The sequence below is a fragment of the Amblyomma americanum genome, chromosome 1 (assembly GCF_052857255.1).
Source record: "Amblyomma americanum isolate KBUSLIRL-KWMA chromosome 1, ASM5285725v1, whole genome shotgun sequence".
In the NCBI taxonomy this organism is placed as follows: domain Eukaryota; kingdom Metazoa; phylum Arthropoda; class Arachnida; order Ixodida; family Ixodidae; genus Amblyomma; species Amblyomma americanum.
The window spans coordinates 346,680,191-346,752,279 of NC_135497.1; the positions used below are offsets into that span (position 1 = coordinate 346,680,191).

Sequence of the window (72,089 nt, forward strand, 5' to 3'; positions counted from 1 at the left end):
ACGTCTTACGCTCAAAATACCTCAATCCGGATCAAGATCCATGGTGGCAGGATTACTCGTATAAAGCAGCGATAATCTGAACTGGATCAGCTTTTCCAGCTTCACGACCTTGGCGCGGCTCAAGCCAAAATGGGCAGGGAGCGGGCGCCCGGCACGGATAAGGTAGCAGTCAAACTGTTGGCGAACCTTCCCGATCGGGCATACGAAACCCTACTATGAATATATCAACACCATTTGGACCGGGGACACTTCGTTGCCACCCAATTGGAAGATATCATTGGTAACCTTTATCCCGAAGGCGGCGAAACCAGTAAACACAGCCCAAGCAGCACAGGTCATCGGCCCAATATTGCAACAGGATGGTCTCATCCTGGTCCTTTGTAGGGCCAGCTTTGCCAGTACAGTTCCAATGTTGGGCCAATTATTTGTGCTGCTTGGAAGACAACCTCCGGCCAGTCTCTCTCGTTTCATGCGTGTAGGGCAACTGATGGAAACGATAAGCCGTGTCCGCCTCTCCGATTACCTCGAGAGCAAGAACACCTTCGCCGACCCCATGTTTGGCTTCCGACTTCATAAGTCCGCACAAGACATCTTTAACAGCTTCATCACGAGGTTCTCGAACCCATAAAACACCCGCACAATGACAACATAGTCCTAGCACTCGATCTGTAGGGTGCGTTTGACAATGTTAAACACGGCGTCATATTGAAACATCTTGGCGAGACCAACTGCGGTCCTCGTGCATTCAACTACATCAAATATTTCTTAACAGACCGCTTGGCCTATATACGCATACAAGAGACCGAGTACAACCCGTTTGAGATGGGAACGCGGGGCAGACCACAAGGCGCTATGTTGTCCCCGCTTCGATTTAATATTGCCATGATGCACTTCCCGGCACAGCTAGCGGGGGACGACGGTGTTCAGCATGCACTGTATGCCGATGACATCACCATCTGCGCTGCTATGGGAAACATAAGAGAGATGGAGAAATGCCTAGAAGCAGCGACGAGCATAGTAGACCACAATACTACGTACTGCGGCCTCCAGTGCTCCCCGTCCAAGTCTGAATTTGTGCATATTCCGCATTCTCAGAAATGCAGAATCTCCGTTCAGATTTCTCTCGCCAGCGGCACCATCCGTGAAGCGCTGGAGCTCCTAAAACTCGGTCTCTTCATTCATCAGCATCGCAAGGCAGACACAACCCTTGCCAAACTCCGCAAAGTCGGCGACCAGGTGGGCGGAACGGTACGCTGCGTTTGCAACAAGCGAGGAGGGTTGCGAAGTAAGGATGTGATGCGGCTCGAAATGCTTTCGTAACTAGTCGAGTAATGTACTCCACTCCTTACCTCCGCTTATGGAAACATGAAGAAGACTGCATAAAGGTTGTAGTCATCAGAATTTTCAAGAGAGCCCTCGACCTCCCGATCTCTACTTCCAACGCGCGACTACTCCCGTTGGGAGTGGTGAGCACCTATCGGGAACTTCGCGAGGCGCATCTCGTTATCCAATACACTCGTCTCTCCCAGACAGTGTCCGGTCGCCGCCTCTTGGACCGGTTACATATCAAACATGACCACGATACAATGGAACGGGTGTGATCCCGAACTGTAGAGACGCGCCATCTACGTTCGACCCCTTCCGACTAAGATGAACAAGGAGGACCATACTGGCCGGAGCCAGGCGCGGGCGGATACCATGCTCCGCCACTATGGCTCAAAGAAACATGTCTTCTACGTCGACATTGCAGGCCCCTACCACTCCATGGGGGAATGGTACACAGTTGCAGTGATACACGAGGGAAAACAGGTGGACGGCCTCTCGTTCAGAGCACCCAGCTCAACTCATGCGCAGGAGGTAGCGGTCGCCCAAGAAACCTCCCATCCCAACTCTAAATTCATCCTCAGAGACTCTCGCGGAGCCTGTCGTAACTTTGAGTGCGGTTGGATCACTCCACTTGCTAACCAAATTCTTTACCACAGTACTCGCGACTGCCATCCAACTCATCGCTCAATCATATAGATCCCCGGCCATCAAGGCATGCCAGGCCCGCGCACTCACTGACCGGGCACCAGGCGTTCCTCGGGAGGACCTTAACCCAGATCACAGCCCTCTTCTTTCTTGAGCACTATCGTGCCGAACACCGGCGTTACCCGGTTCTCATTAAGAGACTGGGTAAAACTAGCGAACGAGCTCTCCTTAGGCTCTTTACAAACACCCTGCTGTGCCTGGCGTTTCTCAAGCACTTTGATTCTTCTTTTGACGGCCGCTGCTCATTCTGTGGGGAGGTGGCCGACACCTTTCACATGGTTTGGGCATGCAGACAAAATGCTTCTCTCCCCCCATCACCCCTTCCCCTACCCGAGAGGACTCGGAGGCGGCTCTGCTCGGCTGCCAGGAACTATCGGCCCGACAGGCCCAGGTCCGACGGACCTGCGCAGCGGTCAGGACCAACGGGGTCACGGAATGAGGGACTCCGCCGTCTATTTCATGGGGCGAAACACCCTAGGGGCCTCTTCCCAAGCACTTCTCTGTATATATAGATAAATAAATCCCTTTCACCACCACCACCGCGAGAGAAGGAAGGAAGATGGGAGTGAAATGTTTGGTTTGTTATAGGGTTTCATGCCGCAAAGCGACTCGGGCTATCCGGGGCGCCGTAGTGGAGTGTTCGGGATAGTTTGGACCATCCGGGGTTTTTTAACGTGCATGCACAGTGCACTGCGCATCGCACAGTCCACGCGTCCCTAGCACTCATCCATCGAATTCGACCGCTCGGTCCGGATCGAACCCACGTCTTTCGGGCCAGCAGCCGAGCACCCTCACTACTGAGCCATCGCGGCGGCTCTGGGGCAAGTGGATTTTCTGATAGTATACCAGCGCGTTGAACGCAAGTACACGCATCGCGATTCGCGGGTAGCATGTTCGTGCCAGTGTTTTTACCAAGTGCAGCACGTGCACAGCCTGGCATAGTGCGACGTATTAGTGGAACAGCGACAGACCTAATGCCACTTCCGCTGGAAATTTTCACCTTATTCCTTTAAGCACATCTTCCTGTTTATAAATTCGTTCACACACATATATATATATAGCTCACCAAAACATCTGCGCATGTTTCTAATAGCTTCTTGTACGCGTAAGGCCCACGCTCGTAAGAGTGCAAACCAAATTGTGTTTTTAAAAACACAATTTCGTGAAAACACAAGCTAGAACTCTCAGAAATGAAGATAAACAATCAGTGCGGTGTCCTTCGTTCGCAAGACGAATTCATTTCTCGGGGCGTGCTACAGCGTAGTGGTTTTACTTGAACTTCTTTGCCTCAGCACTGTTATGAAAGCAAATCGTGAACGCGCACCTTTGTCGTATAGAAGAAAGGAGAGTAGAGAAAGGCTTTGACGGCCAGAAGATGGGTGCTCTTTTTACTTTATTTCCTGTCTCGTGCGCGTGCTGCACATAGTTGTTTTAATTAGCGGCTGTGTGAAGATTATTCACTAAAGTTTCTTTATTTTCCTCCTCCACAACCTGCCACACCAAGAGCATGTGATCAGGTGTTACACATTTTTCTCTTCACCTCAACAGTGCATGCGACTGGCCGCTGACACTGGCGAACTCCTCTTGCGTAGCTAGTTCTGAATAACTGATGCGAAATTTCAGGAACCATCGGAAACAGTGAATGGTGCATTTCGCAGTGTTGTGTTCTTGTATCAGAGGCTTCTTGCTTCGTTGTTATAGGAAATTCTTCGTGAATTTCTGGTGCGCAGTATTTGTCGCCACTCAAACGCATAAGCAAAGCAGAACGTGCATGCTCAAGCTAACACTTGCATGTGACGCCATACCTGGAACCACGTTAGAATCTTTTAAGTCACAATTGCAGCCCTAGCGGAACACCCGTATACTCTGCTTTACGGATTGTCTGCGTCGACACTACGCTGTTTAGCTTAGCATTTCGGTAAAGGTTAATTCCGCGTGGGGAATATCCGGAACAACGAAGCGTGATGCCTTTCATTCCCGTGATTCCCGCGCCGATACTTCCCCTTTTCGTGCATCGTGGCCTGTTTTTACATTATTGAAAGAGTTTTTGGATTCATGAGTTTACGGGGGTTAACGTCCTAGAGCGACTCAGGCTATGAGGGACGCCGTAGTGAAGTGCTCCGAAAACTATGACCACCTGGTGTTCTTAAGGCCGTTTCACATGATGCGATTGTTGCCGCAGCGCAGTGCGATTTCTGCCGCTGTGCGACAGATATGCGCGTCGTTCTCGTCGCAGGGCCACTGCGACAGACTTTCAACAAGTTGGTCGCATTGTCGCAGCGTCGGTGCGGTCGCAGCGATGGCCACAGTAGTCAGCCAATAGGAGCTCAGCGACATGACAGGAAAATCTCGAAAACGTTTTATTGAGCTTAAGAATACATCACAGCTCAATATTATTACCCATGATTACGAAATCAACGCCTGCCACGATGTTTGACATTTATTGCAGCCGAAGAATTTTCGGCCACTGAAAGGCCGCACCGACGCTAGGGCGCTGGTGCCGACGGCACCGACTGAATTCATCGTTGTCATGTGAAACAGCGGCTGCGATTACCGTCGCAACGACAGTGCGACCGGGCCGTAATTTTTCGTTCCCGTCGCACCATGTGAAACGGGCTTTAAACGTGCACTGAAATCGCGCAGTGCACGCGCCTCGAGAATTTCGCCTCCATCGAAATAGGACCGCCGAGGCCGGGATCGAACCCGTGTCTTTCGGGTCAGCAGCCGAGTGCTATAACTACAGAGCCACCGCGGCGGCATCGAATATGACGGTGCTCTGTGTTGGCGAGGGCCATGAAAGAGCTGCATACATAGGTATTGTTAGCCTGTGTGCACTGCTTTCGCGCGATAAGAGCTGCATCGATATTTTTTTTCTTGCTCACTGTTTCGCTGCTATCGAAGGAGGAGTGGAAAGGAGGAAACAAGGAGTAGGAGGATGGAGACAGAGAAAGAGAGCGGTGAGTACAGGCAGCGTGAACTGCGGTTATCCATGGCACGACCACAGGAGGAAAAAAATTCTTCTGAATATCCTCTACGACAGAGCATATACCCTTTGAAAACAATGTGCGAGTTCACTTGTTAAGACAGAGCCGACTAGAATGCGATCCGCATTGCATATGAGCCTCGAGGTGACTAGTCGCTACTTATTGTTGGGCGTAAATGAAAACCAAGCACTAGTCGAGTGCGCCTTTAGATTCCATTATTTAGCACCGCTGCTTTTACAGGATTTCGAGCTGCACGTGATACACCTATAAAGAGGACTCATTTGCCTTGTTCGGGCGACACAAAGCGAACCATCTTCTCATCAGTTCAGACAAAACACGGCCAAAGCGGTATCTGATAACTCGCAGAATTCGCGTCTGCCTTTTTTTTAGCGGTACACGTATACTGCACTGAAGGACCAGCTGACTCAATAACGTGACCGCAATTCATCGAACCTTAACTGCGAATCTAGCCAGCCACCAAGCCGATGGTCAAAATATGAGGAGGAAGTGACCGGCTGCTTTAAAGGATACGTTGGCAGACACGCGGAACTTAGAGATAAAGCAGGCGCCAAAAAACCAGAACTGGAATCATGATTGAGGCGAAAAGCTTCACTACGCCCCCTTTTCGAGCCGTCAGGGGGGCCGCAAATTTGACCCTAAATATAGCTGGAGGTCAGTGTGGCCGCAAGTTTCACCTTGAATGTAGATAGAAGCCAAACGTTGAGAAATGACGCTTGTCTCAAATATCTCGATGGACAGCGAACCGCCCCTATGAGGAAAGGAAAATGAAATGAAAATCGGTTTTATGGAAATGAAATTAAGCCTGTCTCACACATCTCGGTGGACAACCGAATCGCGCCGTAAGGGAATGAAAGTGAAATAAACTTTGTTTGAAGGAAATGAAATGACGCCTGTCTCACAGGTGGTCGAAATTATCCCGAAGCCCTCCACTACGCCCCCTCTTTCTTCCTTTCTTCTTCAACTCTCTCCTTTCTCCGTTCCCTTACGGCGCAGTTCAGGTGTCAGATGATATTTTGGACCGACACTGCGCCATTTCCTTTCCCCGAAAACGAATTTTCCTTACGGTTCGGACCCGACCGCGGCGGCTGCGTTTTTATGGAGGAAAAATGCTAAGGCGCCCGTGTGCTGTGCGATGTCAGTGCACGTTAAAGATCCCCAGGTGGTCGAAATTATTCCGGAGCCCTCCACTACAGCACCTCTTCTTCCTTACTTCTTTCACTCCCTCCTTTATCCCTTCCCTTACGGCGCGGTTCAGGTGTCCAACGATATATGAGACAGATACTGCGCCATTTCCTTTCCCCCAAAACCAATTATTATTATTATTACGGGCGCGGTTCGGGTGTCGACCGAAGTATGTGAGTCAGGCGTCGTTCCGTTCTTTGACCTCTAGGTACATTCAAGGTAAAACTTGCGGCCCCGCTTACGGCTCTAAAACAGGCGTATTGAAGCTTTTCGCCTCAAAAAGAGGCTGTCGATTAGCTCAGCTAATCCAGGATATACATGCGAAAGCTATTGGCGTTCATTGTGTTCATTGGCGTTGGCGTTGACAACGTTGTAGACACCGATTAATTTGAGGAAAGGAAGAACGGATAACTGGCTCCCTGGGTTAGTGGACGCCTCAGCTTTGAGGTACGTGGCTGGAGAGATAGACGAAAATGAAAATTGGTTTTTGTGGAAAGGAAAAGGCGTAGTATCTGTCTCACATCTCGGCTGAGACATGACCCAAGCCGTAAGGGAAGGGATAAAGGAGGGAGTGAAAGAAGAAAAGAAGAAAGACTTGCCGTAGTGGAGGGCTCCAGCACAATTTCGACCACCTGGGGATATTTAACGTGCGCTGACATCGGACAGCACGCGGGTGCCTTAGCGTTCCGCCTCCATCGAAACGCCGCCACCGCGGTCGATTTCAAACTCGACAGCAGCGGCTGCGTATTATCAAGTCGTTTTTTCTGTTACCGTGTTATTTGTTGACGGCGTGTTAAGGTTTACGTTCATTCACTTCATCCTTCTTTTCTGCATATAGTTTACAAATTGCAAAGAAAAAGGGTTCAATTATCACTCATTGGTGTACATTTTTGTCTCCCTCGTTCTCGTCCGTTTGCTGGCACTATTCGGCTTGAGTGCCATGGCGCTAGCAACTGTCAACTTTTATTTGTGGCACGCTCTTAGTACGTAAAACTAAAGTCACCTGCGCAGGTGCGTTCTCAGCAGCCCTTGTATTCGATTATGGCGCCCCCGCGGTTCGTATCTATACAAAAGCGTGTCGTCTTGCTTTGATCGAGTGGAGAGCATTCAGGACAGCTGGCTAAAACCATACTTGCATTCCAACAACCATAGATAGTGTTTTAGACCATGAACGTTGTTATTTGTCTATGCCTATATAGCTTTCCTTTTTGAAACTGACAGCAGCTAGTTGCAAACATGCGTGGTCTGGCCAGCACACCAGCCCAACGCGTGCTCTGAAAACAAGCTGCGTTTTATGTCAAATGCTGGAAGCTCTAAGGCCATCTTTGAGCCATCTCAAACTATTCCACATTTCAGAAATAGACTGGTGCAAAAAAGAGAATCAAAGGTACACACAAAGGATGTCTTGCCAAACTGTATACCGTGCGATGTCAGTGCACGTTAAAGAACCACAGGTGGTCGAAATTTCCGTAGCCCTTCATTACGGCGTCTTTCATAGCCTGAGTCGCTTTGGGACGTTAAACCCATATAAACCAAACCAAACCAAACTCTGTACATGCATCCCACCTTTTCGTATGGGCTTCGGGGAGTCAGTTTGGCTTTCCGTCTTTTCCCAAGGCGAATTTCATTCTTTGGATTTGTTATTTAGTTCCGGTATGGAGACTAACGAAAGCAGACGACATTGTTCCATTCTGGTAACGTCAACACGCTTAGATATTATACCTGCGTCGGCCAAATGTTTACTGTTCTGATTTCATCAAAGTGCTGAGTAATGCACACTTCGCGTTGATAACGTGCCCGTGACTGCGTAAATCTGTTCCCAGCACGTTCACGAACAAAAGAAAGAGGGCCATTTATATCTGTTCACTACCGCTTATTTCCACACAAACATGAGGCGCACCTGTTACGGAAACAGAACAGCACGCCTTTTGTTTCTTTGCTCCACGCTTCAAGCTTTGTGAAAATGCATCAACAGCTGATACCTTGTGGGGGAATAGAGAGCAAAGAATTTCTGATGTTCGTGCTCCGTTAGGCCAGCATATACGTAGCGAAAGCGCGGCGACTTCTGCTTGGGAAGAGTGCATTCACTAGATGAGCCTTTGTACTGCAAATTAAAGCTTGAGCCGTCGTGGCGGAGTGGGAGCGTCTGCGCATCAAACGCCGATGGCCATGGTTCGGTTCCGAGCCACGGCACAAGTTTTCTTTGTTTTATTCAGTGAGTGTGCAGGGGTTTTCAGTGGCTCCCATAGATGCCGCCACCAAATACGTCGGTTAACGGTTAAGCGCAAACTGTGTTAAGGCGCGTTTATACTGCAGCGTAACGCGCGCGCGAGCGCGCTGCACGGCGACGCCACGTCAGCCAAGGCGAGACCCTCATTACTTCAAATGCGCTTGACCGCCGACGCGTTCGACGGCTGCAGCGCACTCTGACCGCACTGGCGGAGTCTTGGAGCATGTCTCTATCTCGCGTCGAGTGCGCCAGCCGCCGCCGGCCCAGCCAGACCGGTTCGGCTGTGCGGCTGCGCTTCGAGGCCCGCTTTGTGGTGTCATGTGCCTTCTCGGAGCACCGCCACGCCGAAATCGCAAGCTCGCGGCCAGTAATTGAAAATAAAGTGCGCAGACAAGCTCAAACACGCTTCGCAAAAGCAATTGGAGTGGTGCCTGGCCTGTGTAGATGGCGTCGCACATTGTGCAAGGAAACAGAGGGCGCGGATCATTTTTGCTTGTCTGTGCCGACAAAGTTCAAAGCTTATGCGAGGCGATAAACTCAAGAAAAAGCACATGGCCTGTACCAGGGCTCTATCTGCGTGCGTGCAAAAATGCCCGCGAATGCTCCAGTAGACATGCTTAGTCGCTTAGGGACGTTAAAAACCAATAAGCTAAGCTACGACAGCGATGTAACTGACTCACATAAAGGCAATGATTCGTGCGCGTGCGCCTGCCAGGCGCCTCCACAATCAGGGGCTGCATTCAACGCCAGCAGTGGCCAGCTCTGTTTCCAGAGTGGGATAGCGCCCAGTGTGAAAAAATAAAAAAAGTTTGCATAGCCTGCAAAGTTCTAGTCAATGTATGATTTCAGCGGCACGGAAGGAGCTAATATGGGTACCAGGTCAGCAGGTAGATGAAGGAAACGAGCGCGCACACGCTTCGGCCCAAGCTTTTCTTCCTCGGAAGCGTTCGAGGTCCTCCTTACTTATTCAGGCTCCCCCTCTCCTTTAATAACTTATTCCGAGATATTACAGCATTTGCGCCTTGAAAGGCAGACACTCCCGAGGCGCACGAAGGGTCTTTGTATATCAGAAGAATGTCACATTCGAAGGCTACAAACTGTGTCGTTTATTATTCCACCTACGCTTCACGCCTCTGAGCCCGAGTCCTTTTCGGCACAGTGCAAATATTGCCGCGAACATTTGCAGTATTTGTTCATTCTTCAAATATTCCGCCACACAACTTTATCGCTTTGTTTGCAACGCAAGACACGACTAGATTAAACTCGATTGATCGCAGCCTGGCACCGCTGATTCTACGTTGTTCCGGTATTTTCTAGTAACCTTGCACGCTTTTATCTTCAAATTTCGCTATCAACTTTAAATTGAGCACTGCCGACAGCGGCGGGCATTCTGTTCGACGACCGCCGAGCACGCTTGTCGTTTCGCCGCCGCTGAGTGATTCAGTCCATGTTGGGTGCAAGTCAGCACAATAAACAGTTTTCTTTTAGAAGACTTTTGTCCGTCTTCATCGCTGCTTCGACTGCCGTCACCACTACGTGACATATGGTGGAGGTGCGGGGTTGTCTTCCATGTTCCGGACGCCCCCTTCAAGTCGTGAAGCTAGCCCTCAGCGCTTCGCACCCGAGAACGAGCCAGAAGTTCAGCGAGCCAGCCGACGTCTCCAGGGAGAGGATCATGAGTTCGGGACTCACACGGACCGCACCAGACAGCGAAAATACGCTGCTACGAGCATCGCAACCTCGCCGAAGATGTCGACCCCGATCATACTGCAGCAGCCGCGGGTGCCGCCAACTTTCAATGGATCCCTAGGCGAAGACCCTGAAGAATGGTTGGACCAATCTGAGCCCGTGGCGTCATTCAACAAGTGGGATGATGCGGCAAAAACTGGACACGTGTTTTTCTCGTTGGATGGCTCCGCACGCGCGTGGTACGAAAACTACGAGTCGTCCCTTACGACATGGGAGCTATTCAAGAAGGAACTCTTGAAGGTATTCACCAGTGTCGTGAGGAAAGAAAGAGCCGAACGACTCCTCGAGTCCAGGATCCAGCTTCCGAATCAGCCCGTCCGCGGTTACGTCGAGGAGATAAAGCGCCTATTTCGCCGCGGCGATCCCGAGATGCCCGAGGAAAAGAAAGCTCAGTTTTTAAAGCGCTGCGTAAAGGATCAACTCTTTGGCATCTTCGTCCGCCAGGCGCCAAAAACAGTCGAGGAATTCATGCAAGAAGCCTGCACGATTGAGAAGATCCTCGACATCCGAGCTCGGTAGTGCAATCGCAATTCCTCTGCCTGTGCAATCCGTTCGGACACGACGGCCACCACCAGCGACAGCTTGCGGGAAGTTATCCACGACATCGTCCGAGAGGAGGTACGCCGATTACTGCCATTCTCCCCACAGCCGCAAGCAGCGAGTCTGATGGATGTGGTACGGGAAGAAGTGCAACAGGCACTTGGCATCCCGACAGCCACAGAACCCCAGGCCATGACCTACGCCGCTGCAGTAAGGACTCCTCAGCCCCAACGACAACCCCTGCATCCTGACCGACATGAACAACTTGTTCCCGAACGCCACCTCCCTGCCCCCGCCAGCCCAGCCTACGATCGACGCTCAAGCCCCAGGAAATAAGACGCCTGGAGGACTTCCGACAACCGGCCGTTGTGCTTCCAATGCAGTGAGGCTGGCCATATTCTTCGTCACTGCCCGTACCGACGTATCGGTCTTCGAGGATTTGCCGTTAACGCTCCACGACCACACATCGGCCAACGTCCGCAGGAAATCGACGAGTACCTGCGTCGAGAGGAGTACACGCCGAACCGGTTTTCGCGCTCAACATCACCGTCAACATCGTGCTCGCCGCAACTCCTCGCCGCAACTACGCAGCCGCGGTACGAGGAAGGTCTCCCAGCCCTCGTAGGGGAGACTAAACACAGCAACCTCTGGAGGTGAGGTTGCTCACGAGCGAAACGCCGAAGATCCTCCACCGACCACGCCCCATGAAGACGCTGCACCCGCGATGCCGCATGAAGAACCGACACTCGCTCCACCGACGCCGCACAAAATGACAACCTCGACCACGACGCACACTGCTTTCAAAACGACGCCGCCACACAGAAAAGCTTCGCCCACGCGCGCCATCCGCGACTCGCATACGCGACGAAGCAGTGACCCGACGCCGAGAGCGACATGCAATGCAAGAGCCAGCACCTCCGATTTAGAAGTCACTATCGACGGCCGAAAAGTTACCCTCTAGTCGACACAGGAGCTCCGATTACTCGGTGATTAATGGAAAATTCGCTGCGCATCTGAGAAATGTCACAACGGCTTGGGACGGCCCACAAATTCGCACCGCAGGTGGCCACCTCATTGCGCCATCAGGACGATGCACAGCACGAGTGACTGTCAAAGGACATTCCTATCATACGACCTTTGTTGTGCTACCACAATGCTTCCGTGAAGTGATCTTGGGTATGGATTTCCTTAATTAGCATCAGACGATCATCGACCTGCGATGCAAGCTGATCACGCTTTCGGCGGATGAAGCCATCGCTTCGACGAACACTCGGGAAAATCACGTTTCCCTGACCGTCCTGGAGGAGGAAATGAGCGTGCCACCCTGTTCAAGCGTTATCGTGACAATAGGCGCCACGAAAGCCATTAACGCTGAAGCCATCATCGAGGGGAACATGCAGTTGCTTCTAGACCGAGGAATCAGCATCGCAAGAGGCATCGCGCATTTCCGCAATGGCCAGGCCAAAGTACTGCTGACTAACTTCAGCGAAGAATACCGGCACATTAACAGAGGAACGACGATTGCTTTCTTCGACGAAGTATCCGCCGTATGGGACTCCTTCGCCCTCTCCGACCTCTCCGCAGAAGATTCGCCAGACCAAGAGAACTCGCCCAATTTCGACATCAACCCAGCCCTGCCCCGGAACAGACAAGACCAGATCCGCAATCTGCTTCGAAGCCACAGTGAGTGTTTTTGACATCGCCGGAGGTCCGACAAACTCCAATTGCCAAACATCGCATTATAACGGACCAACACGTGCGACCTCTCCGTCAAAGCCCCTACCGTGTGTTACCGCGAGAACAACAATCCATCCGGGACCAAGTCGAAGAAATGCTTCTTGACGACGTCATCCAGCCTTCAAACAGCCCATGGGCGGCACCGGTTGTTCTAGTGAGAAAGACGGCGCACTTAGATTCTGCATTGATTACCGCCGCTTGAACAACATAACAAAGAAGGACGTCTACCCCCTCCCCCGCATCGACGACACACTGGACCGCATTTGCAATGCCAAATAATTCTCATCGATGGACTTCAAGAGCGGCTACTGGCAAATTGAGGTCGACGAAAGAGATCGCGAGAAGACAGCATTCATCACTCCGGATGGGCTGTTTGAGTTCAAGATGATGTCATTTGGTCTCTGTTCCGCACCAGCGACCTTTCAGCGAGTAATGGATACTGTATTGGCAGGCCTGAAGTGGCAAATTAGTCTGGTATACTTAGACGACGTCGTTGTCTTCGCCTCCAACTTTGAAGCGCACCTAAAAAAACTTCGAAGGCTATTGGACGCCATCAAGTCGTCTGGCCTAACCTTGAAAGTAGAGAAGTGCCACTTTGCCTATAAAGAGCTGCTGTTTCTGGGCCACATCGTTAGCAAGGAAGGAGTACGCCCTGACCCGCCGAAAACAGCTGCTATTGAACAGTTTCCACCGCCGGCCGATAAGAAAGCAGTGCGCAGATTTCTCGGACTGTGCGCATATTACCGACGATTTGCGAAAAACTTGTCGCGCATCGCCGAGCCCCTGACCCAACTGACGAAAGAAGACGTGCCGCCGTTTAAATGGGAAGCACCGCAAGCAGAAGGAAGCAGAAGCCTTCAAGGAACTTCACCGTCGTTTACAGTCGCCACCGATCCTCGTGCATTTTGATGAAAACACCGATGCTGAAGTTCATACCCAAGCAAGCAGCATGGGCCTAGGTGCCGTTCTCGTTCAAAAAGCGACGGGCTGGAGAAAGTCATCGCATACGTTAGCCGTTCTCTTTTCAAGGCCGAGGCTAACTATTCGACTACTGAGAAGGAGTGCCTTGCCATCATCTGGGTTACGTCAAAATTCCGCCCCTACCTGTACGGACGACCGTTCAAGGTGGTCAGCGATCACTACGCGCTGTGCTGGCTTGCCAATTTGAAGGACCCGTCTGGCCGACTCGGTCGATGGAGTCTGCGTCTCAAGGAGTTTGACGTCACCGTCGTTTACAAGTCCGGACGCAAGCATTCTGATGCCGATCGCCTCTCACGAGCCCCTGTAGATACACCACCGCCGGACGTCGATGAGGACGCCTTCCTGGGACCCATCAGCCCCAGCTCTTTTGCTCAGCAGCAACGCTCGGACCGCAACCTAAAACGCCTGATCGAGTACCTGGAAGGCAAGGTTTCTTCACCCCCCGCTTCATTCAAGCGAGGACTGTCTTCCTTCTGTGTGCAGAATGAGGTCCTTGTGAAAAAGAACTTTGCAGCGAGCAAAACAGCCTACCTCCTTGTTGTACCTGCTTGTCTCCGCGAAGTTCTGCACACTTCACACGACTAGCCGACAGCTGGACATCTCGGGTTTACTCGCACCCTCCGACGCATTCAAGACAAGTATTACTGGCCCCGACTGTCTGCCGATGTCGCACATGATGTGAAATCCTGCCGAGATTGTCAGCGACAAAAGCCCCTCCCACACCACCAGCAGGATTTCTGAACCCCTTTGAACATCCCTCAAGGCCCTTTCAGCAGATCGGCATGGACTTGCTTGGCCCTTTTCCGACGTCAACGTCTGGAAATAAGTGGATCATCATGGCGACCGACTACCTGTCCCGCTATGCAAAGGCGAAAGCCCTACCGAAAGGAACCGCAGCAGAAGTCGCCAAATTTTTCGTGGAGTGCATTCTTCTTCGACACGGCGCCCATGATGTCCTCGTCACGGACAGAGGAACAGCATTCATGGCGGAACTAACGCAAGCCAGCCTTCGTTACAGCAAAACCAGCCACCGGAGGACAAGTGCATACCATCTGCAGACCAACGGTCTGACCGAGCGCCTGAACAAAACCATCGCCGATATGCTCGCCATGTATGTCCATGCCGAACACAAAAACTGGGACGCCATCTTGCCTTACGTCGTCTTCTCCTACAACACCGTAGTGGAGGAGACCACTCAGATGACGCCTTTTAGGCTCGTTCATGGCAGGGAGGCCACGACCACGCTAGACGCCATGCTGCCCAACGTTACAGAAGAAGAGAACGTCGATAATGCCGCCTACCTTCAACGCGCAGAAGCTCGAAGGATTGCCCGATTACGGATCGAAGATCAGCAGCGGTCCGACGCCAGACGCTACAACCTTCGAAGACGCAACGCCGAATGCAAGCCTGGAGACCAAGTCTGGGTTTGGACGCCAATTCGCCGCCGTGGATTGAGTGAAAAGCTTTTGCGCCGCTATTTCGGCCCGTACAAGGTTCTTCGTCGGGTAGGTGAACTGGATTATGAAGTCATACCTGATGTAGTCCGTCTGAAGGCGTATTATGCGCGCTAAGTTTCGATACTCTATTTTCCCAAGATCCGTTTCATACTAGTCGCAATATTTGTTTTAATGCACCGGGTCGATGCTTCTTTGAGAAGGGAGTAATGCCGTGAACATTAGAAGTCTTTGTTTATTCTTCAAATCTGCCGCCACACAACTTTATCGCTTTGTTTGCGACGCAAGACGCGACTAGATTTATCTCGATTGATCGCAGCCTGGCAGCGCCGATTCTACGTTGCTCCGGTATCTTCTAGTAACCTTGCACTCTTTATCTCGAAAGTTCGCTATCAACTTTAAATTGAGCACGGCCGACAGCGGCGGGCATTCTGTTCGACGACCGCCGAGCACGCTTGTCGCTTCGCCGCCGCCGAGTGATTCAGTCCATTTTGGGTGCAAGGCAGCCCAATAAACAGTTTTCTTTTAGACGACCTTTTGTCCGTCTTCATCGCTGCTTCGACTGCCGTCTCCACTACGTGGCAATATTGTGGCCATAAGGAAAAGTTATATCATATGGTATGGGCCTGTCAGGAAAATAACATTATTGTCATAAATCAGCCAACGTGGGACGGCTGGGAGGCGGCCCTGTACAGCTCTGACCTCGAGGAAAAACGAGCCCTCTTCGCCAGACCACGGGCAGCGACTTTAACAAACGGTGTCCCGGCATAGAGACCCGATCAGCCTTCTCTTAATCTAAGTCATTTTGGCTTTAAATAAACGTATTCAGCATCAACATCATCATCATAGCAGTTTCTTGATTTCACAGAGTACCTATGATGCCATCCTTTCGTGAAGAAAGGCAGAGTACACATCAAAGGCGATGTATTTTGAAAACGGCACGATACGTGTGCATGGGAGTCAGCTTTGGATGGTGGTACCGGGCAGGAGCGCGACCCTTATAAACACACGTAAACAAAAGTTTCCGCACAATTTCTCTTGCTTCACAGTGTACTCACTGAAGCAGCCGTTTGTTAACAGCCGTGGAATGATTTGAAGAAGACTGACAAAGTGCGTAACGTCATTTTGGAGCAAGCTTTTAAAACGTCCCGATAAATGTGTATTGTCATCATCATCAGCTTGACTATGCCCACTGCACGGCAAAGGCCTCTACATGCCTCTCCAATTAACCCTGACCTTTGCCAGCTGTAGCCACTGTATCCCCACAGACTCCTCAATCTCATCAGACCACCTTACTTTCTGCCTCCCCCTGCTACGCTTGCCCTCTCTTGGAATTCACTTCGTTACCCCTAAGGGTAACTGAGTGAATACAAGTGACTCCGGACATATATCACCAACAGGCACTCCATCAGCTGGTGTTTCTCCGAATCGTGCAAGCTTCTCGTGGAGTCCGATATGTCCCCCCCCCTGCACTACTCTTGTTCAAACTGGAGAGCCAAGGACAGCTCTTCATAAGAAAGATTTCGAACAACATGATAAGCCGACGAAAGCAAACCGCAACAGACGACGGCGCAGACTCCTCTGGCTTCCGCGAGCGTGTTTGTCAACACAGCGGGGTTTCCTCCTTTACAAGTTTGTTTCGAGGTGGAAATTTAGTTAAAGGCGTAAAGGCACCTTGAAATGATATTGATGGGCATATTGTAGTGCAAAAGATCTGCAGACGTGGCGTTTGTGGGTGTTAGAGTCAAATTTGAGTGCTCTGCGCGGAGCTTATAATTTAAAAAAAAGTTTTAAAAATCGTGGTCGCAGTAGCTCGCAAACGACTAGGGCAACACACGTCGCAGCGCGTCTCCATTCTAGGCGGTGTTTCCCCTACCCCGGTGACGTCCGTGGGCAGGACTAGCCTCCAAGCTCGCTATGTGCTGGCTCACTCCCCCTCGAACCGAATAAAATAATGTGAATTCATGAAGAAAAGAATTTGGGTAGCTGAAAGAATTCCAAGAAAAGTTGGGCGACCCAGGAAGAGCTTCAAGTCATTAAGAGTCAAGTAGAGCCCCGCGGTCCTCCGATTGTTGTAAACCACGGTGTACCAGACCTCACTTCCGCCGCGCCACGGCGCGTGTAGCGCGAGAGCCAAATAGCTGGCTGGGACAGCTCGGAGCGTCGGAGCTCGCGTTGATCGCGTCTTCCGCCGCGCGCATTCGCACGAGCATGTGCCGGCCGGCTCCGAATGATGCGCGCGCCTCGGGGCGCGCGACGCAAGTGTCCACCGAGTTGGCGCTTTAAGCTTTTCCTTCCGGCTACGACTAGGACGTGAGAGAAATTTTGGCTTCAAAAGGAAGTGACGTAACAGCGCGTCTGCCACAGGCTGATGAAAAATGTGCCGCGACAAAGGAAACAACGAGGTTACTATTCTGACATACTGCACTGTCTAACCGCGAAAAGCACATATGTAACAAGAAGGCAACCTTATACAGATAATTTAGAATAACATAAAATGCATTTGATACAAAAACATCAAATTATGAAAACAATCAAGCAGAAAGATTATAATAACAGCTTACTCCTCACAACGAGCCATTAGAATCCATGCAAAGCATTCGCCGTCCCTGCTCCAAGTTTAATGTCGGAAGGCAGCAATACATGGTCCCCAGGAAATTCCAACCAGAGCTGTTGCAGCCACCATACACAGAACTTGGAGTTACTCTTTTTAGGTTCCATAGCTGTCTCAAAGAATCGCTGCGACAAACTGTAAGATGCTGATCGACAAAACCGCCGCGGGCAGAGTAGCTGTCGTTTTCCCACTTCAGGCCCTGCGCTGCCGCTAGAGTCGCGCGAGTCGCTCCAGATCTAGATGCGTAGCGTCCTCGGGGAAGCCGGTTTTCTGGGCTCTGGGGAGAAAGTGAGGGCGCTTCATCATCAACTCTTTCCTGCACTACGGCCCATCGACCTCTTTTTGAAAAGGTCTATAGCAAAGTACACTCCTATATAATATCCCCCTATCAAAACATTTTCTGGCTACGTGATGCAGAAGGCGTTTATAAAATTAGAACAAGCAGACCGCTGCGCACAGTACGGTTTGTAAAGAAAACATGCAATCGCGTGGCCGCAGCTCCTCGCGAAACGCGTCACCAGGCGCATGCATGGAAAGCGTAGCCGACCGCCCTTACTGCGCATGCTCTTGTGGTCCCGATTCTAGCTAGGTCTTGCGGCAGCTCTTCGCGAATAGAGGCAGCCACAAGATCGCCTGTTCCCTTTAAGAGTGGACAGTACTGTATATCTCAGAGCTAGATGACAAGATCACCCCTTGGAAGTATACTTGACGTCCGAATTTTCGAAGCATCAAGGCTTACAGCACACCAGGTAATTGGACCGGCCAGGGAACGATGCAGGTAGTCGTTTCGACGTTAAGCTAGGCCACAGGACTTTTCAGAGAGCCTTGAGCTGGGGAGTATTAATGTGTGTTTACGTGCTATTATTTCAAGTATTTTATTTCACAACTTTCGAATGTCGACCGACCAGGCCGGTCGCTATTGTCAGCCTTTGCATATGCACTGGTGTCCAGCACAGAAAGCCCGGTTGTGGCCATCGTTAAGGCAGCGCTGCTGACACTTGTAGTCGTTCCTCGGACAAGCTCTCGGCATGTAATCTATAAGAAGAGAGTGGGCGAATAAGAGTGAAGCAAGGCAAAATGTTATCACGGGGCTTAGAGAGTAAATTCCCCTGAAAACTTAAATACTACTGTTAACAAAGGAACCGCATCACGCTTAATTATTGCAAACAAGATTTACTTGGCACCAAATATAGGATACCCTTTGTTGCAGTGCACATTGCAGCATGAGACGTGCCTACGTTTCATATTTCAGCATGATTCTCTCTCTCTCTCTCTCTCTCTCTCTATATATATATATATATATATATATATATATATATATATATATATATATATATATATATATATATATATATATATATATAGGAAGCTAACAGTCACCGAAATAAAGGTTTCTTTTTAAAGAAAATTTACCTATAAAACAGCTGAAAAGCAACCATGCCGCCGGTGGGATCCGAACCCACGACCTCCGAATATCGCGTCCGGTCCACGACTGTTGGCTTCCTAAATATGTTTGTCAAACGAGCCCCTGACTTCATTTGCCTTGCCTGCTAATAGCTTAACGGGGGTCTCGGTTCTGGCAGTCTTGATGCCATAGGTAGCATAAGACGGCTCTCGCACAGTTTCCGCCCTCGCCGTTAGATGACGTTCTACGTCACACTTGCTGTATTACAGGACGCGCTACGTCCACCGCTATGGACGAGGGTGCCGCTGGTGAACACTCTCAAGGTTCGCTTACACGCAAGACATCAATACCTACGAAAGCAGCAGATTGGACAGCCGCCGCCGTAGCTCAGTTGGTAAGACATAGCGTTTGTCTTTTGTTGATTGTTTGTTATGTGCAATTTTCTGTGTCAAAGCCAAGCAATAAGGAAAAAAAAAGTAGCTCAGTTGGTAAGAGCACCGGACGCGATATTCGGAGGTCGTGGGTTCGGATCCCACCGGCGGCATGGTTGTTTTTTCTGCTGCTTTATAAGTATTTTTTTTTAATAAATATTTGATTGGCACTAGGTATTAAAAAAATAGAAACATTCCCCTATGCACCTTGGTTTCGGTGACTGTTGTCTTCCTTGATATGTTTGTCAAATGAGCCCCTCACTTCATTTGCCTTGTCTGCTAATAGCTAAATGGGGTCTCGGTTCTGGCAGTCTTGATGCCATAGGTAGCATAAGAGGGCTCTCGCACAGTTTCCGCCCTCGCCGTTAAATGACGTTCTACGTCACACTTGCGTTATTACAGGACGTGCTACGTCCACCGCTATGGACGAGGGTGGTGCTGGTGAACACTCAAGGTTCGCTTACAAGCAAAACGTAAATACCCACGAAAGCAGCAGATTAGACAACCGTCGCCGTAGCTCAGTTGCTAAGAGCATAGGACGCGATATTCCGAGGTCGTGGGTTCGGATCCCAACGGCGGCATGGTTGTTTTTTCTGCTGGTTTATAAGTGATTTTCTTTAAGCGATTTATTAATCTAAGTATAATTATCCCACTGATAAGCATAACACATTAAAAAAAAATTAACGTTCCCCTATGCACCTTGGTTTCGGTGACTGTTGGCTCCCTTCATAAATTTGTCAAACGGGCCTCTCATTTCCTTTAACTTGTCTGCTAATAGCTTAACGAGGGTCTCGGTTGTGGCAGTCTTGATGCCACAGGTAGCATAAGAGGGCTCTCGCACAGTTTCCGCCCTCGCCGTTAGAATACGTTCTACGTCACGCTCGCGGTATTACAGGACGTGCTACGTCCGCCGCTATGGTCGAGGGGGGCGCTGGTGAACACTCTCAAGGCTCGCTTACACCCAGTAAACATAAATACCCACGAGAGCAGCAGATTGGACAGCCGTCGCCGTAGCTCAGTTGGTAAGAGCACAGGACGCGATATTCGGAGGTCGTGGGTTCGGATCCCACCGGCGGCAAGGTTGTTTTTTCTGCTGCTTTATAAGTATCTTCTTTAAGCGATTTATTAATATAAGTATTATTATTCCACTGATAAGCATAACACATTAAAAAAATTAACGTTCCCCTTTGTCAAACGGGCCCCTCATTTCCTTTAACTTGTCTGCTAATATATATACATATATATATATATATATATATATATATATATATATATATATATATATATATATATATATATATATATATATATATATATATATATATATATATATTTAAGAGAAGTGGGCACTTCTACAGAGACACATTTATTTATCAACGTTTCTTCAGGACTGTAGTGGTCTCGGGTCAGATAGACATTTCAGGTTTGTGAGCTGCAGAGGAGGGAGAAAGGAGTGTAACAAGCAAATAGCAACATTTCAAAGAATTGAACAAAACATAAAAAATAAAGATGCGGGTGCGGGGAGCAGACATGAACAATATTCGGGGAGGAAGAAAAAAAATAGAAAGAAAAAAAAAAGTGCGAGAACTAGTGCAGTAAGGAAGGATAGGGTACAAAAGGAGATGGCGAAACGAGAGAAAGGGAGAGGAAGACGGTGCGGGGGACATGGGCAGCGCGGCAAACACAAGCCTACGAAAGCAAAAGGTGCAAACAAAACACACAAACAAAACGCACAAGCACAAAGAAGGGCGCCGCTGCATATGCGTGGCCAAAGAGGCGCCGCTGCCCAAATGACACTGGCAGCGACGAATAGGCCAAACCAGGCGCCTTTTGGTGGTCTCACTAATTTCCGATGAGCCGAGGGCTAGAACGTTAAGGAAGGAGTGGGCTACGTTAACGAGCACATGTGTAAGAACTTACTCAGGGGGTCTGGGTTTCACTGAAAGGTGCACCCCTCTCCCTGGGATGGTCGTTGAACTGACTTCACCGGGAATATCTGTTTGTAGGGGAGGAGGGCTGGGCTAGCTGTGTACAAAGATTTCAAACTGTCGGAAAATGTAAGGAAAGAACATCAAAGCTTATCAATACTGCACGAGGTAGGATAGTGTAAGTAAGGATGGTTGTGATTGCCTGGGATATACACTAGGAATTATAAAAGTTATATCGGAGTTAGCCAAATAACGAGAAGTGTAGTATTATTTTGTTTGGAGGTCGTGAATAGAAGAAAGGGTACCAGGGTTTTCTTTAAGACCTTCTTGAATAGTATTAAACTTGTGGATTAAATAGGATTCACGTTCACGTTCTCGCCTGTTTTTGAAGCCCCCTTGAATAATTGTTACTTTTAGTTGGTCAAATGGGTGTCCTTCTGCGTTTACATATTTGGATAGGGGAAGGTTTGGGAGAGATTTGGTGTGTGCGCGGTGATTGTTAAATCGAATGCGGAAAGCAGTGTTTGTCTGTCCTATGTATTGCTGGTTACACACAGTGCATTCAAGAAGGTAAATAATGTTTTATGAGTCGCAGTCAAAGATACCGTTGATTGAATGCTGGAAAACTGACCTCGTACTAGTTGCGGAACACGTAGTCTGCATGTGCTTGCAAACTTTGCAGCGACCTTTACCACAGGGCTGGCATCCATATTTAGGGGTTGTGTGTTCCTTGGAGTGGACTAGATGGGTCTGAATGTTTTTGGCTCGCCTGTAAATCACGCGGGTTGCGCATGTAAATATTTTCGATAGTCGTTGACTTTGCTGGAGAATATTAAAGAGCTTATGAAGAATTCTGTTTATGTTCGGTGCATTACTGTTAAATGTGAGAATAAGGTTTGTAGTGTAATCATTTCGGTTATCTATTCGGTTCTCCTGGAGTATTTGACTACGGTTCAGATTTGGAGCTCTCCTTATGGCGTCATCAATAAGGGACCGTGGATACCGCTGTGTTAAGAGAACGTTGCGCATGTGTTCGCAGTTTTCATGAAAGTCTAGGTCGTGAGAGCAAAACTAGAACGTTTCAAAACAAAAAAAAAACTTCAGAAATAGGCATAATCAAAATTAGAAAATCTACACGGGACAAAGTTCCCATGACGAATGGATGAAAAAAGTACTTAGTGCGGTTGGGTCAAATTCTCCCCACCCCGATATCGCTCAGTCAAAGGTCAGCCAAGGGAAAACACTCTCAAAACAGGGCCATCACAGTGTAGACAACATCACCAATCTATCTCTAACACCGCTCACAGGGTATGAGCGAGCCGTCCTATCTAGAGGGCTGACTTTTTGCCCCCGCACAGGCAAATACAATGAATTCCAATTCCTGAAAGATCGTCACGACTTCGCCAGAAAACTGCGCCTGAGAGAATACTTCTTTGATAAGCCCGAAAACCCCCACCAAAATTCGGACTTCCACCCAGCAAACCAAAATTGGACTCCCAACATCGGGCGGGAAAAACACTTGGATATGTATATTAAGGCAGTTCAAAATGACATTATTGAAAATTTTAGAAACCACAGGTTAGGACCAAACAATCTTCCTAAAAGAGAACGTACTGCTCTAGAGGCGCTTAGCATCCGTACCGACATCGTCATAAAGCCAGCTGATAAGAGCGGAGGCATTGTTATCTTGAACCGGGACGACTATATAGCAGAAGGCATCCGACAGCTTTCTGACAATCATTTTTATAAACAACTGCTTGGCGACCCCACCGACGAGCACTCAAAAGCTATATCTGACATTCTCCTCTACCTCAGAAAAAAACTCTATGAAATCTTCGCGAAACTATGCAAGGCACTCACGGCTACCCATCCTTCTCCTGGGCGCTTCTACATGCTCCCTGAATTACATAAAGCCGGTATTCCTGGACGGCTAATAATTTCAGGAATCGGCACCATTACAGAACCAATATCAAAGTACATTGACGCTATAATTAGCAACATTCCAGCCACACATCCATCCTACATCAAAGATACAAACCACTTTCTCCGCCAGATAGACAATATAGACAATATAACATTACCTGAAGGAGCCTTTCTTGTGACCATGGATGTAACATCCTTATACACAAACATTCCCAATGTCGACGGCATTGCAGCACTTTTATAATCTTATGAACAGCAGAGACCTCATGAATCTCCAAGCCCAAATGTCTTAGGAACACTAGCCAAAATTTTGTTAGAATATAATAGCTTCGAATTTGATCTTCAATATTATCTACAAGTGGCACCGCTATGGGAACAAGGATAGCCCCAAATTATGCCAACATCTTCATGCATCATACAGAGTCAAAATTTCTTTCTTCTTGTCAATTTAAATGTACTTTTACAAGCGCTGTTTGGATGATATTTTTATAATATGAACAAACACAGAACAACAACTTATCCATTTCATTGGCACTTTCAGCTCCGTATACCCAAGCACAAAGTTTACGCACACCTACTCAGCCAGTCAAATCAATTTTCTTGATGTTGATATTCTGGTCGGCAAGGGGTCGGTTCGTACAACCGTTTATAGAGAACCAACCGACTCACAAAAATATCTACATTTTCAAAGCGCCCATCCCCGTCACTGCAAAACCATCATTCCTTATTCGCAGGCCCATCGTTTTCGAAGAATCTGCTCTAACGACCTAGACTTTCATGAAAACTCCGAACACATGCGCAACGTGCTCTTAACACAGCGCTATCTACGTTCCCTTATTGATGACGCCATAAGCAGAGCTCCAAATCTGAACCGCAGTCAAATACTACAGGGGCACCGAATAGATAACCGAAATGATTACACTACAAACCTTATTCTCACATTTAACAGTAACGTACCGAACATAAACATAATTCTTAATAAGCATTTTAATATTCTCCAGCAAACTCAACGACTATCGAAAGTGTTTACATGCGCACCCCGCGTGATTTACAGGCGTGCCAAAAACATTCAGAACCATCTAGTCCACTCCAAGGAACAGAAAACCCCAAAATATGGATGCCAGCCCTGTGGTAAAGGTCGCTGCAAAGTTTGCAAGCACATGCAGACTACGTGTTCAGCAACTACTACGAGGTCAGTTTTCCAGCATTCAATCAACGGTAACTTTGACTGCGACTCATAAAACATTATTTACCTTCTTGAATGCAATGTGTAACCAGCAATACATAGGACACACAAACACTGCTTTCCGCATTCGATTTAACAATCACCGCGCACACACCAAGTCTCTCCCAAACCTTCCCCTATCCAAGCATGTAAACGCAGAAGGACACCCATTTGACCAACTAAAAGTAACAATTATTCAAGGGGGCTTCAAAAACAGGCGAGAACGTGAACGTGAATCCTATTTAATCCACAAGTTTAATACTATTCAAGAAGGTCTTAACGAAAAGCCTGGTACCCTTTCTTTTATTCACGACCTCGAAACAAAATAATACTACACTTCTCGTTAATTGGCTAACTCAGATATACCCTTTATAATTCCTAGTGTATATCCCAGGCAATCATACCCATCCTTACTTACACTATCCTGCCTCGTGCAGTATTGATAAGCTTTGACGTTTTGTACACAGCTAGCCCAGCCCTCCTCCCCTACAAACAAGTATTCCCGGCGAAGTCGGTTCAACGACCCGCCCAGGGAGAGGGGTGCACCGTTCAGTGAAACCCAGACCCCCTGAGTAAGTTCTTACACATGTGCTCGTTAACGTACCCTAGTCCTTCCTTAAAGTTCTAGCCCTCGGCTCATCGGAAATTAGTGAGACCCCAAAAGGCGCCTGGTTTGGCCTGTTCGTCGCTGCCAGTGTCATTTGCGCAGCGGCGCCTCTTTGGCCACGCATCTGCAGCGGCGCATTTCTTTGTGTTTGTGCATTTTGTTTGTGTGCTTTCTTTGCACGTTTTGCTTTCGTACGCCTGTGGTTGCCGCGCTGCCCATGTTCCCCGCACCGTCTTCCTCTCCCTTTCTCTCGTTTCGCCATCTCCTTTTGTACCCCATCCTTCCTTACTATACTAGTTTTCCCCCTTTTTTTCTTTTCTTTCTATTTTTTTGCTTCCTCCCCGAATATTGTCCATGTCTGCTCCCCGCACCCCAATGTTTATTTTTATTTTTTGTTCAATGTTTTGAACTGTTGTTGCTATTTGCTTGTTACACCCCTTTCTCCCTCCTCTCAGCTCACAATCTTAAAACGTCCATCTGACGCGAGACCACTAGTCCTGAAGAAGACCGCACCGCGGTCGAAACGTTGATAAATAAAGGTCTCTGTAGAAGTGCCCACTTCTCTTAAATCTTTATTCTGCGGAGCCAACGCAACCTACATTCGTAATATATATATATATATATATATATATATATATATATATATATATATATATATATATATATATATATATATATATATATATATATATATATTGTCACGTGCTGCGCATGGGCTCTGAAGAATAAAGAAGACGTGCGGCGGCTGGAAGTAGAAGAGAAAGTCAAGTAACCTGCCGCCGGCGCACCAGGCTCCTCTCGACCTGCCTTGTAAATATTGTTTGTAAATAGAACCTGTAACAGTGTGGTGGAGGTGCTGGGTCGATCATCACGGATCCCTCTCGCAACCGCTGCAGCCGAAGAATCGCCGGATTGTTACCGTTGCCCGTGCAAATGCCCAAGGAAGCCGACGCACGTCCGACCGGCGCCGCAACGCCCGCTTGGCAGCACTACCGTGAGCCGCGGACATTTTCCGGGAAGGCTGGCGAAGACGTGGATGATTGGCTCACCAATTACAAGCGGGTGAGCAAATACAACGGCTGGGATGCCACTCTTCAGCTGGCCAATGTCGTCTTCTTTCTCGATGGCACCGCGCTAACTTGGTTCGAAAACCATGAGGCATCAATAACAAGTTGGGACCGCTTCATGGAAGAGCTCCGCAGCTGCTTCGGGGATACTGTTGCCAAACGAAAATGCGCTGAGCAGTCTTTGCTTCAGAGAGCGCAAGTGCCTGGAGAGACCTGCACGACTTACATAGAAGAGGTCTTGAAGCTGTGCAAAGTCGTTAATCCCAGTATGTCCGACGAAGATCGCGTTGGTCATCTCCTCAAGGGCATCGCAGAGGACGTCCACAGCTTTCTTATTAGTAAAGAAAATTTAGACTCGCCTACGGATATCATCAAGCATTGCCGCACCTTTGAAGCTCTAAAACTGCATCGAATTACTCCCAAGTTCGGTCGCCTGCCTAACGTCACCACCGTCGCCAGCGTGGATTTCCACGAGCCTGTGAATGCGGCGACTCTCCCTGACGTCATTCGTCAAATCGTGCGTGACGAACTCTCCCGGCATCAAGATCTTGCGCGCCGCAGTGAGGTCCCGCATGGGAGCTGTTCTCTGCAGGCGGCTCCCGCCTACCGCTTCTCCTCTTGGAGTTTGTCTGCCCAGGCCCCTACCAGTGCTACTCGCATTGATTACAGCGACGCTCCCCGGATCACCCGCCCCGGCCCCAGGGCGCCAGCTCATCCGCAATGCCACCTGCGGCAGCCGGAGTACGATGGTCGTTTCGACACTGGCTACGAGGAGTGTTATCCCGAGTGCCCCCCGACCCACCACTTTGTTACCGCTGTGGTATGATCGGTCACATCTCTAGATTCTGCCGTCACCGGGGCCAGTTTTCCCGCTCCCAGCGCCAATGGTCGAACCCTCGCCTGAGTTTCAATGCGCCTGTTCATGACCGTGTCTTCACATCGTCTCAGCGCCCATCCAGTTACGCGCCACCACGGAACGACTCCCCTGCCTCTGACCGAAGTCTGACTCCACCTCCGCACCGCTCTCGCCGCTCGCCTTCCCCCCAAAGTCGTTCCCCACAGTCCCCGGGAAACTAGCGTGTGCGGCCGATGGAGGTGCGGTCGCCGGATCATCGATAGTGCCAATTCCTCTGCCCATTGTTATGTTAAGGAACCGCCTTGAAGTTTTAGTGGACGGTATTTGCGTCATGGCCTTAGTGGACACTGGTGCCATGGTGTCAGTGATGAGTTCAACTTTCAAGAACCGTCTGGGTCGTAAAATAATGTTCGCTTGGGATCGTGCTGTTATATTCCGGGGTGTAGGGGGAGAATCATTGGTTCCGATTGGTATTTGTTTTGTGAATGTAGTGATCGCTGGCCACATGTTCCGAACTGAATTCACGGTGCTCCCTCGTTCTACGCATGACATCATCCTCGGTATTGACTTTTTGCACCAGTGCGGCGCTACTCTCGACTTCCGCAGTGGTGGCATATCGTTAAGTCCTGGCCTTCGGTCCGCTCTCATAAAAGACTCGCCAGTGGTTGCCCAAGTGTTTTCTGTCTCTGAAGATACCGTCGTTCCAGCAATGTCTGCCATATTCGTTCCAGTTGTGTCCTCGAGCACGATTTCTGATGCCTTCGATGCTGTGGTGGAACCTTGTTCCCTTAACTGTGCAAAGAAAAGTGTGCTAGCACCCCGCAGCGTCGTCCATGTGACCAAGGGCCATGCCACTCTTTGGACTGTCAATCATTCCAACGAACCTGCAGTATTGCCATATGGTTTAAAACTTGCTGGCTTTGAAGAACGTTTTTCTGTACCAGTTGCCGCGATCACTGACAACGTGTCTCGTCCAACTAGACGCCGCGATCTGAGCGACTCTCAATTCCTAGCCATGGTCAACAAATCCCTACCCACTAGCGACCGCCAGGTACTAGTGGCCGTTCTTATGAAGCATGCGGACGTGTTTGACTTTGGTCGCGACCAACCACCGCCGATTCCAGCTTCCCGTACCCATCACATGATCAATACTGGATCTGCACAGCCGATTCGTCAGAAGCCATACCGCGTCTCGCCTTCCGAACGTCAGATAATCGATGAACAAGTCCGTGACATGTTGCACCGCGGCATCATTCAGGAATCTTCAAGCCCGTGGGCTGCTCCAGTGATCCTTCTCAAAAAGAAAGATGGCACTTGGCGATTTTGTGTCGACTACCGCCGGCTTAACTGTTACAGGTTCTATTTACAAATAATATTTACAAGGCAGGTCGAGAGGAGCCTGGTGCGCCGGCGGCAGGATACTTGACTTTCTCTTCTACTTCCAGCCGCCGCACGTCTTCTTTATTCCTCAGAGCCCATGCGCAGCACGTGACAATATATATATATATATATATATATATATATATATATATATATATATATATATATATATATATATATATATATATATATATAGTGAAAGGGGGTTTGTACACAAATAAGTCAGGGGACAGATTTCACGGCGGGCGACACAAAACGACGAGCAGGACAGCGAGCAGCGCCCACGGCCATTTCAAAAAAACCAAGCAATCTCGTGCAGCGCGGCGAAACTTCGTCTATATATATATATATATATATATATATATATATATATATATATATATATATATATATATATATATATATATATATATATATATACCATAAAAAGTGATTTCTGGCAGCTGATTGGTCAATGTAGTATTAAATCAACAAAAATTGAAAAACATAACAGGATTTATTTCACGACGTTTCGGCTGGAGGACCAGCCTTTTTCGAGTGTAGCAAAGCGTGTGAAACACGCAGCTTTTATAGAGCCTGCGCGAGGTACAAAGTTACAGCAAGGCGCGAGTTCAAACAGCTAGAGGGGTGGATGAGACCAGGAAGAAAAATAAATTTACAAAGAAAGAGAGAAACGGTGACAATCTAAAAAGGCGATATCCTAACCTGAATGCAGGTGTTCTAAAGGGTGCGAAAAAATTTTTGTTTCTTCTGATCGGGCACAGGTTACTTAAGATAGAAAAGAATTCTGCGTTACTAACCTAGCAGAAGGAAAGATATAATCATAATACCAGCGGATAAGGGAGTTGGTATATTTGTCATGAAGAGCGAGAAATACATTGAAGAAGGCTTGAGACAACTCTCTAACATTTGTTTCTATCAGCGTCTAGAAGCAGACACAACTCCACAATATTAACAATTTATAGCAGAGACTCTCCATCAACTTACGAAGAATGAAGACGTATCGCTACGGTTATCTAAAGCCCTCACGGCATTACACCCGTTGCCAGGCCGATTCTACATGCTACCGAAAATCCACAAAAAGAATAATCCTGGCCGCCCTATAGTATCCGGCATCGGCACGATTACAGAACCAATTTCCAATTACATTGACACACTAATTGGACATATTTCAACCACACACCCATCCTACATACATGACCAAAACCATTACATTCTCGAAATAACAGGTCTCAAACTTCCGAACGGAGCCTTCTAGGTAACAATAAATTTCTCTCTCTACACAAACATTCCTCATTCCGATGGCATAAAATCTCTGATCGAAGTGTATGAACAACACAGAAAGTAGGAATGCCCTGCTCCACGTGTTTTAGAAATACTGGCGAAAATCGTACTCGAATATAACAACTTCGAATTCAGTAATGAACATTATTTACAAATTAACGACACAGCCACGGGCACAACAATCGCCCCCACCTACGCCAAAATCTTCATGCATAGTACTGAACCTAAATTATTGCAAGCTTACCCCATTAAGCCCATAAAGCTGTACAAACAATACTTGGATGACATTTTAACTTGAGCTGAAACAGGGCAAGAAGTCATTCATTTGATTCAACACTTCAATCTCGTCTCGTCCACTCTAATATATCTTTCAGTTACACGTCCTTCCCACCACAATTAACTTCCTAGATGTCTAGATTTCGGTAAACGAAGGCTCACATACCACCGGTGTATATAGAAAACGGACGGACCGATATCAGTACCTACAGTTCAAAAGCTGCCATCCTGGTCTCTCTAAAACAAGCATCCCATACTTTCAGGCACATTGATTTAAAAGATTATGTTCCCAAGATGAGGACTTCGTAAAAAATTCCAAACGCATGCGAGAAGTTCTCAATAAGCAACGATACCCCCTTCCCTTCCGCCGTTGACAACGATGCCATTCAAAGGGCATCTAAACTCAACCGCGAGAAAATAATGGAGGGACGTCGATACAGCGAGGACACAGATCATCGGACAAATCTCGTGCATACCTTCACCAGTAACCCGCCTAACATAAAGAAAATCCTCAAAAAACATTTCAACATTCTCGAAAAAAGCGAGCGCCTCGCCAAAATTTTTACTGCTCCCCATCACGCAGTCTACACAAGACCAAAAAACATTCGAAATATTCGGATATCCTACCCCTACCAAACCTTCCCTTGTCAAAACACTTTGAGAAAAATCACTTATTTGACACAATTAAGTTAACAGTAATACAGGGTGGTTTCCACAACACCCGGGAAAGTGAGCAACGCGAGTCGTACTTTATTTACAAATTTGAAACAATTCTTCACTGCAATAATGAAAGACCGGGTGTATTGTCCTCTATCCGCCCCTTGCAGAGCCAGTGCTGACCTTGCGAGTGCCGGCTTCACATACCTCAGTCCTTTCTCCCCAGGGGCATCTTTTTCAAGCTTCGTCCATCCACTTACACATCCCCCACCCCACCCCTATCTTCCCGGTTCGACCGCCTTACCGGGCGCGGTGCAATTGAAGACAATTCGCTCAAACGCTCCCGCCATTCACATTTACCCCCCACACGACACTTTCCCTAACTCGGATGGGTTGCCGCCTTTTTTCTTTCGTTTGTGTGTGTGTGTGTGTGTTTGCGCGTGTGTTTTTTCATACACAGTGCACGTGTGTCTAGCTAAGCTCACAGCGCCGCTGATTCCGCCTTGACTCTTCGTGCGAAAGAGACTACAGATGATGGAAGTCTCCTGCCTGTCTGGATTTAATTCTGTTTATTTGTTTACTCTTTTTGGCCGGCGGCGCGCGAGTGCATGGATCTCTAATTCCTATCTGTTCGGCAATTCCGCCACCGTCTGTTTCTGTGCACCTTACTCGCCGCCGCTGTGTTGTTGCCTTGAGGGGTGCCTACTCTCCCCTCCCGCTTCTTGTTTTCCTTTTTGTAGCGAGAGCTGCATTACGGTAGCATTTCGAGCCATCAGCGTGGTGGCGCCGTGGCGGTGGCGGTGCCGCCACCCTGTGGCTGCGCCGTTACGCTGTAAAGTTGCTGACGTGGTGCGTAGCAGCTGCCGGCGGCGCAGCGCCGTGCCTGATCACGTGGTTGATCATGTGGTTGGTCAAATGACCAAGTTCCACTCGGCCATCTGTAGCTATCACGTCACTCCAGGTTTTACAAGAGCTAAACCACCACCAATTTTTTCTTTTTTTCTTTTTTTCATCCGGCTCCCCGCGGCTGCTCGATGGGCGGCGGGCGTCAGCGCGTTTTCCTTTTTCTCTTTTTTTTTCTCTCTTTCTCCGGTTTCTAATATTTTTTTTTCTTTTCAGACGAACTTGTTTCCAGCATTCGGTTGCTTGTTGTTTTTTGTTCATGTGTCGGACATGTGTGCCAATGCCATCTCCTTAAGAAGAGGAAGAAGATCGCTGTAACTTCAGTCTTGGGAAAAGACTGGCTCTGTCCGAAACGTCGACTCAAAATAAATCCCTGTGTAAATGAAGCGTTTCTCAACTCTGCGTTTTACCTCCATACGTGTGTGTAGATATTTGGTGGCATGTTGTCTTACTAATGTCTAGAGCATCTGATAGCATGGGGAGTGTAATGGTGCGGTCTTGCTGTACGTTTTCGCTTATCCGAGCCACGTTGTTTTCATTCCTTGAGGTTGGAGGGAGCCCCTGCCCTGTGTCGTCTTGCACCTACGCTCTCCCCGGAAGGAACCTCTTGTGCCACTCGAAAACTCGCGCCCGCGATAATGTCTCGTTGCCGCAAGCGTCACGAAGGAGCTCATACGTCTTTGTGGCTGTCTTGCCAAGCTTCACACAGAATTTTATGTTTACATGCTGTTCGAGGTGGACGCGCATCTCTCCACTTCAGTCACTATAGAATGAGCAAACGACCAGTGACAACGTATTTTAAAGCGAAGGTTCACAAGGCTAGTCAACACCGCGCTTCGCGCGAGCCGGCCTATCTTCGATCACGAGTGACGTCACGCACGGCGCAGGTGGCCGCTACCGACTCCGTCGCCTGACCTTTCGTTTCTCTCTCTTTCTGGAGTTGGCCTTGAGCTGCGGTGCAGTGCGGACGTGCGTCGCAAGGGCTCCGCAGATTTTTACTTCCCCGGACCTTCTCAACCCACAAGGCCCCCAGATTTTGGCAGTAGCTTAAAGGAAACACAAGCTGGACCACTGGGACACCGAATTCAAGACGGTGGTACCAATTTTTGGTTTTTTACCGGAGTTGGAAGATTCCAGGTGGCCGAGCGGGCGCAAGGCCTAACGAGGCTTAGTTCGACTACGGCGCTCGCGGGCAACCCGGCTCGCCCCGAGGCGACGATGCAGCCCGGTACGGGTCCCCGCCCCACGAATTACCCTAGTTTTGAACCGACAACGAGCAGATCAGCCCAGAATTTATTGGAAGCCCAGGAAATGGACTAGGACTACCTCGACGCCACCGACTACGAGAACTCGGCAGACGGGGAAATCGAAGATGCCGCCATGCGAGAACAGCAACAAGACGCCCCAAGGCAAGACGAAGCAAATTGGGAATTGGCCCTGTCCAAACGCCAAAAGAAACGCCAACGGAAGAACGAACGGAACACTCCCGGGAATTTTCCACCGACCGCTCAAGGTGACCTCGGCGGAAAAACCCCGGCCAATGCTCCGTCGGCAGCTGCTGCGACAGCTGACGCTACTTCGAACAGCGACGGGAAGGGAGCGCCGCGGCGGCCTAGGCCGAGGCTGCCACCACTCCCCAAAGACGATTTCAAGATCATTCTGCGACCGAAGGGACTTGCAGTCAAGTCGCTCCAGACTCACCAAGTAGCCCGCGCCGTAGCGGTAGCATGCAACCACGAATGTAAAGGAGAAGATCTGATCATGAGGCTTCGCACCGGTTCCAACATCATAATACTGAGCACGGCAAGCGAGATGGCCGCCCAACACGTGAGACGCATTTCCAGTCTCACTTTGGCGGAAAGCTCATACGAAGTAAATGCTTACGTGGCAGCCCCGGAAGACACTCGCCGCGGTGTGATACACGGAGTGGACCCCGGACATCGCCGGAAGAATTGAAAGCCAACCTACGAGTGCGCACTCAAGGAGTTAAAACCCACAGCGCTCGAATGCTAGGACAATACAAGTCGGCCGTCATCACCTTCGACGGTCCCATAGTCCCGAAGCAAGTCATCTATTACGGAGGCGAGATGTGGTGCTACCCGTATTGCCCCACGCGGCAGGTATGCTACATCTGCTGTCAACAAGGCCATCGGTCAGACGTGTGTCCGAATCCGGAAGCCAAGGCGTGCAAGCAATGCGGCACGCAATTCCGGCGGAGGACCACCAATGCACACCCAAATGCTTGATCAGCGGCGGCAGCCACGTCACCGGAGCCAAGGAGTACAAGGACAAACTGAAAAAGACTAGAGAACTGCGCAGCAACCATGGCGGCAGCGGAGGCGGTGGCGGCAGCCACGACACCAGACGATGCAGTCGGGACGACCGTGGAAAGAATCCGCGGTGGTTCAGCTCTGAGGGAAAGACATCACGGAGCCGTTCGAGATCCCGGGCGTCACGGAGCCGGTCGAGGAGCCGTTCACGGTCCTTCCCGCCCCTGGTGCCCCTGGTTGGCCAGCAACAACAGCAGCAAAAGCAGAAGAAAACCGCAAGGAACACCGGAGTCAAGGTGAGCTGGGGAGCAGGAAATCATTGGTTTGCTTCGCACTCTGGTGGGGAAGCTAAACAGAACACAAATACAACAACAATAACGCGCCCAAGCAGCAGGAGGACGCGAACAAAGTTATCACAGCCCTAAGACGCGAACTAGAGCTAGCCCGTGTCAGACAGAGCGAGCTAGAACGCCAGGTAGCCGAGCTCACGAAGGCAGTTAGGGAACAGAGACCAAACAGCCCTCGGCAGCCGCAACCCGAGCAAATCTAAATGCTACCCTCGCCGCAAGCAGGCAATGAGGATTTCAACAACTTCAAAGCTGAAATGCAGCAGATGATGCAACAGATGCAACTGCAAATTATAGAGATACGGAGCTCAATCCGCAAGCGAAAATTCACTGAGAATATTAGAGAGAAGGCGTATCACCGTCCCACACTGGCGGCCCTCGCCAACACGACAACAACCAACACGGAAGCTTAAACATGGCCAACAAAACTTAAGCAAACAAGAAAACCTAGAAATTTGGCAATGGAACTGCAGAGGCTACAGGAGGAAGCACGACCTACTTCAACAGTGCATCAACACACAGCAAACGCCACCCGACATTATAGTGCTTCAGGAAATGGCCATCATCCCAACCCTAGGAGGATACACGTGCTACGAAACCCAGGAAAAAGGAAGGACGGCAATCCTAGTCAACAAAATGATCATAGCCATAAGCTACGACAGGATAGCTGAAACGGACATAGAGCACCTGATCATAGAAATTATTCCACAGAAACAGAGGAAAAGGGGCAGCATTTTCATCGTTAATACCTACAGCCCACCGAAACAGAGGAAAGCCAAATTCCAAGAGCTTTTTCAAGGCGCCAGCAAACTGGCAAAGGGCAACACGCTAGTCGTCTTAGGCGATTTTGATGCCCGGGATAAAAGGTGGGGATACAAGAATTTCAATGTTAAAGGAAAGACATTAGCGGAAGCGGCAGAAACTGCAGGCTACAATTTAATCACAGACCCAGAGACTCCGACCACAATAGGCAACAGTGTCAGAACCGACACCTGCCCGGACCTCACCTTTATTAAGGGTCCGGGACAGGCGCAATGGGAAAACCTGATGAAAAATCTGGGGAGTGACCACTACATAATCAAAACCCAAGTGGCCTCAGACCGACTTAAGCGGCAACTAGGCACGGCTAAAATCACAGACTGGAACGCCTTTCGAGAAGCATGCGACGAACACCTCATCAAAGGAGGGATTCAGTCGATTGAAGAATGGGGAAACATACTCAAGCAAAGGCAGAATGAGCACACCAAAGAGATCAAGAGAACAACACAGACACCCGAAGTAGACGCCAGGCTCCTTAGGCTATTGGAAGCCAGACGTGGTCTAATCAAGAGGTGGAAGAAGCAGAAACACAACAGGAAGCTCAAACTTAAAATAGCAGAAATTACAACGAAAGCAGAGGAGTACGCAGTAAAGTTGGCGAAAACGAACTGGCAGCAATTGAGTGACTCCCTCAACTGAACTCTGAGCACAGCTAGGACATGGCATATCCTGAAAGCGCTCATCGATCCGACGAAAACCAAAGCAGAAAACAATAAAGCAATATACCGATTAATCCACCAGTTCGAAGGAACCGATGAGGAACTCCTGGACAAAGTGCGCATCAAGTGCTTCGGGGACACAAACCCGAGAACCTATGCAAGAGATTATAGGGGGAAAGTAAAACCAAACCTAGATAGACCCATCACACGAGAAGAAGTCTATGCAGCAATTCGAAGCACAACTAGAAATACGTCGGCGGGTGCGGACAAAATCAACAACGCACTCATTCGCAACCTCAGTGCGGAGCTAGTCGCAGAATTAACCGATTTCCTCAACAAGCACTGGGCAGCGGAGACCGTTCCCCAGGATTGGAAGCATGCAGAGGTGGTTATGATTCCAAAACCGGGTAAAAAGCTACAAATCGAAAACCTAAGACCCATCTCCCTCACATCGTGCCTCGGAAAGCTGTACGAAAGAGTGGTAACATTAAGGCTGCAACAATACATGGAGGATCACGAACTCTATCCCCACAGTATGTTCGGATTCAGGGCGAAGCTGTCGACCCAAGACGTACTTCTACAAATCAAAGGAGTTCTAAGTAACGTCCCTAGGGACGGAGAGAACGTAATAATGGCACTGGATATGAAAGGAGCTTTTGACAACGTAAGCCACGAAGCTATCCTGACAGGACTGGACGACCTGAATTGCGGCAGGAGGGTCTTCGGTTACGTCAAAGCTTTCCTCTCAGATAGAACAGCGACGATAGGACTGGGAGAACTCCGCTCGGAGAAGTTTCACACCCCCAACAAGGGAACTCCCCAGGGCTCGGTCATCTCACCTACGCTTTTTAACGTTGCAATGATCAGCCTTGCAAAACAACTTAAGGAAGTCGAAGGAATACATCATGCCATGTATGCCGACGACATCACCATCTGGACAAATACGGGCTCACTAAAAGAAAAGGAAGAAAGACTACAGGAGACCGCGAACTGCGTAGAGAACTACGTAAAAGCGACAGGGGTAGCATGCTCCACCGAAAAATCAGAACTGCTCAGAGTCTGGAGAGGGAAACAAAACGGCACAGTCCCGAACAGCGACGAGCTTAGGCTCAACGTCTACCTAGAGGGAAAACCCATACCAGAGAAAACACTCATAAGAATCTTGGGCATGTGGATACAATCAAACCAACGGTGTACACATGCACTTGCTCTACTCAAAGCTTCCACCCTACAAGTTGCCCGCATGATCACGCGCGTCTCCCATAAACGCTCGGGCATGCGAGAAGAAGACACGCTAAAGCTGGTCAGGATCCTGGTGATCAGCCGAGTCACCTACAGTCTTCCATACTACAACCAAATCAAAAGCGAAATCCAACAGATTGATGCGATTATACGCAAAGCATACAAAACAGCCCTCCATCTACCGCAATGCACATCCACAGAGAAGCTTTTAGCACTAGGACTTCATAACAACTTTGAAGAACTGAGAGAGGCACAACACGTCGCCCAGTTGCAGAGACTACAGCAGACTCTGTCTCGCAGGGAGCTTCTGCAGAAGTTGGGATGCAAAGAACAAATACAAGAAATGCAGCGAACCGCGACTATCCCGGACGGCATACGGGGCACAATTAGAGTGGCCCCATCCCCATGAACATGGACCCCAACCTACACGAAGAACGCAGAAAGGCGAGAGCCGAGTACATCTAAAAATCACTAGCCCGCCAGACAACAACGGTGTATGTGGACGCAGCCACATACCCCAGAAGGACGGGACAAAACAACCCCAACGCGGTAGCGGCTGTGATAAACTCGGACATGCGGGAAATCATCACCGCGTCGCTACGGGACTGTAAGGTAGTCGAGGCTGAAGAAGTGGCCGTCGCTCTAGCGGCAGCGGAGGGCTACCGGACTAAGCGATCCTTAACAATACTAACCGACTCTCAAACGGCATGCCGGAACTTCTTGTTAGGCAGAATTGGTCACAGAGCGCTCCACATACTCCGCTCTGGGGACCGACCCAAGCAAAGCACAGAAGAAGAACCAATAAAACATACGATAGTATGGACTCCGGGACACGCGGGAGTGGAAGGCAACCAAGCGATCGACAGGGTAGCTCGAGGGTACACTTTCTACCGAGCTACCTCCACAAGCGACCTCGAGGAAGCCGAACCTGTCCCTGGAGATTACTCGGCAATCTTAAACCACTACAAGGGCTGCAGGAAACGGTACCCCCACCACATAAATCTCTCTCCAGGGAAGACGCTGTCGCCTGGAGGCTGCTACAGACGGGATCATACCCGAATCTAAATACACTAAACAAAATACAACCCACACAATACACAGAAAAATGCCCATGGTGCCATGAAACACCCACGCTCTATCACATAACGTGGGCCTGCCAGAAAATAGAGGTGGCACCAAAAATACCAAACCCGAGTGCGGAGCAATGGGAAGGAATGCTCTCCAGCGACCGTCAAGACGTCAAACTTGGGCTGATCCGGCGAGCACAGCTGGCAGCGGCATCCAGCGGAGCCCTGGACTAGGGGCAGACGACCATTGCTAAGAAGACGGACGACACACCTGACTCCGCCAAATTGCTCACCTACTCTCTAGAGCTCAATAAACGTTTTCCTTCCTTTCTTCTCTCTTTCTCGCTCCGTAGTCACTACTGCGCATGCGCCACTAGTAGCACCGAACCACAGGTTTTCCGCCGCTGCGCAGCGCCGCGCCTTTCTCGAAAATCCAACTTTCAGTTTTCGCTTTCTTCTTTCCCTCCCTCTTTTACCCCTTCCTTTACTGCGCGGTTCGGGTGTCAACCGAGATATGTGATACTGTTACTGTGCCATTTCCTTTCCTCAAAAACCAAACAAAACAACTGAGCCGACGGCGTTCATAGAGTTCATTGGCGTTGACAACTTTGCAAAAGCCGTTCATTTTCACGAAAGGAAAGGCGCACAACCGGCTCCGTGGGTGAGTGGAGACCTCAATCTCGCTTTCGCTTTGTATATCCTGGATTAGCTGAGCTAATCCACCTTAATTTTTTTCTACATGTAGTCCATCTAGCAGTGGCCACAGCAATTAAGATAAATAGCTCAGGTTAGCCCTTCTACAACTACACGTTTATTGTCGACGTTTCGACCGCGGTCGAAACGTCGACAATAAATGTGTCTTCGTAGAAGTGCCTACCTCACTTAGCCTGTATGCCCCATATATATCGGAGGACCGATCTTTCTCAACAGTGATCTGTTTTCGCTGATATATCCTCTTTTATATTGGTTGGACACAGAAGTGGTGAAGGAGAAACGGAGAGACAGTACAGAAATAAATAGAGAAGCATGACAGGACAGGACAATCCCGTCTTGTGTGTGCTGTCTCCGTCTTTTAGCGCCAGTACGCTTTTTGCGTAAACCGTGTCATGCTAAAACCAACTAGCCCAAATCGAAGTCTTGCCCACTTGGTCCCACCGGGGCTCACATGGCCCATCTGCAACGGCCCCAAATGGGACCTATAGGGCGTTTCAGAGCAGCCCACTAGGGGCCGACTGGGACCCGCGTTGCAAACCCATATTGCTCCCATCGGGGCTCCCATGGGCTACCCAGATTACCCTACAGAGAGCCTCACTTCGTAGCCTACTTTGAGCTACATGGGATGGTAAAACAGTCTACCTACCACTTGGTACTGCGCATCTTAAAGCTTTTTTGTCCAGACAGCGAAATACTGGAATTGCCTTCCTGCCGACGCGGTTCGGTAAATTCATCTGGCACACTTGAAAGCATTGATTGAAATAATCATGAACAAGCGGTAACGATTCATCCTCATTTAACAGCTGGATAGGGGCATTTGAGTTATCAATCAATAAAAATAGCTTACAGAAGAAATTAAAGCTCAGGCTTTCCACAACGACTCAAGGTACGATTGGGCCCGATATCTGCGCTCTTTGACAACTCAGCAAAGCACGTAAAGGGTGGTTGAAGAAAACGACTATTCGTACTTAAAGAAAGGCGCCCAGGTGCTTCCCTTCATGCCTTAAAATTTACTTGTACCTCTGTTGGGTTTGACCTTTGTGAGCAGCAGACGTGACACCAAAATGCCCCGATCATTAAAGGTTGAGCTAAGTGTGAGCCTCTGCAGCTTAATTGCGTGCCGTGTTGCTCCTCACATTGCTCGAATGCACGATTTGGTTGCAGCAACGAAATATATGCATCAGCCTTGTCTCGAGAACGTCTCTGTGAAGGCTAGGAAGACACCGGTATGCACGACTGGCAACTCCTCTACTGCTCCTGGCTTTTAGTCACCATCCATTCTTGTCTGCATCTCTTGACGCCATGACCAGGCAAGCGGACGCTGCCTTAATTCAGCTCTTGCCCTGTATTAATGCTTCTCCAGAATACGAGCCGGTCCGTAATGAACTCACGAGCTCTCACAGCCGGTGAACCGTCACAAGTCGCCAGGAAACCTGGGTAAGAAATACACCATAAACTAGGCTAGTTAATACCGGCAGTTCTCCTAGCCTCCAACTTATGAAAAACAACCGACGAGAATATTTTTTTTTTGGGGGGGGGGGAATTAGGAATCAACATACCACAACACTGCAACAGTTATATAATTAAGCATTCCGAATAGACAAACAAACAGCTGTTTCACGAAGTTAAATCGACAATGAAATGTAACGATCTTACTCCACTTCATGATGCTGGCGCTTGTGTAACCACCTACGAATGCATAATGGCAAATCTCTCCATTTAGACAAATTTTTTATTGTGTTGCTCCAGGCGTTACGTGGAACTTTCCAAGCTTTAATGCGGCGCCCTAAACCTACATTTAAATGGCAGTTTACCATGCAGTGCGAATCAACCGATTATGCAAGTTGACAACAAACATTTTTTTTTTCATTACAGGAGCATAGTTGTCGATCGTCTCAACATATACGGCCCGAAGAAGCGCTTGGGAAATAAACATGGGGTAAGATCTGCGACATCAGTGATGTGAGATCAGTGAACTTATGCGCCTCCAAATTGTTAAGCAGTGCCCAGTGGCTTTTCCGCATGCGCTTTGCGCGCATGCGGTCACGCTTTTTGCCGCCCAAATGGAGAAATGAATGCTTACCAGCCAGCAACAGCGCTACCATCCACATAGCCGCAGCCATTGCACGTGGCCTTTCTGTGTACTCTGGGTTTCTCCCGGGCAGGATGGGTACACGTCATTTATATATTCCATGCCGAGAAGACTAAAGAAAAGTTTCTTACTAAGAACTTCCATATACTTGTCGGGCCATTCTCCCATATTTAGCTATGATTTGAGGAAAACAATGGGCCAAGACATCTGGCACTACGGATTCTCTGCACATCCGCACTTATCTTGCTTTTTAAAACTCTGGAACGAAAGAAACGTCCAAGAAATTTATAGTTTTTTCAGAGGGATGAGTCGAGTTTTCTGCAACAGCCCTCTTAATGACAAGTTTAGAACCTCGATTTTTTTTGTTGCATACTGGGAAGGAACCAATGCACCTGTTATTGGGCAGAACAGGTTAGTATCTTAAAGCATACACGCACTCTTGGACCGTGATTGTCATTTCACTATAAAAGACTGCGGCACCATGGCGCTGTCGCATCGTTTCTTCCGTCGGAGATCTGCGTTGATCGATGAAACGTTCAAGTATTGTGCGACAGGATTGCGAAACTCTCTTTATCACGCACCCCTGTCAGAAATGCCTTCCGCAGCTCTGTCGAAGAACCAGGATAGCCATCTCAATATATAAATAGGCGATATTTAGTGACGTCAGCCTTTGGTTCCTTTTTTTATAGCGTTGTTTATTGCCTCTGGGCATAAGGGGAGTTAGGAAGAAAAGAGAAAGGAAAGAAAATAGTGAGTGGGTGTTAAATAGAGCAACAAAGGTGGGCCGATCTAATGAATGCGACGAGGGAGCGGTGATGTGTCCCCTGCGTCCAATAAATATATGAGGAAGGGTTGTCTGGGTGGAGACCCACTGCTGCCAGGTGGGGAATTCTAGTTGGATTCAGTGCCGGGCAAACACCCAACAAATGGTGAATGTCTGCCTCAGTGTCTTGCGAGTTGCAGACTGGACATCCTAGGCGGGGATATAAGTGGCGAAATTGAGGCCACGTCCGAGTTACGGCAGGCGTGAGGGCAACCCAGGCCCGAATGCTCCGGGACACAACCTCCTCTGCACGGGTAAGACCGCGGGGGAGGGTTATCGCACACGGAGGGACAAGAGCACGTGTGCGGCGCCGGAGATGTTCCTTTCTTGTGAGTAGGAGGGTAGCGTCATCCATACTGAGGAATTGCGGCATTGATGGCCTCTGGCTTCTGGTCCCTGGAACATTCGCCGTGCAAAATCCCACCTATTCGACATGAGGAGCATTGTGCACAATCTCCCTCAAGCGCGGAGAAGGCAATAAATTTTTGCGCAGGACAATGAGAAATTCATTATTTTTTCAGAAATAATGCCTCTATTACATCTTTATGTGAAGTTTTTATTGCTTTCAGAGTATTGCTTTGGAGCTCCTCAAAGTAATATTTTACAGCACCTTATCACATTCGATATACTGGGTTGAAGGTTTAATTTGAAAGGGCATTTTCATTGACAAAAATACGTACAAATAAGGCTAACGATAATTTTCGTCAGTGACTCCAAGATGAAAATTTGAAAAGCCTGAACTAGTTAAGTGTTTTGGAAGCGTGGTGGGCGTAGGATGGACGGCTTGCAGCGTTGTCAACAACTGTCGTGGAACATTGGAGGGAAAAAAAGGAATAATGTTTGTGCAACGCAAATAAGGGTCGCTACTACGCAGGCGATCTTTGGACATTTTTAGTGGACAAGGGGAGCGTTAGGTGAGAATAGACAGAGAGAAGAATGGAGCATGACAAGAGGGGGTAAATCGAGGGAAGTGAATTATTTATAAAAGTTTAGACAAGACAAACAGATAAAATCAGATATATGAAAAAGGATGTTCACAACACACGAGCAGCGACTTGAATCCAATGGCTTCGTCGAATATTCAGTCTTTCAGATGTATATGATGCTTGTTTTCAGGGCGAGGAGTATTTAGCGGATGACTAGGCAAATACGAGCAGGTAGGGGGATTAACTTGGGTTAGAAATCGCGGAAGTTGTTGTAAGGCATGAATTTGGGCTAGTTGTTTTTTTTTGATCAGTCATATTAAAACTGCGCGAAGAAGACAGTACAACATGAAGAGGCACTTTTTTGTGTTCCTGTTCGTGCCTGTTCTTGTTGTCCTGTCTTCATGCCGTTTATTATGACTGAAGGTGTAGTGGATCGATGTTAACCTAACCTGTATATTTTTGGTTGTGTGGTCGAAAAAAATGTTAAGAGCTTTAACGAACAGATTAATTGTAAGCATTAAGTAGCATTAAGAACTCATTTGTAGCCACTTCTGTTGGTGTGACTCGCCCGTGTGGCTTGAACTCGGTAAATATAGCGGTAATCCTAAGTGGCGCACAGGAGGGGCAAACGAATAAAAGAACTAAAAGCCACCCTTAGAGGTACAGGTGGCTGTAGTACAGTACCGTCGCCAAACTATTCATTACGCTTCCCTCTGGTCTTTTCCCTCGTCATTGTTTTGTGAAGAAGAAAAGTGTTTATATTTAACATCTGAACTTCTGACAAGCTAGCCTCTATTACCTTTTTCTGCGCCTGTACCGACAGCAAGAACAGAGAGCTCGCATTTGTAAAGAAGGCAGCTGCAAACACGACACGGCTGCAGCGAGCTAGAGCTTTCAGAGCAGGTGCTGTTCGGCAGCTCACTCCGTCATTCAGTCTTGGACGTGAACAAAGCATAGGCCTCAAAGCGCTGAAGAATGAATCAGGCACCAAGCGTTGTCATTTTCTATAAATCTTGGGAGATTAATGCATGTACGTGGGTCCTCACTGTAGCCATTGCCATCGAAAAGTTGTTTTTGAATTAACTTAGCGTGCCCAGTTATGGTGTAGCATCGACCGACTTTGGCACGCAGAGCACTCTCTAAGGTAAAGAATATGCGATGTCGATTGCATGGCACAGCTGGACAGCGTTTTGCATGCTAACAAAACAGCCCTTAGCAAAATCTGCCTTGCGATATATGCACGAGTCATGGATGAATGGATTCGTAACAATGCCTGCTCCAAAGGGCACTGAAACTTTCCTTGGTATAAAATCAGGCTGGCGCTATTTGTACTTCTCTGGCGCAGCTGTCTACCGTATGCCACTTAAAGTTTACATTACGCTATTTCTTAAATTACAGGCTTTTCTCCCTTAGTAGTAGCAGTTATATAGGAACTTGGCTGAGGGCCCTGAAAATGGCAAAAATGCTTTAGTAGCGGGCTTGTTCTATACTTTTGAAGTTGTAATCTACCACAGATTGAAACGCTACTGTTTTCTCCAGGCTTCACTGAACAGACCAATCGTGGTGTGCGCAAACACTTGAATTGGTAGTAAACACTGTCGACCGAACGTGCTGGTTAATATCACAATAAAGGGTAAGAACGGGTCTCACTTTTCCACCAACAGTCATGAAAGGTCTCCGAGCTGCTTCTGCTCACCTACAATAGTGTTACGCCGAGCTGCGGTGCAGTCAGAAGAAGACGAGCTCGAAGTGCGCGAGAACTGAGATGGAGGCTACCATCTCACGATTTTCTCAATCTCTCCTTTCGCTTGTAAATAAACCAATCCTCCCCCTCCCCCTATGGCCGCGTCGTATTATACGGTGGAGTAAAGGGGATTTCTTAAAGAAGCCACTAACGCCGGGCGCAAACGAGAGTAGCGTTTTGGAGGTGTAAGTACGCACTCACCTTGAGTATAATAATATTTGAATATAAGCAATATATTCGAAATCAATACTAACGGAGTTTTGATAGTCAATTATAGGGCGTATTCTATGCATAGTAGTTTATTATAAGTACGTTGCACAGTATAAATACGCTATGTTGCTCAACAGCAAAAGCCCTAATTCCCTGGATATGAATTAGGCTTTGAATGACTGTTGGACTTCGAAGTATCGTTTATTTTTATGACTGATTTTTATCCCGAGCCGATAAACCTTTGGAATGCCAACAGCAATTAATAAAGCACAGAAAATTTCATATACCTCTTAAGCGGTTGCTACACCACAAAGTCTTCTTCAAAGCAGTATTGTTCTAGCTTGTTGTGTTAAGAAACAGTAAACATAATTCGGGCCTTTCAGAAGTAAGAAACAGTAAACATTATTCTGACCTTTCAGAAACGATTTGACACCCATTGCTTTGCCTCTTCTCAGCCGCCACCTCCAGCTACCTAAACAAGAATTATTTTTCTATTATAAGACTGACAGGTGAACACAAGCTTACTCCTCTACTAGCAGTTTAGTAACCTTCAAACCGATAACACGAATCATATTCACTTTTCCGCACAACTGAGTAGTCTGTTCATTATGGCGCTGAGACGCATTTACTTGACGTAGGGTGCATTTCATATCACGCTGTTTCAACCTGCACTGAAGTTAATGAGAATTTCATTTCAAAATATGCATGTGCTGCAGGCAGCCGGTGAACGGTGGCGAAAAGAAATATCCGATTCCCACGATATCTTACGGGTGGCAATGGTATTCTTCTACTGCAAAACACAACTCTGTTAGAACTCTCTCATAACACTCAAAGCCAACTTTCGTGGCAACTCAAATTGTAAATCTTCTCTAGCCCCTGCTATGAAGGTGCCCAGTCCTACACCCACTGAATCACATGGTCGTGTGGCAAATTTTGAAAGTGCGCCTGCTCACTGCCTTCGTAATACTCTGGATAGCACCGGGATTTACATGGCATCATTTCAGCAGGGGAATGCTGAACTATCAGTGGTGAGAAGCAATTACGAGGCCACCATTGAGCCCAGCTATCGATGTAACTCTGTGATTTTACAGGAATTTTTCTCATCTCGAAATAACTTGCCATGCGCGTTAGAGTAGACATTTCTTAACTATCCGTGCAAACTCTGTCGGCTGTGTCAACCAGCGTATAATGGCACCGAGAGCAAGGCTACTTGTTAAAGGACTGTACATGTACCGTACCTCGGCACGGCATTGCCTTGGCTCTTTTCTACAGCGTGTCAAATGACTTTCACTGTTCAATTTTCGTCCAAAATACCGGTCACGAAGGTTGTCATGGTCGTTCACACGAAACTTGTGCATGCAAGCAGTGAACTGAACTTTAAAAGCGAGAACGAATGAAGGTGTTTAGGTGTGCAGCTATACAGGTGTGTAGCTATACAACAAACAAATCCTGAAAGCAATAAAACCAAGTTTTTCTTCCACACACTGGACGAAGAAATCTGGTACCACACTACTATGCTAAGAATTCCCAAGCCGGCCTAATTGCTCGGAGTCCCATTGCGCTGGAGAGGCTAAGCCAACAAGTGGCAACCGCTGGCAGTATCGATCAGATGTCCATGGGGAATGGAGATCGATGCATAAATGTTTACGCGAGTGAAGCGCGCAGCTCTTTGATACAACAGTATTTATTACTTACATTGTTTTTTTTTCGGATGCAGAACGAAACAACAGACATTTTTACCTATTCAAAAGCACCTTCAACGAGCATGGGCGTGTATCAAAATTGTTTTGGGCCCAATTATAGAATAAGATAATGTGACTTTAGTTAGCACTCTATTCTTTTGTAAATGTGCAACAGAAAAATTAATAGGTTCATCCTGATCCATCATTTGCTAGCTTGCAAGCCGCGACAAAGAAACCGTTTTGAAACATGATTATCGCTTTATGTCATGGCTTGAATGTGTGCGGCTTATAGATACTTTTTTTCTGTACTTCATACGTGAGAAAATTTAAATGATAAAGACAGTGCAAAATGTCTTAAACCAGGCTTTTTCGGTTTCTGTGCATATTTGTGTTCCTTATATCAAACCCTTGACGAGTGTAAAACGTAATACCCGCTAATATAAAACATGAAGCACTCCTGCCTCAAATTCACGTTTCAAATTTCGTTATCGAAAACATCTCGTTGAGCTACTTTGTGAGCGTGGAGATTATGCTTTCTGCATATTTCTTGCAGTTTTTGTTGTGTTTTTTAATGTTTGGCTGCGAAGAATCCCAGGAGCCGTCTTGGTTTGAGGAATGGGGTTACGAAACTCACACATTTACAAAGCGGTTGGCGGTGAGGATAGCACAGTCTTCTTTAGGGAAGGGGAAATCAAGCTGGCTTACACTGGGCTGCTAGGGCAGTACTCGTAAATCACTACGCAAGCATTGCTGCGTTCGCGGAGAACTGCGCAGTTGGTGATGAAGAAAGTATTTGACGTTCCTTTGAAGTTACTGTAAACTGCCGCATACGCTAGAGGCACTAACTGCCATATTTCTCCTCGCCGCCTCATTCTAGTTTCAAAGTTATATCGCTAACCCTCAACACAGATCACTCGCTGGCAGGGAGTCAATACGGTCATAAACCACACGATGAAGCTATGACGAAGGTCACGCGGCATCCACTGAATGGCAAGCTTGCATCATTCCTTTGACATTTGAATGGTATAGCGGCTTTCGGTACAGTGACTAACTGCCACACTGGCGAAGCATATTTCAACAACAAAAGAGACACCCTATACAATGCTGCTTTCCACCACACTGCGCTTCATATTCGCAAGGCTGGCCCTTTCGAGCAGTCGCGTCTTACGCACATTACCGGACCGAGAAGAGGACGGCGTTTGACGCTACTTCCTTGATCACCTGCAAGCTCGCTCGTCTGAGAACAGAAAAATACAGCGGCAATCACGGGAGTCTCGCCCTCGAACGTCTGGGACCCGCACAGGCCACTGCCGTTGCCCCTGCTCAAGCTTTTTATCGACGTCAAGGGCAACAGAGGCCTTCATATCTTCTAACCTGTGAGTACAAACTTTATAGAAGGTGTAACATTCCTGCGCCAAGCCTGAGCGCTTTGCCGTTGTTATGAGATACAGAGCCTTCTTCAATAAAGAAGGGATGGATGAAGATCTAAGCGAGAGAGGACGCAGCTGCTAGAAATAAGAGAAAGGCATTAGTGTAAGTAGGCGAAATGTCGGATATACAGCAGGGAAAAAAAGTCTATGCGAGGCGCAGAAAACATGGAGATGATGCAAACGCTTTCCAGCCGTAGCCTTCCTGCCATGCTCTCAGACTTCACGCGAAACAGTTAATCCTCACAGCGTGCGAGGCGACAATTAGCCAACGGTTACGGAAGAGTGCTTGGAAGAAACAAATTCTAAGGACGATTACGATACTCCTTACGAACGTTTAGCGCAGCTCTGTAGGCGTTTTGATTTTGGGAAACGTTAAGGTAAAGATGTTGAGAGATACGCGCATATATGTGCAGACAAAAAGCACTCTTTATTTTCCGCGTGCACTCTTTCGTCAAGCAACACTTCGCTTAGTCTTTGATTGTCATGAAGATGGCTTTGTGGTCGTAGCAGTGGATGGATATATGTTCGAAAATCTGCATCAATGTAGGCTTTATAAGCAGACGGTTTATACTTGGAAGACAACGCTGTGAGTGGCGATGCCGACGTAGACAATCTATCGCGTGCAGCACATTTCACAGCGCCGCTCGCCAACGTAGCCGAGCCTGGCGCGACTGCGAGGAAGCAGCGCGAGAGCGCGCTTGCCGGCGAAGACAAACGTTTCCTCCCCTAGCCACCTTACCTTCGCCCATGCAGTGGTGAGGTGGCACGCACCGCTATGGCGTCTTCTATGAGCGAGCGGCGGTACATTCGATCCCACAGCAGAACCACCCACGAGGGGAGGACGCTCTAGCTCACCACGCTCTCCTCCCTTCTATCTCTACCCTCGCGCTCATTTACACCGATGGTACAGTGTTCTAGAACACTATACCTCTTCTAGAACAATATACCGATGGCGACGCGGCTCGACCCACGAACGGGCGCATAAGAGCTGCGCTCTAAAGCTCCGTCGCACTAAAAGACTCTAGGCCATGGGCAACTCGATGACCGAACTGCGCTGAATAGCAGCTAAATGTACTGAAAGCACGAAACAGGAGAATAAACAGCCATGAAATCGAAGTACGACCGACATCGATTATTTCGAAGGCCCTTAAAGGGCAAGAATTGGTTTAAAAAAAAAACGCGCAGCAGCTGGCTGACTTCTCAGTGGACACCTCAGTCGCGCCTTCGGGGAAACGACGAAGGAAGAGGCAAAGAGGTAACATAGTGGTGGGCTTAAGATTAATTTGGACCACTTCGGGTTGATCAGCATAATGAACACATGAACACATGATCGGAGAACATATAGGCGTGCTTTGCAGTTTACTTCCGCCAAACCGTGGCCGCCGGGGCCGTGCATGATTTGAACCCCCGTCCAAGGTCTCAACAGCCCTGCGCTCTAAACATTGAGCCACCACGGTGGGCGCCGCTGAACAGCGGGCGGGAGCTATGGCGCTTCAAACAGCGAGAGTCCTTGAACGCTCTGGCCCCAGTGCGTAATTTCGGTCTCTCAAAAATTCAGTCCCATAGATTCTGATTTAAGCACCGCGCCTCAACGGCAAATAAAACACATTTAATGCGAACGAATACAGTACGCTATAGAGAAGCTTACAAGGTTAGACGTGCGGGCTAGATGGTGGTTCATACTTGTTTTAAACAGAGCAAAAGACGCGGACGCAGAAAGGGACACACAAGACACACGGAGCACTGGGCCAGCGCCGTGTGTGTCTTGTGTGTCCCTTCTGCGTCCGCGTATTTTGCTCTGGTTAAAAAAAGTATAGAGAAGCGAATGAAAGCGGAGACCCTGAAAGCACCTGCAGCGAGTCTCGTGACCAACTTTGGCGAAGTGCCGAAGAAGAGGTGGCGTCAGCACGCGCACAGGCCATTTTATTCATATCATTTTCATTTATTCAATACTTGGTAGGCCCAGGCAGGGGGGGGGGGGGGGGGCAATAAAACCAGATACAAGGCAAGATAAGAGTTAGCACACAAAGTTTAAGATAAACAAACCGGAGAAAACCCATGCATGATTCGAACAAAATTAGGTAAATTAACACAAACTTTCGCCGGACATAAGCATACAATATTCAAAACTCTTTATAAAAAATTGACAATATTCTCAGTGCTTAATAGCTCACTCAAAGCAAGCTTGCGCTCCTGTGGTATTGTTCGGGGAAAATAAGAATATTTATACAAGTTGGTTCTGGCACGATAAGGTGTTAAGGACTGGGCGTGACGATGTCTCGTTAATCGCGTCACTCGCCGTTTTAAGTAAAAGTCCGTGTTCATTGATAAGTTATTATTTTTATACCAAAAGATAAATTTTAGTCGCAAAAGCTTTATTCGATTTTCCAGTGTCCGTATGCTATTAACAATAATTAATGTCGTAGGGGAATCGGTAGTGTCAAATTTAGAAAAAAATAAAACGAACTGCTTTCCGCTGAATCAATTCCAATGCATGGATATTAGTTGTAATGAAAGGATCCCACTCTGTACAGACATATTCTAATTTTGGTTAAATGAATGATATATAAGCTAAAAGCTGAGTTGCGGAAGTGGCTCGATTTACTTTATATCTAAGAAAGCACAGTTTACGGAAAGATGATGCACAAATGTTAGAAATGTGAGCATTCCAACTTAAGGTATTAGTTATTCTTACACCAAGGTACTTCTACTTGTACTGCGTTACTTCTGATAGGAACCGTGATGATAGGCGGCACTGATAAGATAGACTGCGTATTGTGTTAGTTATTCTCTATAAAACTGTTTTTTTCAGCATTTAGTTTCATATCGTGTCTGAAAAACCAATCGTTAATACTGTTGAGGTTGGAGTTAAGCACTACTTGGTCCTCCGGAGTTTTAATTTCTGTGAATAAAACGCAGTCGTCCGCGAACAGCCTAATTTGAACTGTTTCTGTGATAGCGTTAAAAATATTGTTTATGCAGATAAGAAATCCTAACGGGTCAAGGACGCTTCCTTGAGGGACTCCAGATGTTACCGGGAGTGAGCGCGAGGAATGACCACCATCCCAAACAAATTGGGATCTGTCATTTAGTTATGCAGAAATCCTAAAGAAGGTAGACCAGCGAATTAGAGTTTACAAATTAGTTTGTTATGTGAAACAAGATGAAATGCTTTCGGAAAAACAATAAAAAATTCTTCTACTTGGCCTGATCTATCGAGGATTTCTGTGAAGCTGTGCACAACTGAATTTAATTCAGTTAATGTTTAGCAACCTTTCCTAAAACCATGCTGGAGAGGAGTTAGAAAACTTTGTTATTTAGAAATTCAGTTACTTAATTGCCAATGATGTGTTCCAACATTTCACATCATGATGATAGCAATGAAATGGGGCGATAATTCTGAGGGAGGGTGGAGTTGCCTTTTTTGAGCACAGGGACTATACGAGCCACTCGACAGACAGAAGGAAGATTAGCCGACGAAATGGACGCTCGAAAAATAACGACTAAGAACATTGATATATTTATGTTGTGGCCATTCGCGCGGTGGGGCCACAATTATTACAGTTGCCTCGATGAGGCTGTCGAAGGAGCGGCGGCCGCGGCGTTTATCTTCAGGCGAACGTCCCAGCGTTCTGTGCAGATTGTACAAACGCCTCCTTCTCTTCGGCATCCACTTGGCTGGCGCTGGTAACAGCGGGCGCTACACAACAAAGCGGCGAAGGAAGCCGAGCGTGGCGTTCAGGAATAGAAACATTGCTCAGGACGAATAATTCTCAAGGCCAGTGCGGCTACTTCCAACTTTGAGACAGATTAAAGTGCGCTACGCATTTATTACGAGGCCTTTCATGCTTACATCTACTGTCGATGAAGAGAGAGACTAGCATTTTTTTAAAGCCCAATGTGGTTGCTTTGGAATCCATATCGCTCTTTAGGTTGCCACTAAGTTTACGGTACATGATCTAGACTTCCACGGATTTGGCAGCTCACCGGTTAAATTCGTAACCGTTGTTACTGGTCGTGCAGTTGAAGTGTCCGCGTACAATTACAGCAACTAGTCCTCTGTACTTGCGGGGTTGATGGTAAATGCGACTCAGATTTAGAACTCCATGGTTGCTTTATAGGTTTATTGCAACCGAGTTTACCTGAAATGTATGTCGCGTCCCTAGAAACTTATTTGCACGCCGGTCGTTTAGTGCGTTAAGAATTTAAATCCCCGCATTACTTTCGCAGAGTAAGAGCGTGATACTGCCGGAACATTGAAACGCTGGGGAAAAAAATATAAAGGAGTATAGTTGTTGCAACTTGCCAAATCTGAGAAACGGCATGTTTTTTTTTTAGAAGTTATCTAATCCCTTTTTTAACAATATATACAGGAGCTAAGCGAGGCGAGACAAAATACGAGAAGAAAAATCCTTTCACTGTATTTTTGCATTAAACTCATCGCAGCTTAGGCTTTTCACTTAATCTGGACACATGCGTAACGGCGAATGGCATGTTCGTTACGAGCCCTTGTCGCGGAAATCGGGTCTTGGGATCCAGGATTGCATGGTGGCTTAAAAGGGAAGTCTCAGAAATTGGTCCAAAATAATTTTTTATTAGCACAAGCGCGAGCAAGGTTTTTCCGCAATATTTTTTTTCCACAAACAACAAAATAGCGATACTTTTTTCGCCTTCTCGTTTGGCTGAATAAAGAATTTTGAGACAACTCTTCCAACACCATCTTTCCACGGCATGACAGCAAGAATGTTCTGCTTCGCGCCCAACGTCCTGTAAATTTCATCTTTTCCATTTGTGCACCAGTATCGTCGAGGTTAACTGGATGCAATGCTTGAAGATTGTGTGCCTATTGCATGCACTGGGAACCACAGGGAGGTGTTGAATATGATTATTGGCAGAAATAAAAAGGATCCTCCTTAATGTTTGGTTTAAGCCATCAGGTGAAGTTGGACTATCTCACGCTGCTTGTACAGAAAAACTCTCCGCCAACACTGCCTCAGTGTTCGACTTCAAAGCGTTAGCTACGGGAGCTTTAATTGTTTACATCGGTGTGCTCAGCAAACGTGGAGAACATCAAATCAAAATATCCACGGGATTTACTTTACGGAAACATCCCTTCTAAACAAGCAGCGCCATCTACCCCTTGGATTTTGCGCTATTATTGCGATCTACAGCCACCGTCGCTATATCCGGTATATTTTCTTGTTATATCAGTTAACAATTTTTATAAATGTGTGCATCGCAACACGAGGAATCGTTTGACACCATCCAGAACCCCCTGCGGCAAACGGTTCGGCGGCAGTCTGAAGGTCATCGGAATGCACGGTTTGGGGGCGGAAAGGTCGTCGTTGCAAATCGCACGTATATTTTGGGCTTCATGTCAATTAGTAATTTTATGATCAGGAACAATCCAAGTCATTTGACACTTCTAACTTTCTGCGTCAGACGGGTGTGGCCCTAAAATTTTTTTGCAAATAGTGGTCCCGGAGGGGGGGGGGGGGGAGGGGGTCCCACTTCGATGGCCGCTATAGTATACTGGCATATATACCTATAACGGATCGAAATTATAAGTATCAACTGAGGCGTTACGCGCCCAGTGCTGCTATGTGATATAGTGTGGTAACGTGTTACTGTTTTGGTCAATTTGACCTTCTTTGCAGAGAGACGCGTCCTTGACATATGTAAGTAGTTAGAGCTCTGCCGACGAACCGTTAATTTTATTTCATTATCGGCTGTCTTCCTGCTAGTCTCCTCATGACATTCATCAAGTTACGTAGAGGCCTTAAATTTTGAACGGCACTTTGCCGTCAAATCGCGATTCTCCCGCAAAGCATTTATAACAAATAGTTTTTGTACTTACCATTAATCAACCTCGACCTTCTGTACATATTAAATATAGCTGCATCGTTAAAAAATTCGCTAACAACAATTATCTGATTAATGCTGGCTTGTTTCGATACTCTAGACTTAAGCAATCTCGCTTTTGGCAACTTAAATCTGTCACGAAATATTAATATTTATGAAAACCGTGTGAATCAGTACACGGCTGCGAATATTTGGAATAGGTTACCGCCAGTAGAATTGCCTTTCGCGTATCTAGTGCACTTAAGACGCACTTTATTGACCTCCTTCAGCCGTTGTGACCGGCGTCTTTACTTTGCTATTTCGGTTGCTGTTCTAGTTTCATTTTAATTTTGTTCATCTGTCAGCACTGTGACATGCGTATTTATGTAATCTTTGTCTATTGTTGTATATTGGCCTTCCACTTGCAATATATCAGTTTTCATACAACTACAATGTAATTGCCTACACGTATCTCGCTCTTGGACTATTCTCTGACTCCGACTATGGATCCGAACAGCTTTTGGCAATATGTATGGTGTAAAGTAAAATCAAATAATAGTGAAACTGAAGGCAACGCGAAAATGGCGGGCTTAAGCGAGAAAATTCAAATGCGCATGGACCCTCCGAAAACGGCTGAGACCAAGAAATTAGCTCGTTTTCGTTCGGCGTACGACAACGAAATAAGATAAAACAATAAAAGGGCGGTGCTGAAAACGTCTTCTAACATCTTCAATAATCAGCAGCTTCCGGTTTTAGTACGATATACTAGCTTCGACCTTGGGCTGAAATTACAAGCAAAAAGTACAGCAAGGGGAAATCCTAGGCATCAGTGCCAATATACGTCACATTTATGTGGACTAATATGAAAGTGAATCTTAGCGATGACTTCCATTTTCCGTCCCTGCAGAAAGCAGATTCAGATCCTGGTGTACGAAGAGGGTAACGAGCAGGAGTGGAACGTTGGCTTGAACGTCACCTCAGCCTACGTGTACTATTCGTCGTCGGAAGGCCCGCGGGGTAAGAAGCGGGTCTACGCGGCCGCCATTGCGCCAATAGGAAGCTACTACAGCATCGCCATCCAGATGGTGGAAGACAGGATGTTTAAGGTACGTAAACACGCATGGGGTATGGGAATTGCACATGCACCGCCCCTTTGCCGATATCAAAAATTAAACACACACGCATGCGCACACACAAACAAACCACACGCACACAGAGCATTGGCCTCATGACGAGTTTGCAACCCCATTCTACCACTGATACCATTGACACTGCCTGTCTTGATCGCCAGATGACAGCTTCATATCATGACACATCCCTGACACACGCTAAGGCACTGCCTGGACCACCACTCAAACGCGCCTCGCCTCCTTACATCGCGCCCTGCCCTGAGGTCACCAGACTCCTCTCATTGAGGGGAGACCCCTGAAACCCAATTTCAGCTTCTCTGGTAGTCTGCGAGCTTCGCATACCTTTCCATTCCCATCTTCCTTGCCACCCATTCACCTCTGAAGGCTCGGCTAATGGACTGGTTTCCAGAGGTGCCCAAATGCGCGCTCATGAAAGGTGTGTAAATGGTAATAAAGGTGTAAATGTTTTATTGACAGGTACAAAAGAAATAACAACGGAATATAAAGCAACTTGGGAATCAAATAAAGAGCTAAACGCCTGAAAGCGCCTACCATTCCATGGCGCTATGAAGCAACATTCCGAGCGTGGTATTTATTACAGTGCAGTTATCTTCTGTTTAGAGTATCTATTTACAAAGCACCTAAGAAGTGATAGCAAGCTATCTAACAACAAAACGCAAAGGAACAACAGCCCATTAAAAGGAAGAGAGAGCAAAGCATGTGACCAACCTTGAGGAAGTAGCACGCCGATGCTAATTTCTTTCGGTCATTCATTTCTTTGCGAAGAACAATCATTTGGATCAAATAAATTTTGTTCAGACAACGATATTTGCAATGCTGCTCCTCTATACGAGTTTTTGATAGGCTGTGCGATAAGCCCAAAAAGAAAGAAAACGGAACGGTAAGGTGACGCACAGAAAGAGATGTGAAATGGCCTAGCTGCTACTGCTGTCGAGAATGTCATGTATAGCCATGCGACTCAATTAGGCTTGGAAGCGGACACTCTTGTAGGGTAGAGTTGTCGTTGTCTCTTCATTACACCAAATAAAAACAAACCAAGCATCTGGCAGATTTTTATGACGACTACTGTACGGGGAACTCGGCTCCGGAAAATTTCTACCCCCTGGAGATCTTCTATGCGTGCTGGATAGCATAGAACATGGGCGTGTTTTGCATTTCGCCTCCACCGAAATGCGGCTGCCGCAGCCGAGAGTCCTGTTCGAGGGTCGAACGCCATGTAGCCACTAAGCCATCGCGAGGGGATTAATCAGGACATTTTCTTAGGCCTAATGACGTCACTTGCCCCATCGTACTTTTTAACCGCAAACTTCGGCGTTCATCTTTTGGGTAATGGAATAGCCACACGTGAGAGCTTGTTTCATGTGCTTGTAAAGTGCCTGGATTGTGCGCGTTTCGGAGTGGGCATTATCAGGGAATGGAGGGGAAGCGGGTAAGGCATCATGCATCTATCCCTCCTGCCTCTTAGCATCGGAGGAAGGGAGAAAGCTTGAGAGTTTATTTTTTAGTGCGAATGCACTTCAAGCCGCAATCCTCGGGCTTCAGCACTTTGTGCCCGTGTGTGTGAAGCCTCTGTGGAGCTAGGGCGTCTCACTGTGTCAGTGAACACCTCAATTGCGTTATAAGTAGGCGTTGTCGTCCACCAACAACTTGATGCAGTTATGCGCCTTTCCCTTTCTCCAAACGAGCCGACGGTTTAGTCTCCGTTGATTTTAGTAAAGACGCGTAACTGCCTCTCTTGGTCAGTGGACAACTCCATCGCGCTTTGACGTACGTGGTGGTGGTGTCCCCCTGCAAAACACCGTGCTTTCGCTCAATATTTTGTGCTTAGCAGTGCTATGCCGCCAGCCATTTTTTTCGTCTCTTTGTACCTCGCCGTGAGCGTTGCAGAATTCGTTATGAAACATTTCATATTTCTGGTATATCTGATGTCATCCTTTTGATTGTACGGCCGCAGAAGTTCAGCACGAATGCACAAGATAAGGCGCTCCGTTGCTGGCGCATGTCATGGCTAGTTGTATGTTTTCCGGGCCTGAGCCCTCACTCTCTTCACGCTCAGGTTGAGGTTTTCGTCACAGCTGCGGAAGGCGTTCTTACGGAGAAAAGAACTGGATAATCAGTGACGGACAGCGCACATATAAGGGAAGGCTAAAAGTGATTGTAAAGGTTGCTGGCATTCCATGTACTTAAAATATAACACAACGTCAAGAGAATTTTTACAGAGAGGCAACCTTAAGGTGGTCTCACTGGCTATAAATAAATTTATACGTGTGTTCGACGCAAATAATGCAGCGGAAAGAATATAAGAGACGATCAGGCATTTAACGCGACTATTCTTCGAAAGCATTTGGACATAACTTGATTATTACTTTGATGCCATTACTCAAATAAGGGCTTGTACTACAAACTGATGCTTTACGCACACGTCAAACCTTTTCTCGAGGCGAAGGTTGGGAGCGGAGGTGGGCAGCCCCTAAGGTTTAGGGTAGGTTTCTAAAGGGCAGCTGGCTTTCCAGATGCGTCTTTGAATTCGATTTTGGCGTCGCCTTTGAGGCCTTGTGGAGGGTAAAGGTAAATGATTTGATGGTGTGAGGACTTTCTGGAGGGTACAGTCGAAGTGGCAGGTGGTGGACGGGACTACTGGGCAGTGAAGGTGGGCAAGGGTGGCGGTGTGAAGGTGGCTGGTGGGTGGCGCTTCTGGAGGGTGGAGACCTCACTCTTCGAGGCTGCAGAGAGACATATAGACGGAAAAGTACTCGCATTTTCTCACTCAGACAAGGGTACTGCTCTCGAAGTAAATAACAAGAGTGTAACCTGCGCTTTGCAGTCCCCTGCCACCGACACAGTTGCAAACTAGACTTGTACGGATGTTCCCACGAGAGGCTGTCTATGCAAAATAAATCATGCATGATCATGACGTCTGCCTTCCCATGCTATCAATACTGCTGGCTATTAAAGAGCTTTATTTTTAGAAGGCGCGAGGTAAGCTGCGATGAAGTTGACGGGTTGAAAATCGACTTTTGTCTGCTTTGTGCGTTTATATGCTTTGTGTCGCACACTTACTCCGACACGCTAGCAAGTCAGCTGTAAGCCACTTCTATGTCAGAGCTTCTGCTTGTCTGCCTTTTATTCCCCTGTCAATATCCTCATGCGCAGTTAATCATGAGCAAAATGGCGAACTAGCCTAAACCGCCGAAGTACTGCACTATTGGTCAGCTAGAGAAGTGCGGTAACCTCACCAAGCAGCGCATCGCACCATCGCTGCAGCTTGCATCCTTAGTCAGGGCGAAATTTTTCATTCTTCGAGCGTACCAAGCTTGAGAACCTTGTGTCATCTATTGTATATTTCTATCTGTTCGGAATTCAACTTAATTTAATGAAAACAAAGTAAAATACTTGAATCGATCTTGTCGACACACTTTGTGGGCTGCTTCTCACGGCAAGCCCGAGGAAAGCAAAGCAAACACCTCTTGATGAGCACCCCTTGGCACGTGAAATGTAGTGTGTGCCGTTTTTGGTCTACTGGGTCACCGTGGTGACGCAGGGATGCATTTGAGCCTTTGGCTCCGCGTCCTGGGCACCTCTGTCGGGGACGGAACTGCCCAGGGTGAGCGAGCACGCAAAAAAAAGCACTCACAGCATTATGCTTTTTTTTAATCACCGTGTGCATGCTTGTGAGAGAGGCGGTCGTCTCAGAATGTCCGAAGAATGGGCTTCCAGTTCTTCGCTTGATACTCGAAGCAACACACCGCCAGCCCAGAGCAACGAGCGGCTGGTAAAACTTTAATGCGCACTGATTTCTGCATCGTTTCTAACATGTGTTTTCTTCTTGTCGCCTGATTATGGCAAGAAAACATAGAAATCACGCAGCCCTTAAAAAGGCCATATCTTAAACATTTTTATAAATTTGGAACGAAACAGGAGCAGTTTAACTTCTAAGTTAGTTGAATTATCTTAATTAGTGTTGCACTCATGGCGACCTACTGATACTATATTGTGATACTATATAGTATTGTTATCTATAATTTTTATTCCAGTATTGCTCATCCGAATTGCATTTCAGTCCTTACGGCGAAAATTAATCGTTGCCATTTTTAGAACGTCTAGAAGCCTCTGGCATGAAATAAGAGCAAAAATAAAAGAGCGGCAGCAATAGCTGCGGGCTCTACAACTAAGAGGAACCCCGGCATTCAAAATATGTTTAATTCTCACAAACTGTACTGACGCTCGGATAAGTAAAATATTTTTTTCTTACAGCTCTTGTTCAATGACGAGAAAAAATACAGTGCCGATATGGACAGAATCTCAGGTAGGATAAGTTTCATATGTGTGCTTATATATATATATATATATATATATATATATATATATATATATATATATATATATATATATATTTAAAACATTACCCTATGCACCTTGGTTTTAGTGACTGTTGGCTCCCATATATATATATATATAAGATAGTAAGTTATAACTAAGTAAGTATATAGAGGGTGGCGCTGGTGAACACTCGCAAGGTTCGCTTACGCGCAATAGACGGAAATACCAACGAGAGCCGCAGATTGGACAGCCGTCGCCGTAGCCCAGTTGGTAGAGAACCGAACGCGATATTCAGAGGTCGTGGGTTTGGATCCCACCGGCGGCATGGTTGTCTTTTCTGTTGCTAGATAAGTAATTTTCTTTAAGCGAAAGATTACTTGAAGAATTATTCTCCCGCTAATTAGCACTACATATAAAAAAAAATATTCCCCTATGCACCTTGGTATCGGCGACTGTTGGCTTCCTTCCTTCCTTCATAATATATATAAATATATATATATATATATATATATATATATATATATATATATATATATATATATATATATATATATATATATATATATATATATGCAGAAGAGAAAAATGGGACTGCGGAAGGCAGCCCTGCCGGTCTTCCATTGTGTTGGAGCTCCCTTAACCCGTTTCCCTTACAGGGATGGGGGAAGAGGAATAAAGATGGGCTGAGGTGGGATAAAAAGGGGGTGGTGGAGGGGTGCACTAGAAGGCCGCAGGGAGGAATGGCGGGCCTCCGTACAAGCGCACCAGCTCAAAGTGGATGACACATGCGGAAAAGGAAAAAAATCAAAAGTGTGTCGAAATAGTATTCCAAATATTGCCGCTTTTCTCATGCCACCCCGAGCGGCAGTCTAAAGAGTGCACCTCGGGTTATTCTTTGTGCCGTGAAACCTTTGCGCACGGACATTTCACACTTGAACGTCATAACAGTTGAGAAGCTTACTGAGCTCCTTGCCAAGCTAAACCACGCACCTGTGCTGAATGGGTGTTGACATCTGTGTTAGTTACATCATCTCCAGGTAACGAAAAACGGAAATCAGCGCAACGTTTAAGACAAGCGGAAGGGAAGAGCAGAGTAACACTGCCCCTTTGTTAAACATGTATACATGAGAGCATAGAACAGAAGTAGTCTGTCAAACACACATGAACACTAGAGCTTTCAGGAAGCCTCGACCATAAGCTAAGACAAAAATTTCAAACGCATCACTTGCGATGTCTTCCAAAAGAGACAAGAATAATGTAAAGCGGTAATTGTTTGTTCTTCCCTGCTAATTGTTACAGAAAGGAATTTCAAATGCCCTCCATTTTTCTTCATAAACGTTCTCTCCTTTTTGTAGGAAGTGAAATTTCTTCACTTCATCTGTGAAAAAATCAATCTCACCTTAGAGAGAGAGGTTCAAGAGATTCCTTGAAGTGTCTACAAAACGCCTCAAGAAAGGTGTACTTCACATTTTCCTGCGTACATTGCAATGTCTTGGTAAATTTTCCTCCTTACTAATTTCCTACACTCCATTCTCTATTATACAATGCGAGGGCCGGTGTGGATGGCGCTATCGGGTGACACAGTGGGATAGACTAGAGTTTTGGGAACGCCACGGGGGGCGCTTGTAGTGTAAGTTCCTGTGCACGTTCTAAGCGCGGGCAGCACAAAGTAATACATTTTAGTTATAACTCCTAGGGAGCTGGACGAAAAGAGATGGGCAGTTAAAGTACTCAAATGCTGGTGCAGAAATGGCATTGATTCAATGTTGCATAAAAGGAATGAAAAGTAACCAGCAAATATGCAAGAAAGCAGAATGTAGAAATAAGGCTTTAAACGCCGGGTAAAAAGGCACGGGATTAGAGGTGAAGCTATTCGTTGAAAAACAAAAAAACAGACTGTAGTCCTATGCAGAAGATGGAAAAGGTACTGGGTAACATTTTAGAACGATGACCGCAGCGGAGGCCTTGTGATTCAAGTCTCCACCTCTGATAAGGGAGTACGAGTGATACCGGGTACCCACCGGTTGTACGATGCGTAAAAGATTTCCCGCGACCTGGTTCTCGGTTTCATTCGTGTTGAATGCGTCGAAAAGAACAAATTTAAATTATAAACGACCAACCAAATTGATAAAAAAACACATTTCAGAGCATACTGGGTCTTTGACGCGCTTTGGCCAAAGCTTCCATTGCGAGAATCAAATTCAACTTCATCATCAAAAGGAATAATTTCTAAAAAGCACCTGTTAATTGGACAGATTCGTTAAATGAATACAAAGAAAAAATAACGAGCATGGTGGCACTCGCCACCACCCTGCATGTCATATAGAGGACGCTCCTAACATGCAACTATCCATCCAGCCTTGAGCCGATGGGGTACTTGTGTGCAGCTCGTGGTGTGTGGTGTGTTGGGAGCCTGTACAGAGTGCGGTCCGTGTGCTGATCTGCAGCACGCCAAGGCCGTCGGCATAGTCAAGTGAGAGCGAAGATGCCTACGGGGAGCGGAAGTCATGAGTGGACATAGCGCCACGCGATTCACCCCTGCTATGAAATGGAACGTGCTATGAGAACATCGTGTTAGACGTACTCTGAAAAATCTTCTGGGGTCTGCAGTGCGGTCTGAGACAGGACCGCTCCACTAGATGGGACCACAGCTGCGGCAGCGAAGAACAACGCACCGTGTAGTAGCCAGCCGGCAAAGGTGTTTATTGGGGAACTCCTCAACTAGTGGCCTCCTCGGTACAGAACTGGCGGCAGGCGAGCGAGCAACGTGAAAGAAGCGGCGTCATCATGACAACTGCGGCTTCCAGCGTGTTCCAGACCTGTATCGCCGTCGCTCCGCCGTCCCTCCTATCACCAACTCCTGCACTGCCGCAGAAGACAAGAAGTGGGGGAGAGAAGATCCGTCTCTCCCCCGCGTTCTCCACTGCCGCTCGGAGGGAAGATGAAGGGGGAGAGGGGGGGGGGGCTTTTCCATCGGCGGGCGATGGAAAAGACGATTTCCCACAAGCTTCACTCAGATTTTCCTTCGAGTCTGAGATTCGATGCGAATGCAGATTGGTGAGTACAACTAACACCTGTCTCTTTTTTTGTTCTTTTTAAGGGCCCTTTTAATGGCAGTGTCACACATTGGGGTCAGGTCTCGTAGTGGAACGCACAAATAATTCACTGCGTTCTTTCTATTCGGGAATAAGTGACGTGACTCTAATCAGAAAAAAAAGAAGCATTTTGTGGCGCGAAGAGCTAGTCGGAGAACGATTTTAAAATTGAATTTTTAGTCAAACTGTGAGATTTTCGGGGTACGCTGAATCCTAACCGTAGCATGACAGGTTCAAAATAAGGCAATGCATGTGACGATGATCAAAGCGGTGAAAGTCCCCTCAGCTTTAATGTGTTCACAAAAACAATGCTGGTCAACTACTCTACATCGCTTCCGTTAATGCATTGTTCAAGAAAAAAGAAATTGAGTAATTTTTCTTTCTTTTCTCGGGTGACCACTATTAAATCACCACTTCCTCAATGTCTGAACGCTCACTGTCTGAAGAATGCACTGGCTCTCAAAAACTCTGCATCTCTTTCCTCTTGTGGATGTCGCAGGTAAAACCTGGAAGGTGAGATTTTCTGTAGGAGATCATGTCGTATGTTCTCTACACTATACTGACGAAAAGAAGAAATTCTTTCCTGCTAATGGACTATTAAGCCACTTTGTTTTCTATGTTGTTTTTTCATTGTTCACAAGATTACGTGCTCGTGCATCAAACGGGCTCTGAATGAACTGTCTACAGGCTCTTGTGTTGTCCGCAAATGCGTGCTTTTAGGCTGCAAGATAGCTGCTGTTATAAATTCATTTGGCACTACAGGCTTCACCTGAAAGTGATAAAGACTCTGAGGGAAACTCCATCCAATATTTGTTTTTTTTTTTTAAATTCAGAGTTTCGCTCGTTCTTGCTACAAAATTAGCGCAAGAAACGGGACCCACAGAAGAGAACAGAAAACCAACTAACCCAACTTTATGTGCTAACGACCTTCATTATTTGCTATGCTAATGTTTGTTTCGCAGCAAAAGCCACATTCATAGCTGCGAAAATTAGATTCAGAAATGGATCATTATTTTACCACCGCTAAACTCAAACATAATACATAAATATAATAATTCCTTCCAGCAACACTTTCATGACTCGCGCATTGTGGACTGGACTATAGCCTTGCTGCTGGAAGAATACTACATCGTTAAAAGGGCCGTCCAAGTCATATGGGATGAGATAATGGTCGAGCACGTCGCAGTAGATGGCTTCGTTCATTCTCTCACCTTGGTAATCGATGAGAAGACTAGACACCTTTTGCATGACACGCCCACACCCACATATATATCAACGAACGTTGTGGAAGTACCTATTCCACGAAAAATGCCGCCCCGAGTTCCACTGGATGTTAGGCGCCAAATTCTTCTCCTACGCGCGCAGGGTGTACCACAGCGAGGTGTGCCACAGGGCAGGAAGGTCGATGACTGCATGCAGTGAGTAGGATAGTAGAAGCTTACAGGGATGAAGGCTGCGATACTCCACGCCCAGGGCGCAAGCGGTGCACTTCGGCTGAGGCTGACCAAATGGTCGTCGCCGCAGCCGCTACGCATCTTTTTCAGGCCGCAAAAGAAATTCGAGATGCCCTCAGCCTAGACATCAGTCTGGGCACCATTCGGAACTATCTCCAGGAAGCCCGATTAAATGGATGTGTGGCGGAGCAGACGCCGTATTTGACGGGAGGATATAAGGCACAGCGCCTAGCATTTGATCGCGCCCACGAGCAGAGGACTGTGGACGACTGGAGACAAGTAATCTTTACAGAAGAATCAACTTTCTCTTCAAGATGGGACCAGCAGCGGCGTGTTTGGCGTTAATGGGATTGCAGATATGTCCGAATAAGATTGATTTGTGTGAAAGGAGGAGCACAGCGTTCTAAAGCAGGATAAGAGTAAAAGTAAAACAAGTAAAAGTAGAGAAATGAAACTTTTGCTTCGCTAGTCTTCTCACTGCAGTTATTTATGTAAGCCGAAAAGCGTTTTTTTTCTTTCTCTGTAGCCTGACAACCGTGGTGTTGAGTGAAAGGCGTTTTTTTTAAATATATTATACATAGGAGCTAATCAACGCATTATTCTTTCGCACATAGGTACCTGCCCGCCTTTACGGCGCAAGTAATCAGATGAGGTTGTTGTGCCATGAACGTCTTGGGAGCTGTCAGTGCAGAAGGCCTCCGCCCTCTTTTTAGACTACCATCAAAGCTTTACGGAGCCAGCTATTGCGACTTCCTCGACCACTATCTCGTCCCGTACGCGTTGGATGAGCCATTTAAAGATAGATTATTCCTCCTGCAGCAAGACTATCGCCCCGTCCACACGGCGCGAGTTGTGAAAGTTTTGCTTGAAGAACGGGCTGTGCATCTATTGCAATGGATTCAAAAAGGCGCCGATATGAGAGTCATTGAGAACGTCGGGCAACTTTGAAATGTAATCTGTCTCGTATCAATCACAGCGCGCGTCCAGATGACCTCTGGGAGGCTGTCAAGACGGAATTGGACCACCTCCGAGAACAGCCTGATATGTCGATCCTTTATATGAGTCCCTTCCTCGGCGTGTGGCTGAGGTCATTAACGTGAGCGGGAGCATCAGCCGTCATTAAACTGAGTTTGCATAAAGAGTGCTTTTGGAAGTATTTTTTTTAGTCTACTCCACCCTGTTAGCATTTTAGCATTTTCTTCTTGCATGTTTGCAAAATATAGCCGATCTCGAACGACTAAATGACAGACAACCTCGTTTTCTGTTTGTCTTTTTGTAGCGATAGCTACATAACGGTAGCATTCCGATTCTTCGGCGCGGTTTCGCCGCCACGCTGTCAAATGGCTGGCCGCATGATGCCGGGAAGCTGCTGGCGGCGAGGCGCCGTCGCTGATCACGAGGTTGGTCACTCGACCAAGTTCCACTCGGCCAGCTGTAGCTCTCGCTTCACTCCGGGATTAACCAGAGCTAAACCACCACCAATTTTTTTCCTCTTGTGTAAGAAAAGAAATTTATGCCGAGGGAAGTGATCTTTAAATAGCCGAGTTGCTATACTGTTGAGCCCCTATTTTTAGAATCAAGACAAAGAATACAACACATGCATGCTATTGTTTTTTTTCATGCGCTTTCTTGAGCCAAGGAAAAGTTGACCACACTTGCAAAAGCGATCGACAAGCGTTTGTACTCTATAGCTCTCGCACAAACCCGCAGAACACATCATGAACTAGTTGGTTGTACATCACAGTAAAAACAGCGCAAACTTTACGAAGGACGCAGAAAGGGAAGATGATCAGTTGTTAGATCAGCTCCTGTGTATTGTCTACCTTTTCTGCGTCGTTCGTGAAGTTTGCTCTGTTCTCATTGTCGTAAACTCGCCGCGAAGCGAAGCGCGAACGACGGCAGTCACGCAGGCTGAAAATCGTGGAATTACTGAAAAGGAAGAAGTGCAAGTTGCCGAACGCCAACTTTTTTTCATTTCATTTCATTTATTTACCTTAAAGGCCCCTTTCGGGGTTCACATAAGGGGTGGGGTAATCAAATATTGGTACATTTTTTCACGATGACATATGAAGTTCAATATTGGCGTTGAAGAGTGACGGGCAGGTGATAGCAGCAGCGGAGTGGGAGAGGCCGTTCCAGTCTGACGCGGCTCGTGGAAAGAAAGAGGTGGAGAAGGTTACAGTACGCGCACGTGGACGAGTAACTTGAAGGGGGTGACCAGTGCGATGTGATATGCGCGGCGGAGGTGCGCAGGTGTATGGTTCATGGCCGAGTGAGCTGTAATAAAATTTATGAAAAAGAGATAGGGTTGCGACGAGACGACGGCAAGAAAGACTTCGTAAGTTGGACAGTGATTTCAGGGATGTCACACTGACCTCGTATGAATATTGGGAGTGAATGAAACGGGCGGCGCGATTTTGCACGGCTTCAAGTGCATCGATTATATATGCTTGATGGGGGCTCCAAATGGGGGATGCGTATTCTAGTTTCGGTCTTACCAATGATGTGTAAGCGAGTAATTTGACCTCTTTTGTTGCGTGACGTAAATGGCGCTTCAGATAGCCAAGGGTTCTGTTTGCAGATGAAATAACATTAGTAACATGTTCCCGCCAAGTTAGATCATGACACACAGTGATACCTAAGTATTTGTATGAATGAATGTGCTCTATTGGATTGTTAGAAATTCTATAGGAAAAGGACAAACGATTAAGTCTGCGGTGAAACGAAATAAGCTTGCATTTGTTAGGGTTAAGTGTCATTAGCCAATCATCGCACCATTTTTCAATGCGGTTAAGATCATCCTGAAGGGCTTTTTGGTCGGAAGTGTTAGTTATTGAGTGGTAGATAACGCAGTCGTCGGCGAATAAACGGATATTGCATGATAGGTGTTCAGGCAAGTCATTTATGTATATTAAGAAGAAAAGAGGACCTAGGACCGAGCCCTGAGGTACGCCTGAGGTTACGGGGGCAGAAGGGGACGACTGGTTGTTAACAGCAACTGACTGAAAGCGACACGTTAGAAATGCTTCAATCCATTTTAAGATGTTAGGATGCAAGTTCAGCTGCGAAAGTTTTAGCATCAAACGTCGGTGGGAAACCGTGTCGAAGGCTTTAGCAAAGTCTAAAAAAAATTGCTTCAGTCTGGATTTTTAAGTCGAGGTTCGCATGCAGAACGTGAAGAAAGAGTGCTAATTGTGTGTTACAGGAATAGTTTTGGCGAAATCCATGTTGTGCAGGATGAAAGAATTTGTTACCATCCAAGAACTGAATGATTTCTGAGTAGATGATATGCTCCATGATTTTACACGGTACACCTATGAGCGAGATAGGACGGTAATTTAATGGTGAATTTTTGTTACCGGATTTGTAGACTGGAACGACCTTTCCCTTCTTCCAATCATCAGGTATGGTGCCTGTGGAAAGTGACTGAGCAAACAGTAACAATAAACATTCAACAGAAATGCACTTTGTGTTTTTTTTTTAAGTTTAGAGTTTATTTCGTCCATGCCTGCTGCAGATGAAAGTTAAAATTAAGGACATTATTCTATTAGCAGAAACATTGGTTACAGGCATGGTGTGCGGAATGGTTGTAGGCAGAATAGGTAAGGGCGCATCGGGCTCGCTTGTGAAGACAGAGGAAAAAGCAACTGAAAAGATATTAGCACGTTCAGTGTCGCTAAATGGCTCTCCTGAATCTTTATTCAGGGTAACTGAATGCGTATTAGTAGGGTTTATATGTTGCCAGAACTTTTTTGTGTTACTTTTTAGGATTCTCGACAAGTCGTCGTGATAAAAGTGTTGCTTAGCGTTTTTGACAGCTGATAAATACGAGCTCTCGGCGGCATAATAGTTGTCCCATGAGCAGGTGCTGTGATTCGCTTTAGCTGCGCGGAATAGGCGTTTCTTTTTATTTTCGAGTTTTTTCAGTGACTTCGTGAACCACGGCTGGTTTCGAGTGTCATGAAAAGTAGTCTTCGGGATGTATTTATCTGCCAGATAGTTAAGCTTTTGTTTAAATATTGACCAGTTTTCCTGGATAGATCTGCTTTGAAAAGTTGCGTTAAAAGATGGAAAGAAGGCGTGCAGCTCGCTATTTATTGCTTCATAGTTGCCTTTATCGTACAGCCGGATTGTCTTTCCCGGAATGTGGCGAGGAATTGGTATGAAATTAAAGACTGCGTGGATGACTTTATGGTCACTAATTTCCCGCAAGTAAGTCATGGAGGAGAAACTTTCAGGACGGCTTGTTAATACTAAATCTAAAATATTTGCAGTGTCGTTTACTACACGCGTAGGTTCTAGTACAAGTTGGGCAAGATTAAAATTCGAACAGATATCAAGAAATTCTATTGCATCCGCTCGATTATCTATGGAGTGCACCAGGTTATGCCAGTTAATAGTCGGGGAATTAAAATCCTCGAAGAGGAGAATGTGAGCGTTGGGATACCGCGAAGTTAATTTAGACAAGGTTGCGTTCAGCTGGCGGCAAAAATGGGGAGTGTTGTGTGGCGGCCTGTAGCAGACACCCAGCAGCACGGAATGTGGTGCGGATCGCCAGATAAGCCAAATTAATTCGAGGTCGGATGAAATGTTTAAAGCAGTGCATGATAAGTGGTTGCTTGCCGCAATCAGAACACCACCACCACGTGCGTTTTTACGATCTGAACGAAAGAGAGAAAAATTAGGCAGATCAGCAAGCACCTCGCTATCACTAAAGTCATTTGTTAGCCACGTACGTTTCAGTTAATATAAGCAAGTTGCTATCAGATGATAACACCAGGTTTGACACGAGCTCTCGCTTCGGGATGAAACTGCGTATATGGGTAAAGATTGCCGAAAACGTAAGATTAGGACGAGGACATGTTTGGGAACGGTGTAGTGCCGACTTGCGTCGCCGTGGTGGCTAGAAGATTTCTTTTACTGTTTGGTCAGACTCATAAAAAAATAGCGTTTGGGGCCTATATGGAGGGTTTTGTACCGCAAAAAAATTTAGTTGTTTTTGATTTGGCAAACGCGACCACTTGCTTTCTTATATTTTGAACTCGGCCGGAGAAATCTGCACCGATGCTGAAATCAGTATCTTTTAGTTTGGGGCCATTTGAGAGGATCATTTGTTTAGTCTTAAAAGACACAAACTTTACATTATGGGACGCTGGAGTTCTGTGTTGTTACGCCCAAGACGGTGTGCACGTTAGATATCTTTACTATCTAACGACAAATCGAGCTGATCGGAGCAGTGGCGGATTATGACTTTTTCGGAATCGGCAAATGACTCTGATGGTGTAGGATCAGAAAGGCCGTAAAAAATCAGATTGCATCTTCGTGAGCGGTTTTCGGCGTCATCAAATCGGGCTTCCAGATCCTGCACCAGTTGAGTAGCCTTTTCTGTGTTGCATTGCATACATTCGACATCTGTTTTCAAAGTAGCCAGGTTCTGGTAGTGGCTCTCTAAATCGGCAATCCTCTGAATTAGATCTGTAATGGTTTTCTCTGTAGTTGTTAACTTGTTTTTGATGTCTTGGACGTCACTAATTATTGTAGCCTGACCTGAGGACAACTTCAATTCAGCAAGTACTGCCTCTGCACTGGCAGGTCCCGGATTCGTTTCTATGTCCCCGGACAATAGTAGCAAGATGCGAATCGTTTCTAAACATTCAATAGCAACATCGACACAACACTGTGGGCTCGGAAGCTGCACCAGGCAGTAATTACTAGTTTTCTTAGCAAATAAGGCGTACGGGTTACTGACCTGCATTATGAGCAGAAGCGGATTAGTGGTCTGCTTCATGGTACAGCCACCAAGCCCACAGAGCGCAGCCGGTGATTGCAGCTCTTTTATACACGGTGTGCCAGGTGCCGTCGATGACGATGGGTGTGTCCATGGTTCCGGAAGTGTCCAGGGTTCCAGCGATGACGCTGGCACGTTTGAAGCGCTGATGGCGTTGAGACAACGGACATGCGTATCACTGCAGGGGTATCCAGGCAGGTCTGACGGCGCGCATTCCATCCCAGCCGAAACCAGGGCGGGAAGCAGCGCGTGTGTGACGGCTGCTGCGACCACCTGCATTATGAGCAGAAGCGGATTAGTGGTCTGCTTCATGGTACAGCCACCAAGCCCACAGAGCACAGCCGGTGATTGCCGCTCTTTTATACACGGTGTGCCAGGTGCCGTCGATGACGATGGGTGTGTCCAAGGTTCCGGAAGTGTCCAGGGTTCCAGCGATGACACTGGCAGGTTTCAAGCGCTGATGGCGTTGAGACAACGGACATGCGTATCACTGCAGGGGTATCCAGGCAGGTCTGACGGCGCGCATTCCACCCCAGCCGAAACCAGGGCGGGAAGCAGCGCGTGTGTGACGACTGCTGCGAGCACCTGCATTGTGAGCAGAAGCGGATTAGTGGTCTGCTTCATGGTACAGCCACCAAGCCCACAGAGCGCAGCCGGTGATTGCCGCTCTTTTATACACGGTGTGCCAGGTGCCGTCGATGACGATGGGTGTGTCCAAGGTTCCGGAAGTGTCCAGGGTTTCAGCGATGACGCTGGCACGTTTGAAGCGCTGATGGCGTTGAGACAACGGACATGCGTATCACTGCAGGGGTATCCAGGCAGGTCTGACGGCGCGCATTCCACCCCAGCCGAAACCAGGGCGGGAAGCAGCGCGTGTGTGACGGCTGCTGCGACCACCTGCATTATGAGCAGAAGCGGATTAGTGGTCTGCTTCATGGTACAGCCACCAAGCCCACAGAGCGCAGCCGGTGATTGCCGCTCTTTTATACACGGTGTGCCAGGTGCCGTCGATGACGATGGGTGTGTCCAAGGTTCCGGAAGTGTCCAGGGTTCCTGCGATGACACTGGCAGGTTTGAAGCGCTGATGGCGTTGAGACAACGGACATGCGTATCACTGCAGGGGTATCCAGGCAGGTCTGACGGCGCGCATTCCACCCCAGCCGAAACCAGGGCGGGAAGCAGCGGGTGTGTGACGACTGCTGCGAGCACCTGCATTATGAGCAGAAGCGGATTAGTGGTCTGCTTCATGGTACAGCCACCAAGCCCACAGAGCGCAGCCGGTGATTGCCGCTCTTTTATACACGGTGTGCCAGGTGCCGTCGATGACGATGGGTGTGTCCAAGGTTCCGGAAGTGTCCAGGGTTCCTGCGATGACACTGGCAGGTTTGAAGCGCTGATGGCGTTGAGACAACGGACATGCGTATCACTGCAGGGGTATCCAGGCAGGTCTGACGGCGCGCATTCCACCCCAGCCGAAACCAGGGCGGGAAGCAGCGGGTGTGTGACGACTGCTGCGAGCACCTGCATTATGAGCAGAAGCGGATTAGTGGTCTGCTTCATGGTACAGCCACCAAGCCCACAGAGCGCAGCCGGTGATTGCCGCTCTTTTATACACGGTGTGCCAGGTGCCGTCGATGACGATGGGTGTGTCCAAGGTTCCGGAAGTGTCCAGGGTTCCTGCGATGACACTGGCAGGTTTGAAGCGCTGATGGCGTTGAGACAACGGACATGCGTATCACTGCAGGGGTATCCAGGCAGGTCTGACGGCGCGCATTCCACCCCAGCCGAAACCAGGGCGGGAAGCAGCGGGTGTGTGACGACTGCTGCGAGCACCTGCATTATGAGCAGAAGCGGATTAGTGGTCTGCTTCATGGTACAGCCACCAAGCCCACAGAGCGCAGCTGGTGATTGCCGCTCTTTTATACACGGTGTGCCAGGTGCCGTCGATGACGATGGGTGTGTCCAAGGTTCCGGAAGTGTCCAGGGTTCCAGCGATGACACCGGCAGGTTTGAAGCGCTGATGGCGTTGAGACAACGGACATGCGTATCACTGCAGGGGTATCCAGGCAGGTCTGGCGGCGCGCATTCCACCCCAGCCGAAACCAGGGCGGGAAGCAGCGCGTGTGTGACGACTGCTGCGAGCACCTGCATCATGAGCAGAAGCGGATTAGTGGTCTGCTTCATGGTACAGCCACCAAGCCTTTCTACACAGCGCGGACAAACAAAACACCCTTGCATGATGCATTGAATGCGCCCCTGGCGGGTAGGGATGGTAGCAGCGCCGCTTAGCTCGCGACGGCGATAACGCGAGCATCAAGTTAACCAGATGCGTCAGCCGTATTTGTCGACGTACGCTCGCTCTTTGCTGCGCATCTGCTGACGGAGCGCGCTGGCGTGCAGTTTTTTCTAGTTGGGCCACAGCCCGCGCGCTCCGTACTACTTTTGGTACACCTGTACCTAGCATTTTAACCACATCTCATAATGGAAGTCTCTGCGTTGCTTCGTTTGACACAGGTTAAGATAAAAGCACAAAGCAAATACTGATGCATATCGGCTCGTAATAGAGACGAGTATAGATGAAAGTAATAACTATTAGTGTAGTCCTATTAACATCGGCAAATAGGCCATGCTCGAGCACGCAGACTCTTGTTCTGGAGGGTTGGAATGTTGGTATTGATAGTAGGATAGCAGACCACGTAGCAATCAATGAATATTAAAACGAAACACTAAAAGGAAGGTCATTAACGAACGCAAGAAAAAGGGAAGGCCCAAGTACAATACCTTTGGGGTTGCCGGAGATTCCAAAAAATGAAAGGCAGCGTTGGTTGAGTGTTAGCACGAGCCAACTGCTGGAACCCGGTTAGGATCACTTAAATCCAGGTCAGAACAGTAGGATGCAAGGCATTATTCCATACGGGATTTTATCGCATGCTTTCTTAGAGACCAAAGT

At 47.6% G+C, this 72,089-nt stretch overlaps 1 long non-coding RNA gene and 1 pseudogene across 1 annotated transcript; both read right to left on the bottom strand.

Moving 5' to 3' along the window:
• Nucleotides 1-18,379: 18,379 nt before the first annotated feature.
• LOC144100106 (uncharacterized) lies at nt 18,380-40,729 on the bottom strand. Its single transcript, XR_013307525.1, has 3 exons — nt 40,667-40,729; nt 39,975-40,016; nt 18,380-18,558 (listed from the first exon to the last, which is right to left on the bottom strand). It is a non-coding gene; the product is annotated as an uncharacterized LOC144100106 (long non-coding RNA).
• Nucleotides 40,730-68,268: 27,539 nt separating this feature from the next.
• Nucleotides 68,269-69,358, bottom strand: LOC144121436 (uncharacterized; annotated as a pseudogene).
• Nucleotides 69,359-72,089: the final 2,731 nt, after the last annotated feature.